Consider the following 72,089-nt stretch of genomic DNA (forward strand, 5'->3'; position numbering starts at 1 on the left):
GCATGTGAGAGCAATGAGAGGGAATTTCCCTAAAATTATTACAGCCAATATAACCACTGAGACATATAGTGCTTGCTGCTACCAAGAGTGTTAAACTTGGACAACTCTATCTATGGCTTGCCAAGTGAGGGAAATAATAATATTTTAAAATAATAATTAAAAAATAGTCCTGAAATGATTCACACATTAGGAAATTAACCAAACAATTTCTGGGCCATTAGTGAGAGAGCTTGACAAGAAGAAGAGAGATAGTCTAGAGAACTGGAGAAAAGCAAATAGGATACCAATTTTAGGTACAGTTTCATAAAATAAATGGGAAAAAAAAAAGATAGAGGAAAGAGAAGTGGCTGGAGATTAAGAAGAAAGAAAATGGAGGGACAGACAGAAGGACAATGAGACACGGGTGTTATGGAATGACAGTGTTATGAAGCAAAGACAAAGGGACTTTCAGAAAAATCAGCCAAAATAACTGAAAATGCACCAGAGAAAATACACATACAGATAAATAAAGCAGTAAGAATTTGTCAAGATCAGCTTCTCAGAAGTAGAACACATCAGGCCAATGTAATTTTCTCCTTTGATAGCATATCCAGACTAGTATTTAAGGGGGGACTTGAGATCTTGACTGCACTAATATTTTCAATTAGGAAATGAGAACCAGAAAAACAGGTCCTGAGCAAAGTCAGCAGAGAAACTTAACTTCAAGATACAACATGAAAGGCTTGCTGCCATCCCAGGAGGACTGGGAGTGCACATACAAGAAAATTCAGAAAACTCTTAACTTCTCATGATAATAAACTGAAAATATGATCCAAAATTAAAGAGTAGTTCAGCAGAGAAGAAATCTAGTTCAGAAAAAGAAGATGGGAACTACCCAGACAGCAAGAAAGGGAGTGGGGTTGAAGTGGCTGCCCAGCAGTAGTCTTCTTCACAGCACAGAGACCAGGATTCAACACTGTAGTAACAAGCACACAGTTTTAAGAAAGATGTGCTTTATGAGCAATTTTCAGGTGCATGGAAATTGCACAGGAAGGCAACACACAGGCATTATAAAGTAAAATGTGGGTTTGTATAGCCTAAAAAAAGGTTTGGAAGGCTAGGCGTTTAGTGAAAGGTTAAAATAAGGAGAGAGCTGTTGTTCTTTGTGTCATCTGGAGAAAGGACCAAAATAATTAGTATAGTTTGTAAGAAAGAGGATGTTGCTTAAGCTTTAGGAAAAGATTTTCAATTGCAAGCGTAATTCAATGGTCTAACAGATTACGCAACAGGAAAGTTGTGGAAAACTTTCTTCCCTGTGGAGGTTTGAGGCTAGATCGTCTGAAAAGGACAGTCTGTCTTTATTCTACCTTAATACCAGTGGTGAGCAAAACTATAGCTCAAGGTTCTTTCCTCACCTATGTATCCTTGCCTTAGAATGTTAATTTGATGCAGTATTTTTAAAAAGGTCTTGAGAGACCAGGAAAAAGCTTTGTCTTGTGTTTCAGTAAAAGTTAAGGTGGTGTACAGGAAAGGGAGTGTACAATAACAGTTGTCCAGAATTTACCTCATGAGATACATATGTATAAACATCCAACTAAATAAAAATACACACGTACTAACAGAGCCACCTATTATTCCTAATGTGCTTATCAGTAAGGAGTCTAAACAGAAACAGATTTAGGAAATAAATCAATTGCTTTTAACATTTATTTTACAAAAATAATCGTGTAATATTCCATTATGCGTTAACTATTCAGTCCAAGAAGCAGGCCATATTAAGTTAGATATTGTACACACACACACACACACCAAAAAAAAAAAGAACCATGAGATTTCATCAATGTAAGATTTCATCAAAATCTGTAGCTTTATAGAAGAAGAGCTGAAAGCAAAAGAGCACTGAATTATTGCCATTCATGTTTCATGGCAAACAATGCCAATAGTTCCAGTTCGTTGGAATTTTGCATGAATTAACTTGAATTAAAAGTCTGTGGTGACCAAGCTATCTGCTAAACATTGCAATATACATATCTGCATAACAGCTGCAAATACAACTATATACTTGCGGTACTTATGTTATATACCTAAATAGTGGTCTGGGGTACAACTGCATTCAATGGCAAACATGTCTGTAACAAACTATAGCAGTCCGAAAAGTCTTTTGTCAGAAAAGAACATTTTTAGTTAGAGAGAAAGAGAAATTCACTTCATTCTTCTCTGAGTTTTCCCTTTTGGACTAATCTTCAGCCTCTAAAAGGACAATCTAACATTTTCACAGTTTGTAACATCTTTTTATACATATATACTGTATACATTAATTTTTTATACACATGCACATACACAGTCTACAAAGAGCAGCAGTGATGCTCTTGTTCTTCTGTCTGAATTGACTGCATTATGACAAGTTGTGGGTTTCAGGGAGCGTTGTGTTAGATTCTTCATCACAATTTCTGTCATGACATTAAGAGAATCATAGAATCACCAAGGTTGGAAAAGACCTCCAGGGTTGTCTAGTCCAACCGTCTACCTACCACCAATGTTTCCCCACTAAACCATGTCTCTTATTAAAACATCTTGAACACCTTCAGGGGTGGTGACTCCACCTGGGCAGACCATTCCAGTGCCTGACAACTCTTTTGGAGAAGAAATTCTTCCTTATATTCAACCTGAATCCCCTCGACACAACTTGAGGCCATTCTCTCTGGTCCTGTTACTGTGTAATATGTCATGGGCACACACTACTACTCTTTTAGCTGTTCTCTTTTAGCATCTTCTTTTAGTTTTAACACTCTCCTATAACTGGTTTTATTTCACAGAAAACTCAGCCCCCTCACTGTGTACTCATCTTTTCATTACACATCCATGTACTGAAGTTAAACCCAGCCTGAACTGGAGCATGTTGAATTTCCAGTCCTCCATGAGCGGTGATTGCCACAGTCTGATTATGGTGGATATGGAGATTCCCTGATCTCAGAATGCTGTCAATCTGAGTATTCAGATCAAATTTTTTCATCTTTTATTTTTCAAAGTATTAACATTTCTTATTTATCCACTAGAAAAACCTGACTACACCACAGAGGAACATCACTTTTAGGTTTCTGTTGTAAGGCCAATTTCCTCTTAAAACAAGGAAATGCAAAGAAAGTACAAAGCCAAGGTTCAGAAACTGTCAAAAATAGGCATGAAAACGTAATTAGGCTCCTTTTAAAAAAAAACTTTTTTTTTTTTCATTGAAACTAAGATTGTAGTTACAGACATGAAGGATTTTTTGTAATGTCCCTCTCTCAGCCAGCAGATGGGTTTTGGTAGTACCTACTCCTTACATGCCTGTAGTCATCTAAGATATAGTTGTTTATGCAGATCAGAAAATGTAACAGTAATGCAGTGTTTCTCAAAACAGTACAGAATGAGGTTGATGTCTCTTACATCTTACATGCCTATAATCCAGGTTACAAAGTAGTGACGAAAGGGTGAAAGTACTCTTGTGCTTAAAGGACTGAACCAGAGACCCCCAGAAATATGTTCTGACACTGTCTCTGCCACTGATTTATAGAACAACTTTGGGCAAAAGATTAATATCTTAGAAATATTTTATCAGTTTTGTTTGGTTTTGGTTTTATCTTCCAGGTTGCCTAGATATTTACTACTCCTATATAACAAAATAGGAACTATTTTGCTATTAATATGAACTGCTATTTAAAGTTCTCTATGCAAGAATGAAGAATGCAGAAGTCATAGATGGTTTAGAAGTTTTGATTTTAGTCTACAGCTCTTTGCTGTAGCTCTGTTTGTATAAGGGGACAAAAGCACCCCCCAACTTCACACTTGGATTTGATGTCTAGGCATCCTTCAAAAGATCCAGAGAAAGTTAGCTACCTGGGAAGTTCATTTTCAGTGTCCTGCTCTCAGCTACCCTCTTTAGCCAGTAGAAAACATAGCAAAGAGGGGAAAGAAAAGATATGGGGGACTTTCTATATATGTTTTCATGTACTTATCTTTACAATTGTTGAGAGTGGGAGCACACTAGTGAACTGCTGGTGAGCTTAAACTTCTGGCTGAAGAGATCTGAATATTCATCTCAGAAGAGTCCTCACCTCCCAGCATATTCACTTTAGTAGAAGAGCAGGAGCTGGAAAGGGAGTGTATAATGTCTGCCTTATTGGGGCTATCCCATTGGGTTTCAAGTATTGGATACTTAGTGGGCAGTAAAAGAATCTAAGTCTTTTGTTCCTGGATTTAAATAGCTGAGTTGCTCTTTTTCTAACTATGGGCTTTTGTCAAAGCAGACTGTAAGCTCTGTAAGGATATAAAGAGGATGTGAAGTCTTAGCACTTTTGTAGCAACCTCAGCCTTTGTGATCATCTGACTTATGTTTGTCACCTTTTCAACATTCAGTCTAGTTTCTGGGTGTTACTTCTCTATTTCAGATAAAGAAGTAAGCTGTAACTTCATATGCATGCGAAATGGTGTCCTTGTACCTGTTTTATTGAGGTTTTCAGATCTGAGCTCAAACTGATATCAGCTGGGGAGGAAAGCTGACAGGAGAGCTAAACTTCTTCACTCCTCCTATACTGAAAAAACAGCAACCCCCCCAGGCCTTCTTAAGACAATTGCCCTTAGCAGCTGGAGTTCTTGAGAAACATATTCATAATTGAGATGTCATTAAAGATATTCTTAGTAAATGCATCCCTGGCAAACTCATTTTACACAAGGATTTAAAACTAAATTAAGAAAAATAGAGAGGGAAAAAATGAAAGAGGTCTACATAGTATGCACAAAAATGACAAGTTGATTTAAAACTACATAACTAATTTTCTTCAACTCAAATCTGTTTTCTTGAAGAGGCTATATTGTAAGCCAATACAAAGATTTCTGGCTTGCCACTTTTGACTTAACTAGACACAGAAAATTTCAATAAGAACATATGGAAGATATATATTTTTTCACATTCATTTAGCTGAAGCTATTTTGTTCAAACTTTTCTGACATAATCCAAGAGTAAAACCAAATATGGAAATCCTCAGCCCTAGAAGAATGTAAGAAATTAATGAGAGGTTCTAAGTTGGAGCTAAAATGAAAGTTGGCACCAAACTGCAACTAAACAGTCGTTAGAATGGATTACTTAATAGAGCTGAAACTATCTTGAGTACTTTGTTTAAAAAAATAGAAAAGAAAAAAGACATAAAACTTCTCCTTAATCACTCATGAATCTTCTAGAGGGCAACCTTTCCAAGCTGGCTACTAGAGTTTGAGATGTTTCACCAGGCCTTTTAAGTAATACCACTCTTATACTATATACGTATGCGTATATACATATATATGTACCCACAAGTCTTGCAGAAGATGGGTATTGTCCTAGAAAGCAAATGAGCTTGAGCTGCAACTTTGAAAAGAGCAAACATAGCTGAAAATGTTTGACGGACAATGGAAATGGTAATTGTAAATGATAGCTGTCAGAATAGGAAGTGGGAAATGCATTTCCCGACTGCCCTGTTCAGTCATGGCCTTATATAATGCTGCAATCTCTTTGTAGTTTGAATGCAATAAAAGTTTTTTGTTTTTTTTTTTTTAAATTTGCTCTGTGTGCCATGCTGCTGAATTGACATTTTTTCAAATGAGTTGTGCCATTTGTAGTGAGAATACAGCTATACCTGCACAACACAGACTTCTGCAGCTGAAGTTGCTCTCCTCCCTACAGCAAACTGAGACCTTCAGAAAGAATAACTTTTGCATCAGAGCCAGATGCAATCAGTGAAGCAGGAAACAGAGACATGGCATTTGACAGTCCTAAGATGGTGAGCAGAACTCTAGTGTTAAAACAGGGTAAGAGTTAATGGCCTTAGGTTGCACCAGGGGAGGTTTAGGTTAGATATTAGGAAAATTTATTCTCAGAAAGAATTGTAATGCACTGGAACAGACTGCCCAGAGAAGTGGTGGAGTCACCGTACTTGGAGGTGCAAATTGGGCACTAAGGTACATGGTTAGGGAGCATGGTGGGGATGGGCTGACAGTTAGACAAGGTGATCTTACTGTTTTTTTCCATTCTTAATGATTCTATGATTCTACGGTGCAACCACTGGTACAGTGCTACAGGAAGAACCCATGTGAGCTGATCTCTGAGACTGTGGACTCTCAGGACCAGATGGATATCATCCACACCATTGCATGTGGCGGGAGGAGCGGTGGTGACTGGAAGCAGCAAAGCTCTGGGACCTCCAGCCACCATCACCATGAGGTTGCAGCACAAGCTTGCCCCAGCTGCACAGCAGGCCATGCAACCCTGGGTGGTAGATGCTCCTGGATGCTTCCCAGGAAGGTCTCCCTGGGGATGCAGAGTGCTGCCAGTAATGTAACACAGCCAGGCTCCTTTCTCCTGGAGAGCAAAGTCAATTGGCTTTTGGCCACCTCTTTCACAAGAGCCCAGCAATGGGGTAAGGGTTCCCTCTACAGAAACACAGCTCTCTGGCTTGCTTGCAATTTGATCTATAGCTGTCAAGAGCAAATGTTGCCTGCACTTAGCAAAACACATAAAATAGTTCATATAAGAACATCTCTTGTTAAGGAAAACCCATTGTTAAATGCTTTTACAGAATTGAATGAATCATGATATTTATACCAAGAGCATTTCATTAAATCCCTAGCACAAAAATATTTTGTGTCCATGCTCCAACTACTAATTGATTTTATCTTGATGAGTTTTGTTCAGGCTTTGATATGACTGTCTGAAATAAACAGCAAGACTTCAGTTTTGTCCCCTGTCAAAGACTGAATTCTGCACGCCTTCTACATGAAAATAATCTTGTTAACTTTAGTGTCAGTGTATGAAATCACTGCATGCAATAGGAGCAAGAAAAAAACCTGATGTACAGCACTGTGGTGTGGTAAATACTGACTTAAGTATGTCTAATGATAATTAACGGCCAGATTTGTTGCTTTTCATTATCTTGTTCAGCTAAGCAAACACATTTCAGAGGAGTCAGGCAATGTCCAGAAAAGTTGATTTATCAGTAACAGACGGCCAAAGCTGTTCTGTACTGCTTTCAAATGAATAATCCTTTCCAAAACTAAATAAATATATGAACTACTTTGTGAAATAAATGTGTCATTTGTGCAATGAAAAACACATGAGTTGTAAGATGGTTTCTACTGCTTTTTCTCTTTTTTCCCTTCAGGTTTTCTATGTTGTCAGCAATTTGAAATCTTTCAGAAACAACAGATTATAAATGATCCAGGAAACTTCATTAAAGCTTCTAATTTTTACCAAACTGACCATGCAAATTATTTAGTGTGGAAATGGAAGAGCAGCAGTGGAAATGCCATGTCATCCTATCTGTACAAATTTGGAAACATAGTCAGAAACTGATTTTAGTTCCCTTTTAACTAAAGAAGCTCATTTCTTCTTCAACATATATATTTCCTGTTTAAAAGTTCAAAGAAGCACCTTTCACAATCAGTTGTATACATTCAAACCAACAGGTAAACACTTATGTAAGAACTGCTTTTACCTTCATATTGTATATCAGCCACTTACATGGGAAAAGCTAGTTCTTACTCTCTGAGATGCTTCCGTTTTGATTTTGAAGAACCATCGAGCACTCTGAATTCAGAAAGTAAAGCACCTCTGACATACTTCAAGTTGGGAAAGTGTTCATGAAAATTCTCAAAGTCACAGGTCATTTTTTGAAGTGTAGGTCATGAAGTTTAATTGTCTGCTAAGAGAATTGGGCAAATCAAGCTCTTTAAGATGTAAAAAAAAAAAAAAAAAGAGAGAAACTTCAGCTGCTAGGCTTGAGGAAGATATTGTTATTCACATTTTGTTATTGCATAGAGTAAAACATACTGTTTAGTATTTCAAACAACTGCTGTGTTAAATATAACTCTCTCTGATCATTTTTGAAATACAGTGTCATTTTTTAGCACTACAGAGTAATGTAGGCAATGTAGATCTGAGTTATTAGATGGATTTTCTGGATCATAAGACTTGTAATAATTATCCTTCTCGGGAAAAGTCTGTTATTTTATAAACTTTGAGGCCAAGGCACAGCAAGAAGACCATGTGTGAAGTATTGAAGACATTGTGTGTTACAGGGCAGCAAAAGCCAGCAAGTTATCAGGTCAGCAATCCTATCAGCGTAACTCTCTCCTCTGTAGTTAGGGCTGCCCAGCTGCAGTCTGGATTGTGGTGCCAGCAAGTGTGCTCTGTGAAGTTTTAGTCATTGATTTATAGGGCGCATTAGAGTGCCACAAGCAAGTCCCTGTGGCACAGAATTTGAGCCATCTCACTCAAAACATCTGTCCCAGAGTTCATTATAGCATCCTTTAAGAAGGCTCTGTGTCTCTGCATCTGCTGTATGTCTCTGCTATTGGACTTACAGCCCCATTATCTACAAATTATCTCAACAATTTTTTTTGCATCCACAGTTCTTCTTCTCAGTTGACTATTGAAAAAAACAGGATCCCAAGCATCACTTGGGGTGAACAAGCTAGCACCACAGGAGGAACAGCTGTCCGCCCCTTACTCCTTCCATATCTCAATGCTTTTTCACAGAAGACCCTGCACTTATGAGTTATTTGGCTAGAGGCAAGTTCCACTTCCCTAGCTTTTATCCTGGGCTTGTTCAGCCTACAGAAGATAAGGTTATGGGGAGACATCATTGTGGTCTTCCAGTACTTGAAGGAGGCTTATAAACAAGACGGAGCTTATAAACCAACTTTTTACGTGGTCTATTAGTGATAAGACAAGAAGGAATTACTTTAAATTAAAAGAGGGTAGATTTAGGGTAGGTATTGGAAAGAAAGTCTTTACTCAGAGGGTGGTGAGGCACTGGCATAGGCTGCCCAGAGAAGCTGTGGTGCCCCATCCCAGGAGGCACTCAAGGCCAGGGGGGCCTTGGGCAGCCTGAGCTGGAGGGTGGCAGCCCTGCTCACGGCAGGGGTTGGAGCTCATTGAGCTTTGAGGTCCCTTCCAACCCACATCATTCTGTGATTCTGTGATTCTGTTCCCTCTTCTTCTGCAACTCTTCTCCAGAGAGCCTGTGAGCCCACTAGACTTTATAGCAATTCCCATCTTCTAGAGACAGGGCATGAAAGGGTAATGGCTTCATCCTGCATGGGATAAAGGGGAGGGATAGACCTAAGGGTCTTCCCAAATAGTAGTTAGTCTAGAGGAGACACACTGTGAAGTAAAAAAATAAAACTCTATTGTTGTCAAGTGCAAACAAATTTTATTGGCCTCACACAGAGAGGCTGCTGGCAAGGAGTAAGCTCTGAAAGCCAGTCCATTCTTGATAGCCTTCCAGGGACTCTCTACCCCACTGGGAGGCTAAAAGAGAAGAAAATGTGTTCACACAAGTTAGGCTTTCCAGATAGGCTCAGCCTACACTGCAGTGTTCACAACCAGAAAATATTTTCAGATAGGCCACCCTTGTCCATTGGAGCCATTTGGACACCCTCAGGAGTCCATTCAGATTAAATGCATACAGGAGTCCTTCTCAGGCAGTGACAGTTTGCTCACTCTGAGAAAAAGAAAACAGGTTAAGTTTTGGCCTGGCCCATAAGGACAACTGTAAAACAGAAAGCTCCCATCCTTCTAAGGATCACATATCCTTAGGAACAGAGAAAACAAGAGCAAGTGCCAATAGCCCTTCCCACCATGCAGCACTGAGCCACAAACCCGGACAATAGGCTGTCTGTCCATGCACTCATTAAAAGGCATCTGTTATTACAGCCTATGAAAACACAGACAGGGTATCCTGCCCCTAGAGATAAAAGCAGCCAAAACCAAAAAGCCCAAAAAGAGAACTTTACATTCCACAACAGTCCTATAATACCCTTTCTCTGATCCCCTTACCCACCAGCTTCCTTGCTGCCTTGCTCCTGGCTCAAGCGCCACAAGGCAGGGCAATGCATTGCCAGCCCTCAGGGAGCTGCACCCTCTCCCACCAGTGCCTCCCACATGGAGAGGTGGTGCCAGCTGCTCCTCACAGCACTATGGCTCTCTGCCCTCTAAATACCCCAGTTTCACCCCTCTCCTTGCTCCTTGTGATTGCCAAAGACCAACGTAGTTCTTTCCTTGCTAAGTGTCCTTGCTCATGGCCTGGGGAGTGCCTGAAGGCCTATGAAGCACCAGAGCTTGGGCTTTTCTGAATACAACAGCAAAGTCTGTGCAGTTCCTAACCTGGCTGTGAGCATACAGTGGGGAAATGGACAGCACGGAAATGTGTTGTTGAGGGTCAGTGCAAAGACAGTTTGTCTCCTTCTTCATGCTGTGAGTCCTAGGAAGGAAAAAATAAGTGAATCATCTTTTTGGCTATTGCAGCTTAACAGCTCAGAGCAGTCAAATTGTCTACCTTCCTGCAGGAGATATGACAGCTCTAAGTGCCAGCAAGCTGCATTCCTGTGCTTTGAAGAGCAGACTTCTAATACATGAGCAGCAAAATGTAAAGGGAGCTATAAAGTCTTTCTCAAACAATAATAATAAAAAAGAAACAACAGCTACAGCCTCAATTATATATGGAAGCTTTGGATTTGTTGTCTGAGTATTTTCACATGATAAAAAGCATCAGCTGAGCCAGAAAAGGATGACACAGGCCAGATGTTACACTGCACTATAGAGGATTTCAGTCATTGCCCAGAGTCAGGCTGTCTTGGTTGTGAGCAGACCCATCCTCGGGTCAGGGAGGATTCCTCTGTGCCTTCCACAGTGCAACCACACACAGGCAGCATGGCAAAGGCAGGCGGTGCTGCAGCCAGCTTCTCCAAGACATGATAGCAGCAGCCAGCAGCCATCAGGATATGGCTCTGCATACCAGCAGACCAGAGCAAGGAAGAGCCCTAAGACTTCCTTCTCACCTTTCTTCTTTAACTTCTTCAGTTTGTACAAGTTACCAACTAGTGGGTCTCCTCCAGTCCAGTCTACAGGAGATAAAAATCTGCAATAATTTTCAGTGGGGAACGACTCCAACAGTTGTCAGCATTCAAAGTTTTTCTCCATAGAAATAATGGGATTGCAGATTTTTTTCTTTTCAAAACAGTGTTGAAAATTCATCAGGCCAACACAAAATCCTCTCTGATGCTATTCTCCTTGTAAGGGCAAATGGCTTAAAAATGGGGGCTGCAATTAAGCAAATGGAAACAGTTTTGTTCGAACAAGTTGATTGTTGGTGGTGTACATGCACAATTGAGAGACACATAGATGCCTTTCCTTCCTCCCAAAGCTCTTTCGTTTTTAATGTTTTGCCTACCTGTTACATTAATGGTACAACAGGCTTTAAGATGGACATTTTCTTCATGACTGTACAAAGGCTTATCTTCATTTCCTAATGAAAAATATGCCTGCCATGGAAGTCTCTCCTGCCTCTCCATATAGTCTCCACTGCTCTTTGCTCTCCTGCAAAAGTCTATGTGATCAAGGTTGGATATTAGGAAAAAATTCTTCTTAGAAAAAATGGCAAGGCAGGCTGCCCAGGGCAGTGGTGGATTCACCATCCCTGGAGGTGTTCAGGAAACATGTATACATGGTACTGAGGGACATTGCTATTGGACACAGTGGTGATGGGTTGATGGTTGGACTAGATAATCTTAGAGGTCTTTTCTAGTCTTAATAATCCAGTGATTCTATGATTCTAATGTCCACTTTGGTCCCTGAAGAGTTGTCTTTTATTTCTTTGCTCCATCTTTTCCTCAGAAGCAAGGATTACTGTGAGAGAATGAATGGTGAGATCACTGTGGTCCTTCCAATATTTTGTCTTCTTCCTGCCCCTTGGTGAAAGATGGATAGATAAAATAATGAAAGACATCAATGCCATTGCATCTGTGCTGGATGCTGACAAATTGTCAGCTACTTCTTAAATCTCATAAGCCTTACTGATGAGAAATAGAATCAAAGCTGGACTATGAATACTTCATTTTGATACAACAGACTTGTGTTAAAGTAAAAAGAAGGTAGAAAGCAGGGTGAACTAGTTCATGCTTGTCAGACATGGGAGCTGCCAAGCTAGGGCAAATGGCAAAGGGCCTTCACCAACATCCAAGCCATCTGGCACCTCCTGCACCCACATTTGGCACTGTTGTCTTTCTGCTACTCTCAACCTCCAGCTGACAACTTAGGCCTCAGACAGGTTATTCCTATTTTTTGGCTTCTCAGATTTTTAGTAGCTTTCTCTTTATTAATTTACATGATTTTTCTTAAACTGAAATCTCCTGAAAGCACTGTACTACATCTAGACTGCCTCTGTTGCTGCTGTTTACTAAGGAGCCATTTGCCCAGAGGTAGGAAAGGTAATTAAATCTGTAGGCAATTCTTTCCAGCTGTTGACAGCATCCTATCTTTATGCTCCAAATACAAGGGAATACATTAATTAAATCTACTTTTACAGGAAGAAGAAGATTACACTTTCATGACAAGCGCTCAAAGTCTTCCTAAGAGATATGAAGACCTAGAAAATAGCTTTCAGTATGGATTTTCATCTGTAGTGTAAGTATTCACAAGTCTGAAGCAGAGTCAGTATGTGGTAGCTGTGATCCCTGGGAAAGCCATATAGCGCAGAGGTGAATCGGAAATTTTTAAGACAGGTTGTAATATCCTACAGCTTGCATGGATGAAGAAGGTAACACACATGTAATGTAGCAATTTGTCAGGCACAAGGCAGTCTAGGGCATTTTTGCTTTGGAGCATTTCTGTAGCACTTAACTGTGACATTCAGATGAGAAGCAATCTGCCCACTGCCTGCCCCCTTCCTGGCAACTGGAAGGTCTTCTGTGGCCATGGTGCTTCAAGTACTGACTTCTTGCTGCCAGCTCTGTGACTTGCCTAAATCCTCCAGGCATAACAAATCCTGTGCACAAGTAGTGCCTGCATCCCCAGAGTCTGGATGACCCGATTTTCTGTCTTTTGTTATAGTGTACATTGTAGGTGTGGATGTCCCTCAAGAGATAATGTTAGGGAGCACCTTAATTTCTTTGCTTTCAGTGACTGTGCCTAGCTTTTCAAGTGAGCTCTGTGCAGGATCAGGTGATAATTATGGTATTCGATGCCAATATAAGTTGCCAATATAGGCAGAAGTACAGTAAAGAGTCTCACATATTCAGGCAATGCCTTCTGATACTATTTCCATTTCTGCACACAATTCTGCTGTGTATTTGTTTCTGCTGAAATAGATGTTTTCAAATCTGGGAGCTGAAAGGCTGAAATTGCTGATATTCATGGAACTTGGAAGGACGATCCAAGCTGAAATTGATGCTCCACTGGTTCCACGCTGCCAAGCCGCTGCATTCCATGCCTGGGAGCCAAAAGAGCTCCACGTCAGTGTCCCAGACGAGATTACTACATTCTCACTGGGAAGATAATTTTGCTTGGTATGTGTCCATAAAGGAGAACCTGAGCCCTAAGAGCGTGAGAGAGTCTGAGAGATTCCCCTCACACTTAACTTAGCTGTGTTTGCTAATTACCATTTAACTTGCATAATGCTATTTATTATACTGGGACCGAATTAATACAACCAAAATCAAAATTTGGTTCTTATTAAATTTCTGCAGCTAAGTAAGACAGAGATTCTAGTCCCAGAGAATGAAGAGAGCATGGTCATGAAAACAAAAGAGTAAAAGCTGGGGCATTAAATTGCCCAGAGAATTTTTACTTTTTTTTTCAAGTCATGCAAGGACAAGGGGATGATGTGCATAAGGATTAAGGGATTGAGATTGATCAGTAAGAAGGAGGGTATTTAGTCTATCTCAATAACTTATTATCCTGGAATCGCCTTTGCTGGAAAAATATGTAATGTGAGCCTCTGTATTTCTGATAAAAATATTTACACAACTTGCAATGACAAAGCCCATTTCCATGTAACTTTACCAGTCAAGAGTTCTTCACTTCGGTTAAATTTTCTCTGCTGCTCCTTCAACCTCATTATTTCCGTTCTGCCGTCATTGACTAATGAGTGGAATTTGCCTGTGGCCTATTCTTTCAGTGTCTGTTAAAAAGTCAACAATCCTGTTCTCTTCTGCTTTCACCATCAAAATAAACCTTAATTAGAAGGCAATTAAGGTTGCTTAGGCAATATGCCACCATAGCAACAATGGAAAGGATGGACCTTTGCAGCTCACTCTGTTTCCATTGTTTTTAGCTTGTCTTCTCTGGAATACCTCATCTGCATCTATTTGTCAGTCCTCAGCAGCTTTCTGCAAGACCTTTAAACTCTGACTAATGACTCTGAGGAGATGGCATTACTGAACTGACTGCAGTTTTGAACTGATGAAGATGTGAATACCAGTCATCTTTGAGTTTTACTGAAGAGCTATTGCTTCAGCCTGTTATGCCAAAGGATTGAAATTGCTAATGGACCTGAGTAGCTGTGTTAGTTAACTTTAGTAAAATTTGATGAGATTAAGCTGGATGGAGGAACAACTGTTTGAAATTCAGCAAATTCAGTAATGAAAACTGGATATTCATAGGAAAAAAGTTATAAAAGAAGAAGAGGACTTTTTCAGGGTAAAATGGAACTAATACTATGAGATTTTTATTTTATTGTTGTTTTTATATTTAATAGATGTATTCCTTATTTTGTGACCATTTGATGACTACATAAGAAATTTTTGGCAATAGAGACTCTCAGAAAGCCTTTGCTGCTGCCACTGGGCACACAAAGAAAAGACATTGTGACCACAACTTTGAGCTAAAGTTCCTAAGGAAGGACCTTCTACAGAACAGAAGTATTAATGTTCTGTTCTGAATCTGTTCCTGAAAAAGACTGAGCTTAAGGCACAATCCCCTCTTTCACATTTCCTATCAGCTTACAGGTCTGCATCCCACTCTGCAGACTGGCTTTCCAGGAAGTAATCCTGGAAATCCCTTGGAACCATATTTAGACATCCAAAATTCCACCTAAGTCCATGTTTCCTCAAGGTGGTGTTAAGCAGCTTGCTGACAAGAAATGATGATTTCAGGACAAGGCTGGAATTGAGGCCACCTGCATGTGACTGATGGCTCTGTGGGTGAGCCTTACCTAACTCTAAAGGAGGTACTTTCACATTAGGCATTGGGAAGCCACTCGATATATTGCCTCCTTTCTTGTCAGATGCCTAGCACGATAGGGTATAGAATGCTCTCTGCCTAGATCAGCTTTAAAATGAAAAAAAAGAAAATCTCATATTGTAAAGAGGAAATTTCTACAGCTGTTAGTATTACAGAACTACACAGTGTTGTAGCTAGAATGTATGAGATTCTGTTAGAAGAATCAAGAAAATTCAGTAAATAAGTGTTGCTGGAGACACTGTATTTATCACGGCTATTTTTTCCAAAGAGAAGTACTTCAATAATTATTCTTTAGCTAAAACCTATTGTTCAAAGAAGGATAATTTTAAATATAAGGTAAAAATAATATCTGCATAAGCTTTTTCTGATTTCTTCTTTTCTCCAAAGAAGCACAGGTAGTGCACTACATGTACTTTTCCATGCAGAAGCATCAGTGATACAGTGCTCATGGAGGATGGGAAGCAAACCCAGGCTTTGGAGAGGACCACATTATGTTAATATTTGTCAGTTTTCCCTGTATATTTAAGGTGGGGCAAATGTGTTGTACAGCACATCTCAGCTGCACACATAATCAGAAGCTTCTGCAAACAAAATTCTTCTCACTGTAACTATCAAAACAATTCAGGAAAACTGAAACTGAATAAGTGAAGTTAACCTGTATTTGCCCTTCTCTTTACACGTACATATATTTACAGAAAGTTTCTGTCTCTTCTGGTTGTGGAGATAACCTTTTAAGTATAAACTGAGGGAATGCTGGCCTGAGTCTGGAGCCAAACACATGGAAACAATAACACTAGAGATAAGCTGCCTTCATTCATCTCAGTGGGACGCGAGCAATGAAGTCCGCTTATGACAATGCAAAAGACAGACTTGTTAACTATTTCACTGCTACATTTTGTTAACAGAATATCTGGTGCTGCTGGTCTATCCATCACAGCCTGATACCCTTTTCCTTTGAAAAGATTCGCCATGTGATATGACTATGTATTTGAAATATGTAGATAACCATCTTTACTTCTGCCTTGAACACACACTATGAATGTTTTAAGAACCAGTAATCTGCATATCAAAATCTGCTCCGTAATAAATGCAGAATAAAAACCTTTCCTGAATAACTTTTTATTTTCAGGGACAGTTGTGATTGAGCAAACCAAAGACTAAACTTAATCACCAGAAAGTATATAGTCCAAATATCTGTCTGTCCTGTGGCTTTTCCAGAGAGCATTTTTTACTGATGGAATGGTTGCAGCATGTTCAGTCAGCGAGCAGGGGCTCAACTAAAGGAATTTTCCTCTGATTTCTCATGGGATTCACCAGCAAGGTCTGTAGGGTCTGATAGGTGGACTGCCTTAAGGCTTTGTTGTCTTGGCTCTTTTACTTTAGGTAGAAAGCAGGGGAGAGAGAACCATAACAAATTTTATGAACAGGAAGCTTTTGTGTCAGAAGAAAAATGTCAGGGCCACATATTTTATAAAAGAAAATAACTTCTATTCATAGAGAAATGCACTGTAAGAATAAGTAACTGATGGCTTTCTCACCTGTGTTGTACCCATGGATGTGTCTGCACTGTCCATCTGTTTCCCCCCACTGGGACAAGGCCCACGGCTGGAGACAGGAGCAGCAGTTCTCCTTATCTCCTCTTATCTCTGATAGGCACTGAGATTCACAGGAAAAAAAAAAAAAACATATTTATTAATATTGTCCTTTTATGTTATTTACTTTCTGTTGCTATCTCTTCTTTTTCCTCTGTCCCTTGCAAGAGGAATGAGGCCAAAAGGGAACACAATGGCATCACTCCAAGGACTGATTGATAACATCAGCAGAATACAAGAATATAGAATAGTCAGTGTTTGAGCAGGTAAGAAAAAGATAAAAAATGCATTCTGGATTTTTAAAAGATGCTGACAGTTCCTAATGGCAAGGATTCAATTCTGTATGGTGCCTATGATTTGTTCCTAAACAATCCTTAACAATCCTTTGCTTCATTCTTGGCTGGTGTTTCCAGCTTAATAAGACGTCCCAACCCAGTCCCTTTGGAAAATGAGGAGAGTTTCTTGATTTCAGTGAATTTGTGATCGAGCCTGAAATGCAGACACTAGTGGCCACATGGAAGTCTCTCTGTGCACAAATACTGGCCTTTGCTGAATCCCATCAAGCTGAACAGGTCATAGCTGCAGTATGAAATTATTTAGTCTTATCAGAAACATCTGTTCCATTTGATTGTGCTTCCAAAAGTTGTGAGTTCTTTCTTTAGAACTTTGTTTTTCTTCATAAAAGTGGCACTTTCTCTGGACTAAAATGTTTAGCATTATTCTTAATGACTACACAGAAACGTTGTGGCATTCTCTTTCTCCAGCTGCAAGCTGCTGTGTTTTGAAAAGTGTTTAGGTTTGTAGAAAGCATTTATGACAGTTTCCTTTCTCAAAAGAATAATTTATCTATTTTTTCTTCTAAGCCCAAAACATAATTTGATGATTATTCTGCAATTGTGTTTATGTTGAAGGCTGTTGGTGGTAAGCTTGGAGGAGGTTCTTCAGTTTGGATGGAAAGGTATGAAGATTCCCTGTGCTCTTCTTTTGACTTTCCATGTCAACATGGTACCTTCTGCAGATACACCTCCTGATATAAGTTTAGCAGACTAAGGGGGCAGCTCCAAAAGTAATACCTCCTATTTTATGATGTTGGCCAGCAATGTTAGAGGCGGATCTTGGCAGTATGACATTGAACAGTACTTGGCAGTAGATATTGAATCTTCCCACCAATATTGTTACATTTTGTTGCTGTGTGACAGATGACAACAGAGGAGCAGTCTGACAAAATGGCATCTGACATGGAAGTTCGTGTGAAGCAAAGACATGGCACTGAATTCCTTCATGCGGAAAAAATTGGCACCCTTCAGTATTCATCAATGCTTGCTGGATGTTTCTGGAGGCCAAACAGTGGATGTGAGGTAGAACTGGGGCTGTGAATGGTGCATTTCAGCAGTGGTGATAGAAACATGAAAGACAAGCCATGCTCCAGATGGCCATTCTGATTTTTACAAGCATGACATGCAAGCTCTTTCTCATCACTGGTGAAAATAAACAGATAATGGCTGTGACTATGTTGAAAAAATGGTGTTTTTAGCTGAGAATTTGCTCTGTCAAACGGAGTATTGTGTTTTTTGTATCTATTGTGGTTTTCATGGAAATAAATAGGAGCCGTTACTTTTGGAGTCACCGATATAAGTTACACACTCTAAAAAGTAAATGTCTAGATGACTGGGAAGGTCAGGGGGATAGGGATGGTCTATGATGCCCTCCATTCACCCATGCCAGTTAGATCCTATCCCTCCTGCAAACAGCTCAGAGCTCTTAACTCAGTGATGAATGACTTTTCAGCCATTGATGTAAAATATGTGGGATGAGCTCAGGGTAACTCCCATGAGAAATACACCTATTGGAGGAATACATGCTCCTCTTCACTGCCTCCCTCAACACAGATGGGCAACTCCCTGGGGCAGGGAATCCCTACTGTAATATTCTTCTTCCAGCTGTGATCTCTGTACAGGGATTTGATGGCTGGGTGATCACATTCTCAGGCTGCATGGGCGATGACTGCTCACACAGAAACACGGAGAGGAGCAGGAAAGAGAGGAGAGCAGCCTCAGGAAAGAGGCTGATGCACAGAGCAGAATGCAGAAATACTGATAGCACAGCATGAATGAATTTCTATTGTTTTCTTTCAAATATCTTCTAGTGTTCTAGGTAGGGAACAAAACCTGTTTTTCCATAATCATTAAAGCCACATTATTCATTTAAGTGTGGAAACTCTGTCACAAATGTTAATGCTAGTAGCACAAGCTCAATAGACTCATGCAACGTATGCAAACAGTTTCATATCATTTGCAAGAAATACTGTATTCCCCGAGTTCCAGCTTAACTGTCACAGTTGCTATTAGATGGTTGGATAAAATGCCAATGCTGACAGTGCTGGGAGGGTTTGTACCTGTTAAAATGTCACTCAGTACATGATTTTTCTGACAATCTTGGTGCTGCTGAAAAGAGCCAGGTTGATAAGCCTACTCTGTTTCAGCTTTCTTTTTCCTATTGTGTACTTTCAGTTCTTTTATGGATTTTATAATAAATACAATCTCAAACTTGTCCACCTAAAAGGCTTTCTTACAATAAGGCAGTCCCAGCTCAAATAATCATTTCCAATTTCATTGCGCTGAAAGAGCAGAATGCGTGTGCTCACACATGTATGTGGATGACTAAAATCTCATCCATAACACTATGTGCTTCCTATTGCTGTGAAGGGAATAGTAAGAACCTTTGAATTCCCACCAGATCACTAAATAAATGCAGCCATGTGGTGTTTTTCTTCAGTATCTCCACCCTTGCCTGCAAATGTGGTTTGTCCTGAGTGCTGAAATACTTATTCCCCTCTACCAGTGTAGAAGAAATATAAATCTCTGGAAGTTTTGGAGCTGCTTTTTGTCAGGAAGTTGAATACCATCAAAAGAAAGTACCTGCCCAAACTATGCTTGGCTACAATTACCTCTGCCAACTCAGCTGCTTAGAATTTCATCCTTCTCCACCACCAACATTGAGAATTTTAGCTTGAGCTGTTGTTATTGAATGATATCTACTACATTTCATTTTTATTTTTAATGTTTCTATATATGCAGGTTTGTGATTCTCTTCAACATCTCTGTATGCTCAGCTGCCATCTGCAGTTCAGGAGAACAGAGCTTTGATCTACGAGTGCTTATTTAAGAGTAACTTTACCCTTCTCTATTTCCATAAAAAAAAAAACAACAAAGGGGGTGGAGGGAGAGAAGTGATGGGACAAAGACAATAAAACAAACAAATAACAACAACCCCCCCCAAGAAAAACCTTAATAGTCTGCCTCAACCTTCTTCATTTTCACACAGTTTGAAAGGCCAAAGTAAGTAAAACTTGATAGTTACTGAAATCTTTGAAATGTTGCTTTGATGTCTATTCAGAGTTGTAGAGATGTGGAACATCTCCTGTCACCTACATGTAGACAGCTTTTATGTGGGGAAAAAAGAAAAGAAGTGATAAAAATAAATCCTCTGTTGGAACGTGCCTACAACAAGGTTTGTGATTATAGTTTAAACGTTTGTCTCTGCTTACACAAATAAAAGGGGAACAGCAACAAACTCTTTAAAGTGTGAAGACTGTGCATTCTGGGGGTGTTTCTAAGGAACTATTGAAGCTGTCAGCTTTTTTCAAAACTTGGTGTTATTCTACAAACACTGAGGACAGTCTCCTAGGGGGAAAACTGCAGTAATCAATTATATGTTTCTTGAAAACAAAATAATGAATCAATTTCTTGGACTTTTTGGTCAGTTTGACAGTCAGTCAATGGTAATGATTCAGTTTCCTTGCAGCTATGTGGCCTGGCACATTTTAATTACAAATAATGTCACTGGATTTTCAAGTTTTTTTTTTTTTTTTTTTTTTTTTTTCTAAATTTTAATCAGCATAAGAAACTAATTAGGCTCATACATTTTACTACTGATTTACCTGTAAGTCCTCATTCAGTATCACATGAACAAAGGTTGCTCTGAAAGTAACGCCTCCTATTTATTTCCATGGAAACTATGACAAAATGTAACAGAACATTGGTGGGAAGGTTTTCAGCATTTACTGCCATACCACCAACATGTCTCTGATGTCATGGGCCAGCATGAAAACAAGAGGTATTATTTTTGGAGCAGCCTTCATACATTCTTTTTTTATGCCTAAAGATCTTTATGAATAATTTGATCACCCCTTCAGCAACTGTGAGGAATGAAAGCCTTTTAATGTAGGTGTTAAATAACCAGGCTTCTTATTGTGTATGTCTAACTACTGCACTTCTCATTTGCAGATGAGACAATTTCAATTCATGTGGCTGAGTGCATAGATGAACTTTAGCAGTTTGCTTGTTACTGAATGCATAAGGGAAGCTTGGATTCCAGTTTTATTCCAAGAAGTGATTGGGTACTTTGTGTAAAGTAGACTTATGTCAAAAGGAGAGAATGAATGTACTACACTTCCAGCAAGAGAGCTAACTTCAGTCTGCATTGTGCCCAACTTAAAGGCATTAAACATTTAAATGATGGCAGGATGAATGCAAAATGTCATTGATTTCTCACCACTTTGTGTGTGAGTAACTTTGAATATACCCCAATAGGGTAATGGCTCACTAAAATGCAGGCGTACAGTAAACATTAAGGTGCTCCACACAACTGAATGCTAGGCTGTTTTGCCTCCAGCAGAATGGGAACCACCAGGATATTTCATTGAAAAAATGTAGGAATTAAGAGAGTTAAACCAATGATATCTATATGAGAAGAACTATGGGGATTTTTGCAAATGCTTACATGTAGAGTTAGAAAGGAGATGGTAACACCCATTTCTAATGCTATGGCACGGATTAGTTCCAGAGCTTATAGTGCTCATTTCCCAAGCCAAGGCAACGATCAGGTAGACAAAGCTATCTGTGCAGTAGATTTGATGAGTTGATTGTGATAGGACAAGGGGGAATGGTTTTAAAATAAGACAAGGGAGGTTTAGGTTGGATATAGGACATAGGATATAGATATAGGAGGAAGTTCTTCACACAGAGCGTGGTGACGCACTGGAACAGGTTGCCCAAGGAGGCTGTGGATGCCCCATCCCTGGAGGCATTCAAGGCCAGGCTGGATGTGGCTCTGGGCAGCCTGGTCTGGTGGTTGGTGACCCTGCACATAGCAGGGAGGTTGAAACGAGATGATCATTGTGGTCCTTCTATGATTCTGTGATTCACTGAAACAAACAAAACAAATGAACATCTTTAGCATTCTACAAAAATTCTGCAATTTAGTATCCCTTGGAAAGAGACTTCTAAATCAATTTGAAAATGATTTTTAATAACATCAACTTGTAAGATTTTAGATATGACTTGTTTTCAAAGAGCTATCATGCTATCATTTGATTTTTTATTAGCTCATTGTTTTCTGGAATTCTGGGCATTTTTAATTAATGAAAAACATGTTCCTGGGCTTTTCCCATGTGTTCTCTCACACACTGATGTGAGAGAGAACTTGTTTACTACTGCCCTATTATTTCAAGTGACAGAAACAGATCATGAACAGAAAGTTAAAGCTTTTTCGAATAACAGAGACATAAAGCTGGGACACATTATGAAACAACTGGGACATAATGTTTGTGTGACTTCTCCACAAATAATGTTACTGAGCTATCTGCAAGTCATATGTAGGACAACTCTATACCAGGAAAGATTCAGCAAGCCATTGATCAGGTTGGAAAGCACAGACTCAGGCACTGCACAATGCACTTATTAGCATCTGCAGGAGTCAGCTGCAGACTGAAAGATTCGGTACTTCCATGAAATCTCAAAAAAACAGGTGAGATTGTTACACTCATGGGCACCACAGAGTAACACCAAGCATCATGTCTGCCTCTTAGCCTGCTGCAGCGGCATAAAACCTTTTAAGACTCAGCAAAGAGATGTGTGTGTGTGTCTTGCTGATGAGGGACATCTGCATCATGACCTTTATCCAACATGCTGTGTGGGTGGCTGTCCACCATGGGCAGGACTGCACCACTATGCATTTAGGGGTTAAATACTAAGGACAGGATGCTACAGCACATTTTTCATTTGATCTTAGCTATGCATGAAGACTACTGCGATTATAGCTATTTTCACTTCTCCTGACGTTTGTTTGAATATATCTTGCTTGCTCCTCTCCTAGAAGCTGTTAAAATATTTTCCTTTCTTGGTAGGCCTCTGCTCTGCTTTTATTTTCACTAAGAACAGATGTTCTGCTCATACTATTTTGGATACTTGTATTACTGCAGCATCCAATACTCTCATTGTCTTTTACTCTGCCATCCCCAAAAGTCAGCATGGTTCCTAAAGTACAGATCTATTACACTCTTGTGAAGAGCATAATAATCAACTAAACATGTCTTCTGTGCTCACTCTTTTCCAGACAGGCTTTTTAATGTTCAAGAGAAGAATAATGTTTACATTGAGCTTCTTCCCCTTTCTTTTGCTAAAAAGGAGCATGATCTACTTTAGCATTATAAAGCTCAAAGTCTCACTGCACCTGAAAATATTAAATCTATCCAATAAATTATCCTTACAATAAATGAACACATTTTAGCCAGATCCTGGAGGACTACTCAAGTTTCTCCCATGAAACTTATTTCAAGTGAATTTTGCTCTTCTCCCATGAGATCATCATCTTTTTCAGCTGCTCATACAACAGTAAAACTACATGTGTATCCATACAAGCATTCCTTTCCTTATTCAAGGAAAGATCCTACTGCAGAAATGGGTACAGATTTTCAGCTGCATTACATAGTGCGTGTTGAGTGTTATTCATTTGTGTACCTGCCTTACACATGGGAGGTGGGCCAGTTCGACAGTGGCTTCATGTTGCTGTATGCAGTCAATGATAAACAGCAACCTGAAACACAGAAGAGGTTGCGCAAATATTTCCATACCCATATGCTCATACCTTGCATATAATACTCCATTGTATTTACCCTTACAAAGATACCCACATAGCTGATGTTGTGCAGAGACCTGTCCTAACCTTAGTTAAGAGAAAAGAACCAGGAGTGACTCCAGATTTGGAGGAAAGAGATGACAAGCCTACAGCCTCCCACAGCAGGATTGGCACCGGAGCTTTGCTGAAAATCATTGGGTTTCTTTTGTCATTCATTACTCAAAGTGGATATATAAATACATATATTTGTGTGTGTGCTTGTGTGTAGCCAACCTTAAAAATAGACAGATAAAATTGCTTTTTGGTGACAATAGGAAATTATACAGGCAATACATTCCACTAAGTCAGATTTACTTTTGAATTCAAACCTCATTTAAAGGTAATAAGATTACTGTGAAAGAAGAGGCTTCAAAATAAGAGGCTTCAAAATAAAAGTACAAAATATTTTTAACGAAGTATTTGACAACTCAGCACAGTTTTAACTTTTTGGAAGTGCACAAAATGGTTTCAGTCAATTTTAAGTGACACACTTGGGGAACAAGATCTGAAAAATTTCATCTTACTGTAGCTCTGAATGACCTACTTTTCAAGTGGAATAATAAAAAAAATAAATCTAGAAACAGCTGACGTGACTAAGAGCTTAACTGAGGACTGTGAGACTGGATAAGCCTATCAGGTAACGATATCTGCAATGAAAAAAAGGGAGTAGCTTTGTTGTGTACAGAGGTCTGAAATGTATAAGCTGATGCATGTCTAACTGATCCCCTTGAAATGGCAAGCTGAAGGTTTGCAGGGATTGTGGAAAAAACTGATAATAATTGGCTTCAAATCAGGAAAGGACTGTGAAATATTTCTGAAAGTATGAAGAAAAATGAATGAGATCAAAAATTCAAAATCAATAAAATTCTAGATTCTGCTACTTGAATTGAGAATATAAACATGGACGTCAATGTTGCATTTTAACCTATGATGTGCTCTGCAAATAGGTCAAATATCAAGCAGAAAACAGCCAATACAGGTTATATTTCAGTATGTTGGTCAGCTTCACAGCACTAATATTTGTATTTTCAAGAAGAAACACAACAGAACAATACAAAATTGTAGAAATGTTCAATTATCCCAAAAAGGAAAGTCGTCATATCTTTCATAGAATCGAACTTCATCCTGCAAATACACAATCATGCATATGGAACAGTGTAACTTCTCCATGAACTCTTTAATATCAAGCTCAGTGAATAAACTTGATTGAGGATGTGCTTCTTCTGTAATGCTACAGCATGATTATCAGGATCTGGAGATGTATATATGAAGTTACAGAAAACCCAGGTCTTCCAAAAACATAAAAATCCTGATTTCCCATGCTGCAGAAAGTAATATACAGCATGCACTACGTCAGCAGGCTATCAAGCAGGATGCTGTGTTTTCTTTGGCAGAGAAAACAGAGAGGATCAGATAGATTGGCAAAGCCCTGAATGCCAAAGATTTAAGGAATTACAACCACCAACCAAAAAAAAAAAAAAAAAAAAAAAGCAGACAAGGAAAGTGATATTTTTAGGGATTCTGCCAAGACTAAGATTTAGTAATGTAAATGGGTTTTGGAGGAAAAATCACATTTTGCATATGCATAAGACAGCTAGAAGCTTTGACATTTGCAGAGCTCCTGATTTACTTGCAAAGTCCTCATGTGAGAAAGGAATGCACTAGCACTGATGATGGAAGGAATGATGGTGTCTGCAGGTAAGTGGATTACAAGTATTAAGTATTGTCCTGACATGCAAACACAGGTCACTCTTCCTCAAAACAGACAGCATACCTTCTATACAGACTGATGAGTATTTATTCAGAACCTGCATAGCTCAAACTCACATAGTAAGTGAACTGAAGGTAACCATGAGGTACCCTGCATGAGCAACACACATAAGCACACTCATGACCTTATTTTAGTGTGACAGGAAAATGTTATCTGTACATCCAACCCATTCCAGGTTCTGGGTGTTTCTTCAACAGAACATCAGTTCTACAAAGGCTGAAATATTCTGAAAGAATATATTGAAAATATCTCAAGTTATCTGCAGTCAATTATGATAACATATTAAGTATCCAAAAGCGAAAAACAACCAAACAAAAACAAGCAAACAGAAGAAGTCATACAAAAGAGGAAAAAGATAATGTCTTCCATCTAGACCTTAACAACCCTGACCTACAATGGTATTTCAATGAAACAGCACAAACAATCATACTGGATTCAAAATCTAGTGAGCTGAAATAGACACATCTATATACTTTACACATGTAAGAAAATGTCTCCATACAATAATAGTGAGTGTATACAGGAAACAAAACTGATACCAGAACTAAATGCCTTTGCTGACAGATGGAAGGCGTAATGTATCGAGAGTGGGGCAGGGGTGGGAATAAAAAAAATGTTTGACCCAGCCTTGAAGCATATGGCAGAACACTCTCTTCCCATTGAAAACCTTGGATACAGCTTTGCTGTCTTCTATGGAGAAGAATGCATCCAGACTCTGCTATCAAACTATTGTATACTTGAAATTAGCTTGTAAATAACAATACAGCAAGCAAATGTCTCAATATGCTTTCTCCTCTTGTGAATGCTGTATAGTAATAACAAGATTCAGTAGGACTGACAGCAGCATAGCTGGGTTTTTATATAAATGTAAGCTGCTATATACCTACGTCAGCTTAGAATTTTCCCCAGTGACTTTTGCTTAGTGTACTTTTACCACCACTTCCTGAATGAGGCACTTCCTCCTCATCTCTGCTTGACTTTTTGAAAGATGTTTCACTGTAGTTATTGTATTACTCAGCTTTTTAGTTTTGAATTTTATTTATTTTTTTTAGATTAATAATTACCTAGAACCAGTGTGAGCAGTTAATGCAGAATATCCTCTATAATGTAATAACGCTTTTCCTTCAACATGATAATACCTAGGATAAGAGAAGAAGGATTATAGACTATCAGCAGAAGTATTGCAGTGATTTTTAGGAAGAAACATTTTCAGAAATCTGTTTGTGTCAATTAATCAGCTAAGACCTATGTTTCTGATACAAAACATGAACTGAATAATCAGGTGTACAATGGAATGCCAATAGATATGCACAGCTACAGAACAACATGGAGACAGAATTTTTACAACTAATTAGCCATTTTTACATTGTTCCACAGTGAACAAATCCTCTCCTTCAGCAGAACTTAACAGAATATCATCCAGTGTGCAGCAATGTCCTTGTCCTCACTCCTGGATGCAATGCTTACATACTGTACACTTAGAGACCCTTGAACAATGTCCATGTTTCCAGTCCTACTGTTTTTAAAAAGACAAAAAGATTTATACTTTTAAAGGCAGGACAGCCAGTACGTTCAATTCATCAGTGATGCCTGAAGATACTGGACAACTCTGTGAGGTCTTGTCCATGTTCTGCATTGCCAATATACCACCACCACAAGAGCTGCATTTAGGAAGCTCTAAGTTGAGAGTTCTGGCAGATGCACTGTGGAGGGAAATTGTAGTAATAAACACAAATATATCAAATAAGATGCTTTGTAATAAGCTTTATTGCTATTCTATGCACAGAGGAATAAAAATCATACATAGGAATCTAAGCATCCTATGATCTTCAAAATCTATGCTAATATATGATCTAATCTTACAAACCCCAAAGCGCAGAGGTAGGGTGGATTTCAGAATTCAGATTTGTGGAGAACATTGTGAGTTGTGGAGAACAGAAGGTGAACACCTAAGAGCTGGTCAGATGTTTCTCTGCTTGTCTTCTAGGAGAGTCTTTAGCCTTATGTATCCCGTATGAACATCTACATTTCTCCTTTTATTGGTCAGTCAGTTCTGCAGTTCACACAGGACACAAGAAACTATATGTTCTTCCTGGGAGAATTCAAACCCACGGTTTCTGTTATACAAAACACCTATCTATAGCCTCATAGAAAACATTTAATTAGAACTTTGAAGCAAAAGCAGTTTGCACAAGAAGCAGAAACAGCCTTTGACTAGCTGCAGTTTGCAAAAAGGGAAGAAAAGTAAACTTTTATTTTTTAAAATTCAAGATTTGAGTACCTACTTTCAGCAGGTTCAGAGTAGTGAAACAAGACAAGTCTCAGAATGCATCTGCCAAAAGATGTTTGAGAAGCCTTTTAAAACACAGATCAGCTTTTATTATGGCCTACTTTAAGTAGCTATATGTTCAGTAGATTGCCAGTATAATCGCTTCTTACAAGATTTAGGAACAACACTAAAGATCAAAATTTAGGTACAGTAATGCTGAAAGCATCAATGAATGTTAATGGATGCCATTTTTTTTCCACATGGAGGAATTCAATGACACACCTTTGCTTCCATGTCACACCTCACTGTCAGATGCCCTGTGACAGATGGCAGCAGAGGGGCAGTCTGACAGAATGGCAATAACACGTAACTGAAATATTGGTGAGAAAGTTCAACTCCTACTGTCACAACACCAACATCTGCCTCTGATCATGGGCCAACATCATAAACTAGTAAGCATTACTTTCAGAACAGCCATTATACGCCCACATTATTTGGCCTGGTATTTGATTAGAATTTTTTCCAGAAGGCTTGTTATCTTACAGACCTGAGGGAAACGGTTTAGCTTGTCTACACCAATCCTTTTAAAATCCCCACAATGCATTCCTAACCCTGCATGTAACAAGGGCTTTTTCTTTCATTTCAGGACAGCGACACTGTGCTATAAGGGCTATATTTGTGCTGTGATGGTAGAGTTAATAAAAAATGATTTATTTCTCAATATGCAGCTTTCAAGTAGCACAGAGCCTTCTGGCATTAAAGGACAAAGGTGAACATGGATATATGAGTTGCTAATATTTTACCCCGTGCTTTTTTGCATGCTCTTTCAATACTTGGCATTTGTCATGCTGACAACTGTTTTCATTAGGATCTTTATCCATTGTCTGCTTCAGACATAGAAAGGAAAACTAGTGATGGTATGAAAGCTTAAAGAGATAGGAGAGGGAATCGCCATCAATAAAATACTATTTTTAATTTACACTTGGTTAGAATTAATAATTGGTGCCTCCCTGTTCCTATCAATAAAAGGAGGAAGTTGAACTTACTTAGTCCACAAGAAATCTGTAAAAAGTAGGTGCAGGCCATCCTATCAAGATTTATAAAGCAGTAACTTGTCTAAGAAGGGAGTTCCTATTGGTAAGTGAATAATTCTGCATTGTTTTCATGGCTGTCAGATTGTGATTCCACAATGAATCAGAAAACAAAAACAAACAAACAAACAAACAAAACCCCAGTAAATAGTGAAAGTAGGAGTAGGAAAAAAAAAAAATCATAAAGCAAGAAGGTTGAGACAATAGAATGTTTGAAGGCCATGTCCAAATATTTCTGGCAGAAAAACAACAGCCCCCACCCCCCTACAGATCTCACCAAGGAATTTACAAACAAACTGTCCATAACAAAACTAGGAAAAGAAGTGAAACAATAAATAGGAATAGGCACATTAACAAGACCACAACAGTGGTTCGTAGCAGCTTTTCAAACACCGAAGGAAAACAGTCTGCGAAGCCCTTTTCTCTCATCACTGGTACCTACGCTGATTAGTCTCTGCTTCCTTCTACCTACTGTCATTGCAGCACAGTGCCAGCTTAGGAGGGCAAGAAATTGCAACACCTTTCTGCTCAGTTACTCCAAGTCCCAGATCACTTAAGCCGGTTATGCCACCTTTTGACTGGGTTAGTGGCATGAAGGAAGAGGTGTGAGGGCTAGAAAAAACAAATGGTGAGTGCAGAAAACAAAACTTGAGCTATTGGCAACAAAACTCTTCCAGTGCTCTCAGCCTCTGGAACTGGTGTTAGTTAGCTAACTAGGGGTGGGTAACATATGCTGTGAACACATATTGGAAGTACAGCTCCAATTCTTTCAACAGGACAACTATGGCTTTAGTGACCACACAGGAATTAAGGGAAAAAGGTTGCATGAGTTCCATGGGTATTTTCTGAGCTTCTTTTCAAAATCAGGAGCATGTAAGTTAAGCGTTTGCTAATGAGATTTTCAGCTCTCTGCTGCTTTGCTGAACAGATTCCAGAAGGCCTTGCACATCTTTTGTATTAGCTATGTTTAGTTTACTGAGAATCATCACGTACAGGCAGTCCATGTTTACAGTATTGCATTGCATGAGAGAACAGTCGGGTGAGGTCAGGACTCTTCTGTTTGTCCTGGAGTCAGTGTCCATGACGGAGTAAAACTCCATGTAACTCCCAGCCCAGGGAGAGGGGAAGAGGCGGAGCACAGATCCCCCTTTGCTGGCTTCCACTGCACCCTAAGCAGTAATGAGGCCCCTTTCACATAATCAGCTACAAGCTGGTGAGGCTGATTTTGCCCCACAGCCAGCAAGGAAGGCAAGCAGAACTAAGCCAACTGTTCCAGGAAACCGTAGAAACTGTAAGAAAGGGAATAGAGAGGCACATCCCAACAAACAGTGCAGCATGTGAAGCTCTGTAAACACCATGCCTAAAGCCCCTTCTCGCAGCATTCAGTACTCCTAGTAGTTCCCGTATCACCTCACTGGAGATTGCAAAAGGCAGGACCTGTTTGTTTTTAAACAAACATAGATGAATATTGTTGGAAGGAGGTGGCTCTGGAGTAGCATGGTCCACAGTGAGAGTCCAGTGCACCCTCTAACACAAACAGCAGAAAATAAGTTTGTTGTATTCAACTCTAATCCCCCACGTACCTTAGTTTCAATCCCAAAGCTCGAGTTCAGCTCCTGGCTGTTGGATGCTTTCAGCCAGCATCTGAAAACAACATTGTTTTAATTATGAATAACCTCAGCCTAAGATCTAGTTTTTTTATTTTTATTTTTATTTATTTATTTTTCAACTCTATCTTGGCCAGACTATCACTGGAAGGTAAGCAAGGTCATTTCAAGTTCATTCATTAAGGAGACACACCTTAGGTGTGGTCTATCTCAGCACTTCTCCCTGCAGGAGCTCCCCTAACTCTTTGTTCAGGTTGGTATCACTTGGGATAATAAAGCCAAATTAGCCACCGTAACACGCTCTGCTGCTCTTTGGTAGCCTGCCCTGGTAATACAAGGGACATGCCCATGTTACTGCGCTCTCAGACAGGAGACAACAAAAGCCATAACACTCATGCTAAACTGGGTTTATAGAAGTATTAGAAATATTTTAAATATTAAAAGTACAAGCATGTAAATAATTTTCTCTATGTCTTCCTGCAGCACAAAGACCTCAAAAGAGGCATTGTATACAATAAATCACATCTGCTGTCACATGAGGGTTGAACTCATGTCCCAAAATTTCAGTTCCTTGTTTTTAAAACCAGAAGATGCTCACGCTCTCCGGAGTCCAAGCACTTTTCCTCTGGAGGTGCTGATCTTCAGAACTGCAGTTTATCTGCCTCTGAACATCAAATCCCAAAGGGGTCTTTCTGATTAGCCACTCAAATTAGTTCACTGAAATTTAACCCATCATTTTAAGACTTGTGACATCATTCATCTGGGAATAGGAAACATCTGGTAAGGGAAACAACAGAAAATGCCTTTCAAACTTTACAGTAATCATCAACTGAACGTTTTTCCCATCCAAGCTTACTCCACAGTTACATTTGCTCTTCCTTTCGCTCTAGTAGACAGAGGTTTAAACATGGGATGTTCCCGTATGTAAGGAATGAAGGGAGCTTCCAAACAATAATCAGTCTAAGCGCTTACAGAAGTCTTAGAACTGTTCCCTACATGCAAGCCAGGCCTCACCCATAGGTGGAAGAAGTATATAAAATTCTTCAGAGCAATTCTAGCCACACCATACTTCATTATTTATTCTTGTTACTTTTCTTTTTTTTTTTTTTTTTTTTTTTTTTTTAAAAAGGAGAGCATCTAGATTCTTGATGTTGAGGCATTTTATCAGACATCTGCTGTATAGTTACAGCAGCACTGTCCATTCAAGGATTCACTGTCTAGTCCCAAAGATTGTTACCGCTCACTATGGAATGAAAAAACATTGCCAAAAAATACAATGAAAGGGAAATAATCAAAAAACCCAGCAGTGATGCAATTAGGGAAGTATGCCCCATTCACCCACATCATGAAAAAGCTGAAGATTTAACACAAAAAAAATTCCATTTACAAAGTCATAGCAAAGTCTCTTTCTTCCAGTTTGAGTCGTCAGAAATTTTCCTTATAACTTTGGTCTCCATAGGAAAGTACTAAATAGAAACTTTAAAAGAATGTTGCAATTGTATTTAAAAACCTTCTGGATCAAACAGGGTGGTAGTCAGCCACACAACAGTGTGGCATTCTGACTCATAACTCCTCACTCTGATCTTCACTTCCTCGGTTTTCAATTGCTTGCTAGCCTGAAAAAAGAAACAAACAAAACCAACTCAAAAGAACCCCCACCCACCTCTCCCAAGAAAGACAGAAGAGACTTTCACAATATTGACTCAATTTTGTGCTAGGCTTAACTTGATATAATCTGCAGTGATACAGAATTTTTGCTTTTTCTTCTGGCAGCAGTCATGGAAAACACTAAGCCAAGTTCCTAACCTAGGAAGTTGTTCTTTAATTCTGCCTGCTGTTATCCAGCTTTGACATCTAGTTTTGCCAAGTCATCCATCTACAAATAAATGCCATTTCAAAAAGATACTGTCTTCTCTGAGGTAGACTGAAATGTATTAAACACTAAATTGAGCTGCTGGCTATAACCACTATTAAATAAGATGATATAATTATCTGTGCCAGTCACATACTGTCAGAGATGAGAGAATACTACAACAGGTAACTACTACAAATTACAAGAATTAAAAAAAAAGCAGTAACTATTAAAAAGTACTGTTTATGTTGCTGTGTTCTGAGTAGTATCTGATTATATTTGTTCATATACGTGTCTACGTATAATGCAGTTCCTTTTACAGATTTAAATCCCACTGGAAATTTGGCTAAAAAGGAGTTGCCTCAGAATACTAGCATGCATGCAAACAGTTGTCAGTTCTAGGCTCAGAGCAACAAAAATTCTGAATTCTCATTCAGATTTGTTTTAAGCCCATGCACAAATTAATTCTCAGAATGTTACTTAAAGGATGGAAAGATGCAAATACATAAAATGTATTTTCAGTGGGGCTTCCAAATATATAAATGCAAAATTGTGAGAAAGGCAATGTTTTCATTTAAAAGTCCTACAAAACAACAATAAGTGGAAATAATGCAGTTCAGTCCTATTGATATTCATTCACATTTATATTGCTGTATTGCTTATTTCCTCATCCAACAGCAATCTCTTTTTAGTCTGTACACAGACCTACAAGCATTTCAAAGAACAATTTGAATAGCTGCTATTTTCACTCAACTAGAAAGTAGTTGCTTATGTTAAAATAAAAAAAGACCAAGATGCCTGAGTTCTGGAAATTCTCTCAAGTATTCTGAACTCTTGCTAAGATGACTCCTTATGAAGTAAAAACAATATCAAATGCTTCGCAAGATCCTTTGTAAAATGAAGAGAGCAGTAATACAATAAATACTAGGAAAAAAAGTAATACCTTCAGAACTAATAACCAGCATGAATATCAAAATAGATCTATTCTTATTCTTCCAGAGTTTTAGACATTGCATGGTGAATGTCACCATCTGGAATAAGCAAAAATGATTTATTGAATGTGTAAAGCTAAAAGCAAGTTACACTTGAATTATATGTCAGTCCTTTAAGGACAAAGGAAAAAAGCAAAAGTTTTCTCCTCTAGACTTAAATACTGAGCATAACATAACTGGTTATGTTACATTATGGCACAAGAGACATTCATTTTGCAGAGCAAATCTGCACAATTTATAGAAGGGTTACCAACAGCTTCTTTCCAGAAGGGAAAAACAAATTAATTAAAATGCTTATGTTTGAAGAATTCACACAGTTAATTTAAGGTATGTTCTTTAAGTACAGAGAGGCTTCATAAAGACAAAGGTATATACTTTAGTATTACACCTGCCTTTAACAGGAAGAGATATTTATCAGGACTCAGAAGGATACAGTAGCATCCAGCATTCCTATTAGCACTGTAAATTCTCATAAACAATGCAGGATGAGACAATTTTTTTTATTTTTTTTTTTTTTAAATTTGAGTTACTTGAGAGTTGCAATCACAAGTATTCTTGGGTTTCATTCATAACATCATTAGATTTCATTGCTTTGTATTGAAGTGATCCAAAGTTAGAAATTTGGCCTTTTCAACACCATTATCTGAGAAATAGTTTTTTGTTATACTTGTAACAATGGCAGAGACTACAGGTCACTTGAACTGACACCCTATAACAGATACAAAAAAAGTATATATCAACTTAAAAAAAATAAACAAAACCACCACCTTAAGACATATATATATAATACAAATATATTTGTCACTTTCAGCCCTGTGAAAACTTCTCTAACAGAATTTAGAGTGCTGAACTCCTTGCAAATATCAGTGGGCACTTAGAGGCATGCTTATGGCATCATTTATCACTTCTCACCTCTTTGGTACAAACTCATGACCTTCCTATAGTCCCTCAAATCTAACTTTTATCCTTTGCCCTAGAGAGCTAGCAGGCATTAGAGGCACAAAGGAAACCACAGATGCTCACAAACGTACCCAAAGCCACAGTCTTGGTCCTTGTGTTTGTACCTCCACTATCCTCAAAGAAAACAAAGAAACAGCATTTTACCTCTTTGGTACAAATAAAAAGTATCTTCTCTCCTTAAACATTGTATTTCAGTCCACTAATTAACACATAGTTAACTTCAATTACCAACAGGATCAGCAGTTAATTCACAAACTACTTGAAATTAACAGCAATCCTGAAAACTTCAGCATTCAATGCTCTGTAAGCCTGAAAACAAAGATTGAGAGGAGGAAAAAAAAAAGGAACAAGTATGCTCAGATTTCTGTGTTTCAGTTCAGACAACAGAATGAACTAAGCAATCAATAAAGAAAAAAGTAAACATTTTTGTTTTTAAAACAGGGACAACATTTTACAATGCTTGCAGCTATTAAAAAAAAATCAGGACAGATTATTATTTACAGCCAAACCTTTACTTCTTATTTTGTATATTTTGAAAGATGACCATATAGAAATTTAATTTACAGCAAATGAACCAATTTGGGGAGTAGATACTGATGGTGGGAAAGATTCTTGGACACAAGGCATTTTGCTGTTGAGTTTTAAAATTCTGTACCAAAATGCAAGTTTGTATAACCATACCACTCAAATACCTCTTCCCCCATTTATTCAACTTGTTCAAATCTCATGTATTCATTATATTTGTCATCACTCTTGGCAGCAGCCATTGAAGTACATGAAGCAGCACAGTTCAACTTGAATATTCACCAGCTGTCTATCTAAATCTATCAGCTACTCACAGATAAATCTAAGTCTGTTCAACTTACATGGAGCTTTGCCTTTTTAGTTCAATGATGGACAGAAGACAACCAAGTACTTTTTTTTTTTTTTTTTTTTTAATAAAGATAAAATTACAAAAAAGGTAAAATCAGCTCAGGAAAGGCAAATTACTTTAATAGATCAGTTTAGACATTTAACATAACTCACATCCATTTTAAATACTATTACATAAAGCATGGTGAAGAAAGGAATTTCTGCCTCATAATTAGAAAACTCACAATACAACTTGCCAAAAACCAGAACAAAGCCGTTTGAAAATAAATACGGTCCATGCCAAATAGTACAAAAATGAAATCAGCAGTCTTTCTCAATATGAAAACTTCTTCCTTTAGGTATTCTCCAACTCTAGCATTATGTTCTGCAATTGATGTGAGGCTACCTTTTGTTCAAGGATTGCTGAGCTGTTCTGATTTTGCTCTGTACAAAAACAAAAATAAACTGTTAAGATGCATGATTTTTTTTTTTTTAGATTAACCATTTCAGAAATGCAGTGTTGACTTAGTATTGTTCTAACTCGTAAATGTTTAGTATTATGAGGGATATGTACAGAAATCAATACTTAAGAATACTTTTAAGTTACCAAATGCTCTTCAGTAAGGTGACATTAATTAATTGCTTACCCTTTGGTGTCTGCCTTTTCACCACTGTTGTCCTTGGATTTATCCTCCTCCTTAACATCTAAAAATAAAAATTACTTGGTTTAAATATATGAAGAGATGCAAGTGTACTTTAGAAGGAAAAAAAAAAAAAAAAAAAAAAAAAAATCGGGGACAGCTATACTTCATAGATACAATTGAAGCTAAGAGAAACAACTTTAGGGAAAGAAAAAAGTAACCTTGCTTATTGACATATAGTATTAAATGCATCCATCCTGTGGAGTTACCTGGGCATGGTGCCAAGTGATTCAAATTAAGTCAGGCATAGTTTCTCTTGACTGGCTGAAACAGTCAACACCTGCATTTTCCCCAAAGCTTTATGGGGTTCAGTCTCATACTCTTACGATACAGACTTTTACTGGAAAAGTCCAAAAGTTCTTTGAAGTATACTATTCCTAGAAACCTATCAAGATTCAGTTTCAGAAGAAAACTAGCAGCCTCACTCTATCAAAGCAAAAAGGAACAAACTATTTGCGTAACATAGTTTAAGATAATTTTTTTTTTAACCCTAATAAACCCCTGGCTTTAAAAGCTTCAAGTCTGGGAAGAAACAACACTGATCCTATCCTTCCAGTTTGCATGGAAATACTATTTCAGGATGAATAGCTGCATCTTAAAAATCAATGGTGAAACTGATTAAACTTTAAAATAGATTTTTAAGATATGATAAAAAAACAACCACTGTTTCAATAGTAAAATAGCTGTTAACACAGAATGTATCCTTCTTCCAGCAGGACAGATGCCTGTTGTTCTAAAAGGTAGGATAAAATAACCATAGAATCCTACCTGCTTTTTTGTCCTCTGTCTCTTTTTTGTCTTCCTCTATCCTAGCTTTCTTTGCTCCTTTCTTGTGATCTGCAACATTTCGCCGTCCGCCTTCCCCTTCATCTTCAGAGTCCGAAAACTCTTCATCACAGGCAATGCGCTTATCAGATGCTCGAACTGAGATGGACAGTTACGAAATTAAACAAAAAGGTCAGAATACAGACTGACTACATAGACATAAGAACTACTAAATTAAGAACTAGTAAAAATATACTATGAATCAGAGAGACAATTTACTTTCAGAAACACTTATTTCATTACTGTTTTTATGAATAGCAAGTCAGAAGCTAAGTCCTTCATCTAACGCTTCTGGAGTATATTAAAATAAACTGCAACAACTCTCTCCATAAGACTCAAGTACTCTCGAGCACTTCTTGAAAACTCCTTTACAGATTAATATTTGGGCACAGATGCCATTTTAATAACCACAGGACTGGTAGAACTATGGCAAAAGTTTTTAACTTGGAAAATGACTTCTCCAATTGCCAATCATCCAGTATCACACTTCTAAGACTGAGCTCCTGAATAGTTGAAACTAGGATGACTCTACTTGGACTTTATGGTGTTTCTTACTTGAAATGCGTTTGTCTGGATCTTCTCCATCCTCATCTCCACTATCTTCATGAACAGCATCTTCAGGAATGGCCTGCATCTGTACACCAGGTGCATGAGGTAACATGCGCAAGTTTTCAAATAAGCGTTGCCTGTAAGTAATATAAAGTTACTACTCTGCAGAAGTAGCATTTCCTTGGATTTTGTATTTAATTCTGCAAATTCTGCACCCAAAGTTAACCTGCTTATCTTTAAGAAAGTTTTCAGAAAGCTTTCCATCCCCAGCAGATCACTAGTATTCCCAGCCTATTTTGCTATCACATTCTTTTAAATTTTAAGCGTATATCGTTAACTAACTTCAATCTTCAGTTCTCCACTAGGTCAGTAGGTGTCCTTCCCACTTGGTGACCCTGGTGACAGCATTACTCTATTTAATAGACAAGAGTATCAGGCTGGATAATAAACTAGTCTCTGAAAAAAGCGTGACAAAAAAGACACTTAAAGCATGACTACTTCCATGCTGTGTGCAGCAATGAGATCGGGATCAGAAGCGATCCGTTTGGATGAAATTGCTTACTAACTATTTAAGAGAGAATAGACAGACATTCTTGTCCAAGCCAACTGATGCAACAGATCCCGCACTCCATAGGGCCACATGCAGGAACAAGGACAAATACCTGAGACTCAAAATTACTGATCCAAAGAAGTTTGAGTGGAGAGAAGTGTTGGCAGGTTACAAGCATCAGCATTTGTGACAATTGTCTCAGTATCCCTCTGAACAATTCAAAGTGTGAATGGCAACTGAGGTTGTATGAGATCCTTACAGTCTCTTTTTCTGTTTCTATCACATGACCTTCTTCTAAATCCAAATTAGGAACAAACCATTGTAAACAATGAGTACTTCAGGTTGATCAATTATCTCTTATTAGATGAGTACAGATTTGATTATTCTTAAGTATTATTCCATTTCTGAAGCACAACATTAGTTTGCAAACAAACCTTCATGATGTGGGTAGGCAAAAACTGAACTAAGAAGCAGCAAAGCCTAAGAACACTATCTCTATAGCTTGTCAGCAGTACCTCACAACTCTTGTGGACTTGTCAAACTACAGTCTCAATTGCTTGCAGGCATGTTGCTATCTTTCCACAGTTTTTGATGTCTACCCACGTGATTTATTTTTATTTTTTAAGGCTGACAGCTACAAAGAATGACAATCAATTCGTGTTTAGACAAGGGAGTTGAGAATTTGGAAGGCTAATAATCAGTGCACACCACAGCTTCTTTCCTGACAGGATAAACTTCTTTCAAAATCAAAATAGCAAGGCAAATAAAACAGTTCTCTCTTTAATTGCTGGAAGAAGTGAAAAAAATCTAAATTGAGTCTTAAGCTTTCATATTTAAGCAGACAGGACTTCATAAGCATAGAAACCATTGTAGGCACAGACTTCTTAATTAAAAGTTCATCTTCTGATAAAGAGAAAATAAGTCATTTCTATTCAGTACTTTTTCAGTGTGTAATAGGGCAACTTGTGTAAAAATTAAACCTCTGGAGAAACAACTCACACTCGTATTTGGCAAATAAGGTAAGCACTACTTACTTGATCTTTTCCATATATTCTGGTGTATTCTGATTAGTCATATTTGATGGACTAATATGGAGCTTGAAGTCTGGTCCAAAATACTCAAAGTAATCATTGTATGGTAATTCTATAAAACAGAACAGAAAAGACAATTGTCACCCAATGGTGATTTCAATCATTTTAAATACAAAATGTACACAAAATACAAAAAGTACAAATCTTTCAGTGTTTTTCTCTAAATTACTCAACACGTTAAGTTAAACATTTTTTCTTTGCACAACACAATACAAAAAGAATAAAGTTCTACTTTAATCACGTTAGAACACATGCTGACACAATGCGTAAGTAACAAACCTAATCATTAAAAATGCTAATTCTGAAGATGAGGCATGATTCACTGATGATTATTTATAGCTACTTCCAAGTTACCTTATGTGTGCCAGTCAGAATATTCCTCTAGTAAAACACATGATGGGTACAAAGGCTGCCCCAAAAGTAATATTTCCTGTTTTATGATGTTGATTCATGACATCAGAGGCAGATGCTAATGGTAGCATAGTAGAGGTTGAACCTTCCCACCAACATTCTGTTATATTTTGTTGCCATGTGACAGATGACAGCAGAGGGGCAGTCTGACAGAATGGCATCTGACATGGAAGTGCAGATGAAACAAAGGAGTGGAAGTGAATTTCTCCATGCAGAAAAAATAGCTGACACTCACTGATGCTTGCTGAGGATTTATGGAGACCAAACAACAGATGTGAGCAAAGTGAGGTAGGTGGTGGGTAGTGTGTCTCAGCAGCAGTGACACAGACAGTGGGTCACCTCTGCTGATGCTCACATTTAAGTGTGGTATTCAGGCTCTTACTCATCACTGGTAAAAATGCAAAGCTCATAGTGACTGTGTTGAAAAATAGTGTTTTGTAGCTAAGAGTTTGCTGTATCAAATAGTATTATTGTTCTTTTTGTATCCACTGTAGTTTCCACAGCAGTAAGAGAGATTACTTTTGGAGTGACCTATGTATATCAAAATGTCATCAGTAAAACCACAGTCCAACATGAAAGCCAATGGCTGATGCAACAAGACAGTTCAAGCACCAACGTCATAGAAAAGCCTTCAAAAAATACATCCAGAAATATACTTGGCCAGAATTACAGGGAGTGCAGGATATATGGAGATATTCCTCAGGTAAATGACTCCACTATTCAAGTATTTAAAAGAAGCTAACTATTGCTCTTTTTGCTTTAGAAGTTCAAAGAGTTTGCATAGCCGAAATTGAGACAAATGGAAGAGATGATGTCAATACAGACACTTTTAGGTCAAAGATATAATGAAGAAATAGTTAAGTTTTACTGTGCAAAACAGGCACTTGTATACTCAACCTTTTCTCATGAACACTATATCTGCAATACCCACCTTACACAGGTCTGTGCTGTCATAATCAAAACACTATCAAACATACAATAAAATATATACTAAAAAAGCAATCTGGTAATTTAAAGCTTTGATTAAAGCATAAGCAAGCCCTAAGCCTCTAAAGTTTGTTTTGTGTATAAGCTACTGAAAAGTTACCATCTAAGCCTTAACGATAGCTTTCTCTATCTCATTTTAAACTGACACACGGCACTTGGTAAATATTACCATCACTATCCTTTCACTTTGACATTCCCATGATTATTTCTTGATAAGGTATTAATTTGTGGATTAATATTTACCATTAGGAATTTCACAATCTAAGGCAACAGCAGTTTCATATGTCCAGCATCGAGCAACGTTGCGAATAGTATATCCACCTCCTCCTAACATCAGCAATGGCAAGTTGAAAGTCTTTACAACTTCCACACATTTTGCATGACCTGTCACAAACAAAAATATTTGACAATATATACAAAATGCCTATTAAAGAGAAAAATGTGATTTGCATATATTCTTATACACTTAGAGCTCATTATAAGCAATACTTATTTGATAAGAATTGAATTGGTTCAAGTAAAACAGAACTGTCACCCTCTACAACTAAGCAAAATTTCACAACAAGTCAAGATTTACAGGTAGGAAGCGTGTAAAACACACCAAATATTATCCATCCCAGTTTTCAGAGACTTTGCATGACGGTCTCTTATCACTGCAGTACTGAAATGCTCTTAGAATGAGTATTTTGTGTTTTGCATTGATATTTGCTATGAAAAGACAGAGACAAATCTAGGGATAATTTCTCAGTTAAACACAAAGTGGGAAGAAGGAAAAAAAAGTAAATCAGTACTTGGTCCTCTCTACTTCTAAATTTGAACCTGTATGAAAGGTTGCTAAGTCTTGCTTACAGAGTGAACTGGTGCCAAGACAGTACACAGTCCAGGTAGATACAGCAAGTAGATACTGAAAGGCATCTGTAGGAGGCAGCAGCTCTCTTGGTTTCCAAGATATGTAAGATGAAAAAAAATCTGATCTGTATGGGCAACTGAAGGAGCTTTGCCACCTGGTGCAAATCAAAAAAAGAACCCTGAAACACTGCAGACCCAACAGATACTATACTGTTGCCTACAAAACACTCATTGCCTCAGTAAGAAAACACAAAAATAAACCCCAGGAAAAAAATCAATGATTCAAATAGACTGGATTCAAGGTTTATAAACAGTTCAACATACATTTAACATTTTATAAATACTAGTGTTAACCATTTAAGCTATGCTGTTTGCTAAATTAACCTCTCATCTCAATTCTAAGAATCATCCTTTTGGGTAGAAATCTAATAGTAAAAACCGCTGAATTCTACGAAGCTTATTAAAAGCAAATGCTACCACGAAGCTCATCATAAAAAACAACAGCATAAACGTAACAATGCAATCAGTATTCTAATTTCAGTAATACCTATTTTATGCCCAACAAGATGTTTGATGTTTAGGAGTCCTACTAAGAGACCCGCTAGTTTTGTTAGTTGCCCATCAGAGTAAGTGTTGCTGTAGGACTACTGTGGTCATCCTATCATTCCAGGACATTGCTTTAAAGCTACAGAAAAGCCTGTACGTAGAAGAAAGGGAATCAGTTGAGTGGCTAGGAGGAACATGGAAAACCGGAGTTCTTAACTTTTTTAGGTGGATAGAAAGAGACAACTTCTGGGTTTCCTTTGGTCATTTCTGTATAATAAAGAAAGAGGTGATTAATCATGGTAATGAACAAAATCTCTCCAACTCCAATCCTCATCTCGCAATTTTGTTGGAAAATCACACAACAGGTAGAAGTTTCTCTTGAGTAAAAAGTTACAGAGAACAAACAGAAACACTTTTCCACTTACCTTTAACAGTAAGATTAAAGCATCCCAACCTATCACCAGACAATGAATCTGCTCCACACTGTAATACTACAGCACTGGGCTGGTACATCTCCATTACTTTTGATATAATCTATAATCAATATAAAACATCCAGTTGTTAATTCACATTACAAAAACAAAGTCACAAAATGAAAAAAAGAAAACATAATACCAAAGAGTTCAGAAAAACACTCACTGGTTTGAATATCTGTCCATATGATTCATCATCTATACCATCCCTCATTGGAAAGTTGACAGCATAGTATTTGCCTTTCCCAGCACCAATGTCCTATAAGTAAAGATGGAAAACATTCTTATACTAGTAATAATACACAATAGCATCATGGAAAAAAAACTTTATACGACTACAATGAGCTATTTTGAATCACCGTTGATGCCATGAGGGGAAAAAACAGGCAAAATACTGTATTTGATTCTGATTTTCCACTTTGAACTGTAATAATTGTATGCTAACACAACACTTGCAGGAAGTACATTTGATTTTTTTAATTGAAAAACGTAAGATTAAAAGATGACATAAAACCAATCAATTTAGCCCAGCAAAAACTGCTGAGCAAAAAGCAAAGAGAACTGAGAGCAAGGTAAGATGCACAATACATAAGATTTTTATTTGAGAGAGTGTTTAAAACTGTATTCTCTGGTCCAAACATAGGATAGTGCACTTGTTGAATAGAAAGGAGAAAGAAATTGAAGTCAGTTACAGGATGCCTTCAAGAAATACTTTCCAATCTAAGAAAAACAAAATAAAAACCGACTAAACAAAACTCAGGCAGATTATTCTCATTTTCATCAGTTGACAATTCAGGAACTACACAAGCCTATCTAAATGGCATTCCTGGACAACACATGTATTAGAAGTCTTGGTATACAAATAATAATAAATAAATGTTGAGTGAATCAACTCTGGATTCTTCCATTGATTATCAGCTTAATACCTAAAGATACTCACATGCCACACATTCCTATTTTCTCCCTTTAGCTCAGCACCAAACAAGACAGAAACTGATCCAGTTTGCAAACTGCAGCTCTCTGCCACTAATCAAGGTGCAGTGGGGAAGACAATAAGATACAACATAATCAGTTTGGCTATAAACTGTCATCAAATAACAATATGCACTAAGAGGCCCTACACCCTTGAAAAAGTCCAAGTCCCTAGCAGAATGACCCAGCAACACTAAACTTATCAACTGAAGGTGTTGAAATAGTCATGGATATTTTTCCTTTCCTGAAAAATGCATTTTTCACAGCATACGGAACTGCAACGTACCCTTTTCAGTAGCCACCTTTTATTCTTGTTCAATGGCCCAGCATAGCACATCCTCTTCCAGCAGATTATAAGAGTTCACAGCATTGCAAGCAACACTGAAAACCCCTGCTAAACACATCTCTGATTTGAAGCATGTCAGTAATCCAAAATTACATCTAGTTTTTCAGAAGCCAATTTTTCTGAAGTGATCCTTGCTTTTCAGATATAAAAGAAATCAAGTCCATCTTATTCTAAAACACAGACAGCTAAATATCTATGCATTTCCCTTTAATTAAAAAAAAAAAAAAGGTGAATATAGCTGAACTAGAATAGAGGAATGCAACCTGTCTGTAAATGAGATACATTGGTGGTTCTACAATCGGAGAATTCTGAATTCCTGCATGATTTGTCTCTACACCAAATAACTATAAATTGATCAGCAAACTAGACCAAGCAGAAATTACTAAAACAAGCCTGAGCAGAGTCCACTGACCACAAGATTAAGATTTGGTTGACGTAAATAGCCAAAAGAAAATCAAGTTGAGCAGAAACAAGCAATAGAATAATGGTTTCCGGAACAAATTAATTATTTAGCTCAGTTAACTTTGCAAACTCTAGAGATAAGAAAAAGTTGCTGCATTTTTCTCCTTGGCAGGAAGGTGACATACGCAGTTAGCTGTAATGAAGCCTGCTTAAGTCTGCTGGTATGCAGACCATGATCATTTCAAAAATACTATCTAGCAACATAGGACAAGTTATAATGCCTAAGGTACTATTCATCACTGACATTGTGCTGAAAAAATCCCAATAACATACAATATTATTTACTTCAAACATGTCTCTTTGAATTCCTTGTCCTGGGTGTGGTGAGGTGAAGAATCCACAAACTCCTCTGTCAACAGGAAGTGCTGCTTCTAAGACAAAGATATCTAATCCTCCAAAAAAGAAAAGAAAACCTAGCCAATTTCAGCAACAAAAGCTATCTTATAAACATCCCGATCTGCACTATTTTCTTGTTTAATGCACCACCGCCACCTTGTGGCCAGTCGAGTTAAATCACATGCAAAAAAAAACGACACCAAATCCGATTTCCTAAATCAACTCAGAAAGCAGTTTAACAAAATTTAAGAACTATAACAACAGTCACCTCCAAAAAACAATTGAAATGAACACACTTAGCACCCCACTGACTTAATGCTCAGCTTTGATTCACTGCTTTGTCCACTGGGTATCATCACATCACACTGCAATACACATTCTAGAAGCATTACTGTAAACACAAGTACCTGTATCACTTGAATCAGTGTAAAAACAAGAAAGTTAATACCTTCTGAACACAACATTTTCATAGAACCACTTTTTAGTAGTTTTTATTAGTTTTCTAATATAACAACTGCACTTAGAAACTAATGTAACAAAGCTGTTAACAAGGAATTGATTTATCCTTGGAGTGCTGTCATAGAGGCTGAATGCGAGTATCAAGTGAAGAATATATTAATCTTAATATCTGAAATCATATTTCAAGTTGCAAAGTGGAACAACTTCCTGCTCTGATGAGATAGAGTCTAACAAAAGGAATGACTTAACTTACTTTAAATAATAATAATAATAATAATCATCATCATCATCCTAGGATCCAGGCAAATTACTTGTCACTCTCAGCTTTGCCAGAGATTCACCAACTTAAATAATAACACTTCACACACTCTGTTGTTCCCTTCTTCAAGTTAGATGTAATGCTAGTAAATCATCTGTGGAGCACGCTGAAGTTTTTCAGTAGTGAGCAGCATTAAAATTCAAAACGTACCTTGTTAACGTATGAAATAATAAAAAATGAACCAACTGTATTACTAAGCAAACCTAGCACAGTACAGTTGCATGTGAAACACTGTGACTACTTAAACTACTGCATAAATTTATTTTGTTTGAATTAAGATGTGAAGCCCTGTGATGTCCAAAGAGCTATTTTCCTCTGTACGTGCAGAACTGAAATGCAGAGACTGTAATTACAGGTGTAGCACACTGCTCAGACAATTTATCCAGAAGTCAAAGAGATGGTTTAACTTATCTAGAAGTAAGCAATTTGCTTCCCAATATCCTGTATTTCTTCCTAAGGTTCCTCAATGCAACTATTACTCCAGACTAACATGATAAATTTTCAGAAAATACACATTTTTGTGGAGTATGATTGCGATAACAGTACTAAAGTAGTGTCCACAAGGAAGTGCATAAGAGGGAATTTATTGCAATGAAATTTCATGCTCAGTCTTACCCTAAGGTCCCCTGTGCCTGGAAAATATTCACCATACTTATGGAATGATACTGTCATGACACGATCTGTGGTATAAAATGCTTCTTCAACACCATCACCATGATGGATATCAATATCAATATACAACACTCTTTGGTGATACCTAGAAAGAAAAATCGAGAAATCACAATTTTCTGTTATAAGATATCAATACCTACCACAGAAAAATATAAATAAATCCCAGATTATGATAAAGTTTATAATTTTGAAGTTACCGTAACTCTCAGAATTATCAGTACAGTTCGGATAATGGTGACAATAAGCTCATCTTTAAGTGATTTTTATTATGCAACGCATTCAATATTTAACTGAGCTGTCCTATGTCAGTAGTAATTTCACTTTTTAATCCTATTCACACCATCTTCTGCTGTCCAGATCCTTAGAATTTACCCCTTTTGTGGTACACTTTTGTCTTTCTCAGTAATTGCCAAAACATTCTGCAATAAAACACCTCGTGTTTGCTTCTCAAGAATTTTTGAAGAATCAGTGCCAGGAGCAGCCATAATCCATATTCCATAAGCCCACAAAAAACAATATTTTAATATTTTCCATCAACTTTCCTTTTTCACCTCTGCAAAGACTAAAAATATAAGCATGTTCTTGTTTCCAACTGTACTGCACCTACCATTAACATACAACCATGATATGGCTTAATAGTTATTTAATAGTGCAAGTTTCAGATCATTTTATTTGAGAGGGATAAAGAAAGTTGCTTCATGGCAAGAGCCCTGAAAACAACAGTAAACATCCCTTAAATCCGGTGCTGTTCAGCAAAGAATAAAGTCTATCAACATCAGAAGACATTTACACTAACCTTTTCACAGTGCTATAGATTACAGAGCAGCCACAGTTTCATGTGTTCTAAGATTTTTCTCTTAACAAGATACCAAACAGAATAGTTCCTATGGTGACATAACCCATATCTATTTGGAAGGTTACTTCCTTCACACACAAGTTAAGATTTAAAAAACAATAGTCAAAGCTGGACCACAGAAAAATCGTAATGCTTTTGTTAGACTGCAGAGACACAATCATAAAATCATAGAATAGTTTTGGCTGGAAGAGACCACCTAGTTACAACCTCTGTGGGCAGGGACACCTTCCAACAGATCAGGCTGTCTAAAGCCCCATCCAACCCTGCCTTGAACACTTCCATCTATTCACAGCCACTCTGAGCAACCTCTTCTAGTGCCTTGCCACCTGCTTAGTAAATAATTCCTTTCTAACATCTAATCTAAATCTACCATTTTAGCACAAGCCTGTAACTCCTTGTCCTATCACTATACTCACTGATAAAGAATTCTCTTCCAGCCCCCTTTTAGGTACTTGACAGCCCCTGAAAGGTCTCCCCTGAGGATACTCTTCTGCAAAATGAAGAACCCGAACTCGCTCAGCTTCTCCTTGTATCCTCAATATATGCATATTAAAATGAATGTTTTAATATGAAATATCTGTGCCATTAGCAACTTCTTCCATTTTTAAAATCACTTCCTGATTACCGCTGCTTCCCTCTACCACCCGCCACCAGCAGATTCAGTTGCTCCACCTCCAAGCAGTCAAATGCCAAAAATATTTTTTGTAAAAAATGAGCCTTATGCTATTAGAAGGGATAGAATCCCATTAGATATTATAACTGATATTAATGATTTGAAGTTTTATTGATGTACTGTTGCTTGAAGGTAATTTTGCAATCACTTCTGCATTACTCCCCTCTTCATTTTTTATTCTACAACCAAAGCAGCACAGCTGTTACTTCATTGTTTTCTTAACAGCCAGGTTAACTCATGTAACAACCCAAGAAATCTCAGTGTACGATTTTCCTTAAAATTCCTGTTTGCTAGCAACGGCTTGAAAGACGGAATATAGAAGGGCAAACTGAGAGATCAAAAAGGCCTATGACTGAGAACAAAACACCTAAGGCTTAAATGCCCAATAGGGTCAGGCCAGGGATCATCTTGACCGCCATTCTGTCTCCATGAGTAGCAACAGGAGAAATTTTTCGAAATCTGTTACCTGCCATCTACAATTACAGCAGATGATATTTTAAAGGGTGCATCTCTTGCCCAAGTTAATGTCTAATTTGTTTCCTTTTTTTTTTAATCTATTGTCATCCTCTGCTTCATTCAAGCTCATGTATTAGTGAGATCTAGAAGTTCACTATCTTTGTGCGGAAAAAGTACTTCAAGAATGTGTTTCAAACCTATCTCCTAATAACTATTTTTTCCACGTTGTCTGTATTTTAGCTCAGGCTTCTTGCTGAAGCCAAATTGGACAGAGTTGGGAGCTCTCGTCATCAAGAAATTGTACAAGTTCAGCAACGAAAACTGACAAAAAATTACAATTACTATCCATATCTTCAAACATTAAAAAACTAAAAAGTTTGACACCTTAAACAATTTTAATCTTTTTCCATCATAAAACTTACTTCAGTAATTCAAGGATGGCAAGCACAATATCATTGACGTAACAAAAACCAGATGCCTCTGACTTCTTGGCATGGTGAAGTCCTCCAGCCCAATTAACAGCCATGTCTGTCTGCTGTCTGTTCAGTTTTACCGCCCCAGCTGTAAAAAGACAGGCACAAAACTGAACGGAAACGCAGTCAGAAACTTCTGAAGGTCTTCATATTTGTTACAGGAAACAGTATCTCATTTTTAAGTCATTAAATCTCACACTTGATCCTAGATCTCATCTGTTACTAATACAGAATCACAGAATCACCCGGGTTGGAAGGGACCTCAAGGATCATGTAGTTCCAACCCCCCTGCCTGGCAGGGCCACCAAACATACGCATTTAGATCAGGTTGCCCAGGACCCCGTCCAACCTGGCCTTGAACACGTCCAAGGACGGGGCATCCACAACCTCCCTGGGCAGCCCGTTCCAGGGCCTAACCACTCTCCTAGTAAAGAACTTCCCCCTAACATCCAACCTAAATCTTCCCTCCTTCAACTTGGATCCATTTCCCCTAGTCCTGCTGTTGTCAGCCCTTTTGAAGAGTTTACTCCCCTCCTGGGTGTAGGTTCCCTTCAGGTATTGATAGGCTGCAATGAGGTCACCCCGCAGCCTTCTCTTCTCCAGGCTGAACAAGCCCAACTCCCTCAGCCTGTCCTCATAGGGGAGGTGCTCCAGCCCCCTGATCATCTTAGTTGCCCTCCTCTGGACCCTTTCCAAAATCTCAATGTCTTTCTTGTACTGAGGGCTCCACACCTGGACACAGTACTCCAGGTGGGGCCTCACAAGAGCCGAGTAGAGAGGGACAATCACCTCCCTGTCCCTGCTGACCACCCCTCTCCTGATGGAGCCCAGGATCCCATTTGCCTTTCGAGCTGCCAGAACGCACTGCTGGCTCATGTTAAATACTGACACACAAATTGTCAAATATGAGGTAGATCAAGTAACGTTCTGTTAATCTCAGTGCTCCTACGCAAAACGAACTTGTATTTGCTTTAGGTTCTATATTATCAAAGGTTTATGTACCCAACGTAAACATAATAAAGCTACAAAATACCTGGCAAACAACTATACTTACCAACAGAACCTCCAGTTGATAGCTGACAAAACTCAAACAGGCCATCAAATACAGGACAATCTTCTCCAACATTAACTGTGCAAGAAACACAATACTTTTCAAAAACACAATTCCAATAGCATTAGTATAGGCAAGGGTAGCACATAAAAATGCAGAATTCATTTAGCATTTCAACTACTTTTTCCCCTCCTCCCCTTTTCTGTCAGGCTTAATTTTGAACTCTGAAACAAATATAAAGTTTGCCCCAACTCCTAATCAAACTCAACTGTTGGTACTGTTTTTACCATTTAAAATGACTCCAAACTGGTTTTTCCATTTTTTTGTTTGTTTGTTTCTATAGAAAGCTTTGTCTCATTAATAAGCTAGACTTGTCTGTTTTAGAACAAGCATTGATTAACATCGTTTTAATAAATGGGCAACTTCTTGGAAAAAAACATCGAGAATAAGGCACTGTAAAGAGCTACAAACACATATTATGTATTGGTAGAGCTGTGTGAAACTGTATTTTTAACAGTAACTTGAAGTTACTCCTAAAATCTGAAAAACTACTTAATAGAAAATGTGAAAAGTGAATAATGTGCAATTTTTACCTTCTCCCTCCAACAGGAGAGTCAGCTCCATTTCTTACCCTCAACATATTTAGGAGTTTACTTCTATTCTTCTTTAAGGCAATCTTTTATTCTTCAGAAAGATTTTGCATTAGAAGGTATTTCTAAGACAGTTTTGCAAACACTCACAACTGAATTTTATCCCGGTGCATTTGGTCTACAGAAAATATTATTTTGCATCCAGCACACATTCTGCATACAAGTCCTTTAGTAAGCTTCAAGAACATTTCTTTGAACACAGCTGCTTTTAATTAGAAAGACTCAAAATTAACGTAGGTAGCATTCATAACATCACACTGCTGAATACTTAAGTTTAAATAACACAACCAATCAAGCACACACACAAACGCAGAATTTAGCTAATATTGACACTTACATCTTTGCATCTGCTTGCTGTACTCAGACATATTGTCAGGCCTTATTGATCTGAGAAATTTGATGTATTCATCACTATGATACTTGGTCATTTCCTCAGCAGTAGCTTTGTGGGGTCGCTGATAACAAGAGTAAGTTATGGAAATAATTAGAACACTGCTGCAAAACCAGTTAACAATTAACTAAAGCACACAACTTAAAAGAAATCTAACCTACTCCAAAGGGGGAATAGTGAAAATACTACTAGTGCTGCTTTGCATGAAGTTTGCATGAAGGATTACTCTGCTAGTTTAATCCCACTAAATGCATCATGCACTTGCACTAATCTCACCCCCACATAATCATAAAAATACCATCAAAGCCTCTACTGCTGTTGCTTCTTACCCCTTCCAGAAAGGGACAACAATCTGCAATCCTTACTAGTTATAAAACAGTACTTCAATTTTAAGTAAGAGAGCACTGAATACACTAAGTATTTTCTATTTCTACTCCCACTTCCCCATTCATCTGTGTAAGAATACTTGAAGCCAACTTACAATACTCCAGTGGACAATCTATTGCTTATACTCACACTTCAGTCAACATTCCATTGCTTATACTCACGTAAATTTCCATTTTTCTGTACAAGCCATAATTTAGGAGCAAGTTGTGTGTCATTCGGATCCTATGAGGTTTCATTGGATGCCCTTGTCCATAGTAATAGTTTCCAATATCACCTGTCAATATTACAGAAACAAATTCACATTACAAAACAAGTTTTTGTTGCTACTTACGAGAATCACTCCCAAAAGACAAGTAAATATGATGATTCCAAAAAGAGATATGAACAAACTACTCTTTCAAATGGACCACAAGGAAAACAAACAGCCCATAAAAGCTTAAGCAGATGGCAAAAAAAGACCAGAACTAAGACCTTTACTACAAGCCAACAGCAGTGGGGGAGCAAAAATGCCTAGAGTGATTTCAAGTCATGAATTAACAAAACAATGGGATGGAACTGGAAAACAGAATAACAGGAAACAAAATTGGAATTACGAAGGGAGCACAAACCACCACTGTCAGTGACATTATACCACAACAGAGGCTGTAGTAAACCTACCATTTTCTAAGAGCTGATTTTAAGTAGATACTTCCTTGCCCTGCCCTTCATAGCTAATCCTAAAAGTTACACTCCAGAAGTTAGCTTCAAACCCGCTTCTGTAATCACATACAAAATATTTCCAAGCCACCTGCTGCTAGGGATCCAATCCACAATAGATTAACAGTCTTGTAACCCAGGTGAACCCTTCTCTTGTCAAATTGGATAGTGACTTGATACATGGTTACTATAGATCACTTCTTTCCAGGAAGAAAGAACGGCTACTGTCACCAGCCAGTAAGTTTTCCTCTCTCCTGGACAGCATGAGAACACACCTCTCTCTGCCCCAAATGCAGACATTCCCCAGAAACAAACCATTCTGAATAGAACTTATGTTCCACATGTTTTGGGAGACACGGACAAGCCTAATAGGTATATTCAGTTGTCAAGGGCTTTCCCATTGTCAGTTATTTGCAACAGCTCTTCTTCTGAGGAAATTCCTTGGTAGTATTACTGATTTTACCTTCTTCTTGAAAACTTTCACTTTTCTTTCACGTTTGTCAACAATTTTTCAATAAATGTTTCCAGCCTACTGGAAAAGAAAAACATTGTTTTCAAAACATAATTTTACATATTTTAGTAGAGAAGGGTAAGAAGTAGCACTGCTACAAAGCAGCTGTAGTTTTACTTCTTTAACATGAGCTCTAGGTCACCAGGAAGGTAAAACATCAGCCTCTAATAGCATCACCAAGTACCAAGAAGAGCAAGCACTATAGTAAGATTAGAAATATTAAAGGATTCTAAAAATCCAACTTTTAGCTTTTGGAGTAATAGGGTAAATAAGGACACTTCACAAAACAGATATGGCCTAATGTATTGTAACAGAAAGGTATCTATGTAGGTTGCTCCTAAAGTAACACCTCCTATTTCCACCTAAAATAGAACAGATACAAAGAGCACAATAACACTACTTGATAGAGCAAGTTCTCAGCTACAAAACACTTTTTCAAACAGTCACCACCATTAGCCAAATTGTACAGATGAGCTGATTCAGATGCTCTTCATTTCATGGTGTGACAGCTGTGCATGACTGAATGCAACTTGTCTTTCTCTCATGTCAATGGTGCCACTGTTGAAACACATCACCCGCCATATTGCTGTGCTCACAGCTACTGTTTGGTGCCCATAAATGCTCAGCAAACATCAATGAATGTCAATGGATGCCATTTTTTCCTCATGAAGGAATTCAATGACACACCTCTGCTTCCATGTCACACTGTACTGCCATGTCAGACACCATTCTGTCAGACTGCCCCTCTGCTGCCATCTGCCTGGTGGCAACAACACCTCACTGAGTACTGGCGGAAATGTTTAACCTCTTCTACCAACATCCATCTCTGTTATTGTGATAATATATATGATATGAATGTGATATGAATATGATATGATGAATATACGATTAACATAATAAAATACAAGCTATTATTTCTGGAGCAGCCATAATGGAAAGAACTGTTCAGCATCTAGTGGATCTGCCTGGGAGTGTGGATCTGCCTGGGGGTAGCGAGGCCCTACAGAGGGATCTGGACAGGCTGGAGAGCTGGGCTGGAGCCAATGGGATGAGTTTCAACAAGGCCAAATGCCGGGTCCTGCACTTCGGCCACAACAACCCCAGGCGACGCTACAGGCTTGGGGCGGTGTGGCTGGAGGACTGCGTAGAGGAAATGGACCTGGGGGTATTGATTGATGCTCGGCTGAACATGAGCCGACAGTGTGCCCAGGTGGCCAAGAAGGCCAATGGCATCCTGGCTTGCATCAGAAACAGTGTTGCAAGCAGGAGCAGAGAGGTGATTGTTCCCCTATATTCAGCACTCGTGAGGCCGCACCTCGAGTACTGTGTCCAGTTTTGGGCCCCTCACTGCAAGAAAGATATTGAGGCCCTGGAACGTGTTCAAAGAAGGGCAACAAAACTGGAGAGGGGTCTGGAACACAGGCCATATGAGGAGAGGCTGAAGGAGCTGGGAATGTTCAGCCTGGAGAAGAGGAGGCTCAGGGGAGACCTCATTGCTCTCTATAACTTCCTGAAGGGAGGTTGTAGTGAGCTGGGGGTCGGCCTCTTCTCTCGTGTCATTAGTGATAGGACCAGAGGGAATGGTTTCAAGCTACGCCAGGGGAGATTCAGGCTGGACATGAGGAAGTATTACTTTTCAGAAAGGGTGGTCAGGCACTGGAATGGACTGCCCAGGGAGGTGGTGGAATCACCGACCCTGGGGGTGTTCAAGGAAAGACTGGATGTTGTGTTGAGGGACATGGTTTAGTAGGAGCTATTGGGAATAGGTGAACGGTTGGACTGGGTGATCTTTTAGGTCTTTTCCAACCTTAGTGATTCTATGATTCTATGATTCTATGATCTTTCTCCTCATCAACTCATATCAATGGGAAGAACACTATTGTTTAAGAACTTCAAAAAATTTTACTCATTCCTAACTTTGGTAAGTAAATGGTAACTAGCACATCAGTTAGTAAGATATAGACTCCAGCTGATACTGCAACCCTATACTGTTTTCATAGGCAGGCCAAGAACAAAAGGTATTAAAAAAAGAGGACAGCATCCCTATACCTCCCACCAAAACATCTCCTAACATCATACAAAACAATACGTTCTACATCTGCTTTTAGCAAAGAGCTTCAAGAACTCTTTGAATCTAACTACTACAAGGACCACCTTTTACTAACCCCACCTTGTTTCTACCAAGTTACTCTTACAGGTTCAAAAAACTTCAAGCTAACAAGAGCTTAAGACTTTTGAAGTTCTGAAGACAATAATTCCATAATAATACCTTTAAATAACATGGTGCTTTTGAGAAAATTTCACCCCCAAATGCGTTTGTGATGCAATGAGTTCTTACTTTTTTTTTTTTAAGGTATATTTCAATTTTAATTACACAACACACAGTCATTACCACCAATGTTTCACTCAAAATGTTAATGTATAAGGAAGCAGACTAGAAATTATTTGTATAATGGAAAAGATAAGACTTGTTATTTTATCTTACATAAAAGAAAGGACAGCATTAACATGCTCCCTGAGTATATTTGGAGTGTATCTTTTGATAAAAGCATCATTTAAACATTCAACATCAAATATCACCTGAATACCACCCATCACAACAGCATGCTTAAAAATTAGTAATAATCAATCAATAAATACATTTAAAAAGTTAAAAGCTATATTTAATGTTTTCAATACAAGCTAGAACTTTAAAAGATTCAGCAAGCTGGCAAATTTTATGAAAGCTTAAGCGAGAGAAGATCTGCTAGTGAACAGCTAGTGGAAGCATATTGATGCTTTTGTATTAAAGGTCAGCTGTAATGACTAACAATAGATCTCAATATCATACACTTCAGTGACAAGCAATACTATTGGCATCTTTCAAGTCTTGCATCATCAACACAAAAAGGGTTTTGGCATTACCCTCATGAAAAAATATTGAAACACGTGGACAAAAAGCCCATTAAGTTTCAAGGCATTTCTATGATGTATATGTTGGCAGGGATAGGGAAGGAAGAAGTATGCAAGAGGTTCCATTTTTGGCACCAGCATCTTGATTTTTAGCCTGTTGTCACCATTTTGGAAACATCATCCAATGTAAGGCTGCTGAGAAATGTCTCCTTCTCCTTCACCCCATGAAGGAGCACCTCCTCCACATATCCTGAACCTTTCTCTCTCTCCCTTGGTTTGTTTTTTGTTTTTTTGTTTGTTTGTTTTTTGAACACTACAGCCTTACTGGAGTACTCAGAGAGAGAGAAAAGCAAAGGTGAGAGCATATATATATGCATACATGAGAAGTGGATACAGTAGAGCCGAGTACAAAGACGACCACTGAAGACTACACAAGAGTGTTTGATGCCAAAGTTGTCAATACCAGAGCAAAAGGCATACAAAAGTGTTCTAAGTGTTATAAGCATAATCTCTAATCACTCACCAGTGAGGGTGCACATGTAAAGTGCAAAAGAAAACATAACTGAAGCATGAAGTAGAGGGAAAAAATGTGAAGCAGCATATGCAGAAAGTAGGGAAATCTATTATTTTGTTCACAGAAAAGCTTCAAAGACCATTTTATACCAATAACATTATCAGCTAAACGGCTGGTAACGAGAGGCAACAACCTAATGTCAGTTAAGAACTCAACATTTTTGGAAGAAAGACAAACCAAATGTCAGTATAATGTAAGCACCAGCTTATGGGCCTGAACAGTTTATCACATGATACACACAGCAATACCATCAAACGACCAGAAAACCTACCTGAAAATTAACTTGTTACACATACTGCCATGCCCTGGGTTCAAATATGCTAATACACTAACAGCCTGTCAATTCATCAAATGAAGACAAATCCACGTGATTCCTTTGTTGAATGTGACACACCTCTCTATCAGAGGCTTCAGAAAGGCCTGCAGATGTTCAGTATTCTATCACAGACAGATACAAGAGGCTACATGCTTGAAAGGAACTTCAGTTACATTTGAGAGATTCGCAACAGGCTGTGAAAAGCAGCTAAGGCCAGAGAAGTATGCTAAGAACATCTTCTCCAAGAGTTTTAGAGAAACTAGACAAGTAAATCAACTAATTACAAAAGGTCTAAGCAGAAAGAAGGAGAATGCAATATATAACATTTGGACATTGTTTTATCCTCTAATGACATATAAAACTTTTTATGCACACAGATCATACCTCTGCTCATTTTAAGCATAGCTAGCATGAAATCACAAGATATTTTGTAAGCACTGTAAGTACAGAAACACAACCACTACAATAGAAACCACATGAAAAAAAAAATAATCTTACTAGTGGTACTTACATTTGGATGGGCTTCTGCAACATGAATAGACAAAATCATGCAAAGACAAATCTAGAAAACAATCACTGGTGCTTGATAAGTCCAACAAAGATATTTAAATAGACTTTAAATTCCTACATCTGTAGACTTCAGGGTTTGTTTGTTTTTTTTATCCTCTTGTCCTTAAAAACAAGCAGGTTTTTAAAATTAAGCAGGGAAGGTTGTGCCTTTGAACCTTCAGCATAGGTTGGGCACCACTGCAGTTCTAGAAGCCACAGTTCAAAGCATCGCTTCTGTGAAACACTCTTCAGTTAAAGTCTGCAGATACACAAGTTCATCTGGAAGTACTAACATACTTAAACAGCATCTGAGTACACTAATGTGATGCACTATTAATACAAGTTTAGTCTCACCTCTATGGGTGGAACCACCCACATTCTTATGCAGATCCCTGGAACTTCTCATGAAGGTAAAGCCTTTTGGAAATACACATTAAATTGTGCAAGAAATGCAATCTAAACAATCCTGTTACTGCACTGGCATAGAACAAATACAATCACCAGCTATAACTATGTTAGCTGCTGCATGATTCCTTACAACTGTGTTCTGCTGTACAGAATACAGAGCTGGAGAGACCATCTGGGTCCTGTCCTCGTTGCTGTGTTCAATGCATATCTGTTTTGAAATAGGTCACTGAGACACCCAGGCCACAAACCGCAAAGTGGACGTAGCTAACGCTTTCTAACAATAAACTGTAGAAAAATGAAATCAAGCTCCTATCTACCACAAGTTTATTGGTTGTGGGTACTGATAATTATTGATACATGTTAATAGCAACACGCTAATCAAGACTTGGTAAGTGACAGGCTAATATGAAAAAGAGACTTGAGATGATAACCATACTGATTACCACAAAGAATATGTAGGAGTCTACTGCACCTCAAAGAACACGCACATACACTTCTAATGCTTTTCAACACTTTTTGGCACATACTCTCAAGGACACTGAGTGAAAGCCTTTGTGGAAGGATAAATATGGCAAAAAAATGTCGTTTTTTTTTCAGTTACGATACCCTTAGAAACACTCTTTGCACTTTTTGGTTTGGGGTTATTTAAGGCTTCAAGTGCTCCCCCCAGTTTAATTCAAGATTTTGCTGGTATAAGATGTTATAAAATAGTAAAAATTATCAGATGAACCACAAATTAGCACTGGAAGCGTTTACCACAGGTATTAATTCTAAAAGCTCTTCTAACAACTCCGCTTTCAAAAGAAGTGTAAAATAACTGTTCGACAATAAAAATTAAAAAGGATAGCCAAAACATTCCAACGTCTTATTTCTTTTACAGGGAAAGCAGGTCATAACAGATACTCTGTTAGTTGCATATAGTTGTAGGCTACTGATTTAAGCAAGATATTAGCTCCAGCTGTTTGCAAGTCATCATTATCCTGCTTTCACAAAACTTCTCCCTTCCCCACTTTCTCCCACCTCTTCCCTCAGTACAGATTTCGGGTTGTTTATAGAGCTGACAGTAACTAGTACCAAGTCCAGGAATCATAGCAAAATTGAAGATACTTATGCCTAGCAAATGACAACCACCTGGCTCTTATAAAAACAAAAAAACACCACACAATGAAAAAAAATCCAAACCTAAAGATGCAAACATTTGCAAGCAGAATGCTTCTAACCTATTGCTTCTGCATTCCCCTCAACATGGCAGAAATTGATTCCTCTTGCCCAGAAAAAGTAAGATCCCAGTCTCACCAAAACTATCCCTAACAGGGGCCTCCCTTCCCCTTTAGGCTGAACAAAGAACCAGAGCCAGCAACAAAGAGAAGGGGGCGGCAACCACACTCTGCTTCCATCGGTGTAGTGCAAGCCCAAGGCAGGCCCCATTTCTGCCATCTCCCAAGAATGGCAGCTTTGCTACAGCAACAGCCACTATGGATATCTTCGTGGGTTTTGTGATTGCTCTTCGTTCCCATAATGGTGAGACCTCCAAAGCGTTGGGGTAAAACAGCCTCGGTCTCACAAGAGCCTGATACACCGATTTCAAGAAACGGTTAAAAGGGGAGACCATCCTAGAAATGAAATCTTTTAAGTACTCTGACCACCGAATTTGTACAAAAAGGAAAAAAAAAAAAAAAAAAAAAAAAAAAAAAAAAAAAAAAGTAAAAGCAAAGTAAAACAAACGAAAACTCAACAGAACATAAGGAAAAGTTCTCTCTGCAGCAGCAAGAGCAAACCACGAACAAGCTGCTGCAGATATCGGAACCTAAACGCAAGGCGTGCGTACTTTCCGAAGCTGCCAGGCGGCTCCATCACGCACACGAGCGTGCAAAGTCGGCAGGCCAGCGAGCAACTCGTCTTTCAGCACTCGGTGCTGGGCACCCCGGCACGCCGTGCCCCGCCGCTGCTGGCTGGCCTGGGAGACCCGCGCTTCCCCGCTGTAACCCAGACGAGGCCCGGGCCGCACGAACATCCAGGTGCCGAACCCACACTCGCGGTCTCGGCTTTTTTTTTTTTTTTTTTTTTTTTTTTTTTTAACTTTTTTTTTTTTTTTTTTTTTTTTTGTAGGGGAGGAGTCAGACTCGGCAGCGCCTTCACGTTTAGCGGATGAAGGGGAGTGTCCCAACTTTTCTCCTTTTTCATTTTTCTCTCGGAGAGGGGGGCGGGGGGGGGGGGGGGGGGGAGTAACAAAAAACCCAGCGCTCAGCGCGGGGATCTCTCGGGCCCTGCAGCTCCCGCCCCGTCCCCCTCCGCTGCTCTCCTTCTTCTGTCCCGCCGGCCCCGTGGAGGGGCCCAGCAGGGCCGCAGGTGGATGGCGACCGGGACCCCACTCCTACGCGGGGCAGGGGGCGGCCGCAATGGCGAAGAGGCCGCGCCGTGCGGCGGTAACGGCGCTCTCCCCTCACGCGCGCCCCGAACCCCGCTCACCGTCGTAGTAGTAGCAGACTTTCTTCTTGCCGCCACCCTGACTGTACGCCATAGGGCCGTCGCGCCGGGGACGAGTCGGGGCAGGGGGAGGAGGGAACGGGAGGCCGAGGCGAGACCGAGCCGGCACCGAGGGAGGAGGGAGGGGGCAGGAGGAGGGAGGGGGCGGGCGCGAGAGAGCGGGAACTCGCGAAGCCGGGCCTCGGGGAGAGCTGGGGGAGCGGGCCGCGCCCAACCCGCCATAAGCGGGGGAGGTGGCGGGAGGAGGTAGCGGACAACGCGCCTGCGGCTAAACATAGTCTCTTGTTCGCTTGTCCCGTGCTGTATCGCTTCGGCTCACACTCACTCCGGATAGGAGACACCAGAGAGGCCTAGCGAGCGGACTGTCAGACGAAACACGCTCCACACACACCCCCGCACAGTGGTACGGCCCACCGGCGGGAGGGAGCGGGACTCGCCGCTCGCCCCGCCCCTCAGCGCAGCCCTCTAGCGCATGCGTGGCACGCTGCCCTTGCACCGCATGGCGGCTGAGGCGGTGGGTACGGCTGGCATCGCTGCGTCCTCCCGTCCGGGAACTGCCCCCTCTTTAACGCTTTCTGCTGCCTCTCACTGGGGAAAGGCCCTACATGCAAGGCTGGAGTTAGCGGGGGCTGTGCCCTGCACCTCTGGGCGCAGGATACCTGGTAGCAGAAGTATCAGCCTGCTGCCGGTGATCTCGGGAGTGTGCCCTGAGCTGCCACTGCTGCTGCTCAGGATCCCTGCTCCAGAAGGCGTTCAGAGCAGTGTGAATAGTCGTTACTTCTTCCAAAATTAAAGCTTGCCACACTAGATCGAGGGAGTTGTGGTTTTATATCGCAGAATTATGGAATGTCCGAAGTTGGAAGGGGGTAATCTAGCACAGGGACCTGTCATGTCTACTCGTGTGGGGCCTGACTTCTGAATCGAGTTTCAGTTCCAGATGTAGCAACAGTGTTCTGTGCCTTAATTCATGTACAAACGCAGGAGGGAGGAACACAGAACGTTAAGATGATCACATTCATATTTACCCAGGAAGTACAGCATTTTCTGATTTTGCAGTGACTCCAGGGCTTACAGCTGTTTGAACCTGAGAATACATCCAGATTAAAAAAAAATATATATATATAATAATAATAAAATCAATGTTTAGGGAGTTTCATAGATTTTAAAAGTACTTATAGATGTTCCTTGGTTTATTAGAACCCAAGAATACTGAAATGCCCAAATTCTTACCACAGGTATTTTTATATTAGACAATACAAATTCCTATGTATTACTGTCAGTCATTACAATCAGTTCGTGTTCGGACACTAATTAGGAGTGGACCTAAACTTAGGTTATTTCCTCTTCTACAGAAGACCAATGCTAGTGTAAATAAGTCTTTGTAGTTAATAACTGTTTCTATATAGTTACAAAGGACCAACTGCAAAGTACAATTGTGTTAAATGCATGTATATGTGCTACATACAGAAGATAAAGCTAAAACATGCTGAAGTAACAGGTTCTGGATTTTTCCCCTGCTGCAGGCTGTAGCGAGAGCAAGGATTTTGTCTGGTAGCCAGATACTGTAGCAAAGATAAAAAACACCATACTCTACTTGGCATTTTCTTTCTTGGAAGTAGCATACAAAATGGATTCCGTCAGATTGTTGTACAGCAGATACAGGCTTCTTGCTGCGTTGTATTATTAGCATAAAGTTTTGGCTGTTGAAATGAAATACATTTGAAGTTAACTCAGCACTCTGATAAACATTTGTATTCAGACAATGTAATAGCATGAGTCTGCTGGCTTAACACAAGCAATGCTTTTATTTGGACCAAGCAGAAATTGAGAACAAGTAATGATATACTGTCAGTGTTCTTAGAGACTTAATGTAAAGGGAAGAGTTCATAATTACATTAGTTATTCAATTAGTTTTGGATGAGTGCTCAGCCTCATATAGAAATAACTTATTTTGGTTTAAATTAAACATGGGACATTAGGTAAATCAAGAGAAACCACTTTGCTTTTAGGGTAGAACTGATTATACATGTTTTTTCTAACCTAAATTTATGTACGTATAGTTCTCATTCAGAAAAGCTTTCAGAATAGTATGTCATACTTGAATCAAGCAAATGTATATGAGCATACAAAATTAAATTCTAGACCATGAGATAATTCATTTATTACATTTGTAATAATTCAGTATTACAATAAGTTCAGAAAAGCTTAAATATGCAGTTTCAGTGATGTGTATACTATGCATTCCTAGCTGAGTGTCACTTGTAGAAATGAATGTTCACTGCACAGATTGAAACCTACTTGTTAAGACAGCAGCATGGCAGTCATGTTCCATAAAGGCTAATGACACAAGGGACACTGCATTCATGAATGCGAGTTATTAAGATCCCAAGCTTTGAGATGGAAGAGTATGTATCAGTATCAGTGGGAAAAGTGACTATTCATTTAAAGAAATGTAGCAATCTGTAGATGTGAATGTACAAAACAACAGAGATCTTTTTATATAAATACTAGCCTATGATTTCTTCTTGCTGCACTGGAAAACTTTTAGCTTTATTTCACCCTTCCTCTATGTCTTTATACAGGGATTAGCTTTTTCTTTCACTGAGTACTTGTGTTGTGTTGTACCTTAAATGGTGTGTCTGTAGTACACATGGAAAAAAAAAAAGAAAGAAAAAGAAAAAGAAAAAAAAAAAAAAAAAAAAGAAGAAGAAAAAAAGAAAGAAAAAGAAAAAGAAAAAGAAAAAGAAAAAGAAAAAAAAAGAAAAAGAAAAAGAAAAAAAGAAAAAGGTTGAATAAGGAGCTTTTAAATGGAAAAGTAACTTTCATCTTTAACATTTGCAGCTGGCTTTGCAATAGGAATTGTTACTATTTCTTACATGTCTCTCCTCAAGCACATTGACTATGAAAGCTTACTTACGTAAACAGTGAAGGAAAAATTCACTATTGGTAAGGGTTCAAATATTTATATTTCAAAAAATTAGTCAAGATACTCAAACCCATAGGAGACTATGGTAAAGGCCAAGCAGCCTAAGATTAAACAGCAACAACAAAAAAAACTACCCTCCACCTCTCCCCAGAAAAAGACAAATCCAAAAATACTGAAAAAAAAAAAAAAAGAAAAAAAAAAGAAAAAAGAAAACCAACCAACCACCAACCAACGAAGAAAACAAACCAACCACCAACCAACTTAGGACTTAAATAATCAGTAGGTACCTTTTCCTCCTAACAGCTACTTTAGTGAGGTAACAATACTCATACCACAGAAATCATGACTAGATCACCTTCCTTTTCTCTCCTTGCATAATATAGATGCAGAAAGATATATCTAGAAAGTTTGCCATCACAAAACTTGTACTTTAGCAAAACTGTGCAAGCACGTTTACTCATCTACATGAACCTACCTCATTTTACTTTGGCAGAATTCAATAACTAATCAAGTTAATAACAAAGGAAAACAAACAAACAAACAAACAAAGATCCAACCCTTCAGACTACTTCAATCCCAACCACTTACTCTGAAAAATAAATAGATAATAAATAAGACTGACTTAACTCAGAGGTACAACACAAATCTTTTCATTATTTTACCTTCTCATGGAATAGTTACTTCTTACACCATTGAATATAACACTATTTATATCCTTCTTTAACTCTGGACATGCTTGTATTGATCTATGTCCCTTTTTATTTGTGAAAAGTATTGTCAAGTGTTATCTTTTGCCAGCATTCCAAGCTGTGAGTCTGTAATCACATCCATATTAATGTAAGGCAGGACTCAAATTTAGAAGAATGCTATTGGTCTGACTCATTGGTCCCCACTGTAAGGGCAGAGCAAGTCCGAGAGTGCCTCCTTAGACTGAATGAATACAAGTCTATGGGGCCGGATGGCGTGCATCCCAGGGTCCTGAAGGAGCTGGCTGAGGTGGTTGCCGAGCCGCTCTCCATCATATTTGAGAAGTCGTGGCTGTCAGGTGAGGTCCCGAACGACTGGAGGAAGGGTCATGTCACTCCCATATACAAGAAGGGGAGCAGGGAGGACCCGGGGAACTACAGGCCGGTGAGTCTCACCTCCGTGCCTGGGAAGATCATGGAACAGATCCTCCTGGACAACATGCTCGGTCACATAAAGAATGAGCATGTGATCCGAGACAGCCAGCACGGCTTCACCAAAGGAAGGTCATGCCTAACTAATCTTGTGGCCTTCTATGATGGAGTGACGGCATTGGTGGACGAAGGGAAGGCGACCGATGTCATTTACCTGGACCTGAGCAAGGCCTTTGACATGGTCCCCCACCACATCCTCATCTCCAAATTGGAGGGAAGTGGATTTGATGGGTGGACGACCCGATGGATAAGCAATTGGTTGAAAGGCCGCAGACAGAGGGTGGTGGTCAATGGCTCTATGTCCAGGTGGAGGCCGGTAACAAGTGGTGTCCCCCAAGGGTCTGTCTTGGGACCGGTGCTCTTTAACATCTTTATTAATGACATCGATGAGGGAATTGAGTGCACCCTCAGCAAGTTTGCTGACGACACCAAGCTGAGTGGTGCGGTTGATACGGTGGAAGGAAGGGATGCCATTCAGAGGAACCTCGACAGGCTGGAGGGCTGGGCTCGGGTGAACCTGATGAGGTTCAACACGGCAAAGTGCAAGGTTTTGCATTTGGGCCGGAAGAACCCCAGGCACCTGTACAGGCTGGGAGGAGTGGTCCTTGAGAGCAGCTCGGCAGAGAAGGACCTGGGGGTCCTGATGGACAAGAGACTGAATATGAGCCAGCAGTGCGCTCTGGCAGCTCGAAAGGCAAATGGGATCCTAGGCTCCATCAGGAGAGGGGTGGCCAGCAGGGACAGGGAGGTGATTGTCCCTCTCTACTCGGCTCTTGTGAGGCCCCATCTGGAATACTGTGTCCAGGTGTGGAGCCCTCAGTACAAGAAAGACATAGAGATTTTGGAAAGGGTCCAGAGGAGGGCGACTAAGATGATCAGGGGGCTGGAGCACCTCCCCTATGAGGACAGGCTGAGGGAGTTGGGCTTGTTCAGCCTGGAGAAGAGAAGGCTGCGGGGTGACCTCATTGCAGCCTATCAATACCTGAAGGGAACCTACACCCAGGAGGGGAGTAAACTGTTCAGAAGGGCTGATAACAGCAGGACTAGGGGAAATGGTTTTAAGTTGAAGGAGGGAAGATTTAGGTTGGATGTTAGGGGGAAGTTCTTTACTAGGAGAGTGGTTAGGCCCTGGAACGGGCTGCCCAGGGAGGTTGTGGATGCCCCCGTCCTTGGACGTGTTTAAGGCCAGGTTGGACGGGGTCCTGGGCAACCTGATCTGAATGTGTATGTTTGGTGGCCCTGCTAGGCAGGGGGGTTGGAACTACATGATCCTTGGGGTCCCTTCCAACCCGGGTGATTCTGTGATTCTGTGATTCTGTGATTCATTGTCCAGCAATCTTTTGACAGCACAGAAGGCAGTTAAAATGGAAAAACAGTTTTCTCAAGTTATTCATAGACCTTAGAAGAGTTCTGAAAAGCATAAAACTGTAAAAGTAGAGCTTTGGGGCTACTTTCTTGAAAAACTAACATGAGATTCATCATGCAAATAGATACCTTGCTAATGAAATCACTTCATGCAGAAAGTCAAAGACATTAAAGAGTGAATAAAGAGACCAAGATACAAAACTAACTGTGAGGGTCTTCTCTCAGCTATTTTTGCTGTAAACACTGTCAATATTGCTGTGTATTAATTGCTTAATTGTTGCTTCCTGAGTGGCACGATATACATTATATATAATATCAGTACTGTAGATCTGGAAGTTATGGGAACATACGTGGCCTTTGAATTCTCATGACAACTGCAAAAAATGGCAGTGATTTCAGTTTAAGTGGTAGGCCTGTATATTCCCTTATATACCTGTTTTTTCTCTGTATACTGTCTTCATCTCTGTGATGTACATAAACATAACACATCAGTAGTATATTCTGCCTGGGGCAGCTTCACCCACCCATTGAATTTAATCACCTGAAAGTGGTTCCCTGTTTGGTTGTGTTGCTGGCAGTCTGATAGCCAAGAGAAGCCTGCGTTCAGCACACTGCACATAAACACTGGTGTAGTGTTTATGCATAGCGTCATGATATAATGTAATACTTCTAACGACTATCTTTTGCTTAAAAATAACAATGTGATGATTTAAAAACACATATAATCATCAGTATGCAAATATTTTCTTTTTGAAATTTGCTTTCATTTTAGTGGAAGGTCTATAGCAAGAACTTGTGACTTGTGTCTGCTTTGCTTGATCTTGTCTGATTATGAGCTAAATACTGAAGTTGGTTGGAATATGAACTCGTGCAAAGCAGCAGACAGGTCTTTTCAAATTATGTTTGCTGTTTTCATGTATCTGTATGCTTACAATTTGCTTGAGTTAAATGTTTCTGTTCTTAGTAACAGACTGATTTACATAAATTGGTATGAACAAGCACAGGTAAGTTTTTCTGTTCAGTAAGTACCCAAAACTTGTTTCACAGTAATGGAAAGTAGTCTGCTGGTATGAAGTCCCCCCCTTGAGGAACATATCAGGATGCAAAAGTGCAAATACAGCATAGCACTGTTCTCCAGAAATGCCAACATCCTAAACTTCTATAATGTATACCTTATTTCCTTATTTTTCTCTCTGTATCAGCAATTGAACAGGCCACAGCTCATGAGATATTTTTATCCCTTCATGAGTCTCTTGTGCTACTGACACCTTAGTTAATCCTTGATACCTCAAGCAAAAAAAAAAAAAAAAAAGTGAATCATGGCCATCTATACAAACATCCTGCCAGTGCTATTTTTTTTAATATGTGCCATGTAGAGTTATTAAAATAAGACTGTTGCAGTCACCTACAACATAAGACTCTAGCTACATAAGGAAAATGTACCAATTTAAATTATTATTTTTTTTTAAACCAATTTAAATGGCAGGAAGGCGTTGTTTGAACATTGTTTCAGTTAAACAGTAGCAAGCTGGCTTCAATTTAAAATTATTCTAATCCTCAGATACTTATCTGATATAAGGCAGTGTCAACATAGTCATTTGTATCAATTAGAAAACAAATCAAGGTAGATTTACCTAGGTTTAACCTAGGTTTGATGGGGGAAGGGGATATACTGCTGAGGAACAGAGAAGAGTCAGGGAAGTCTGTCACTTTAGGAAGCTGCAGGGAAAGATGTTGGATTTGTCCCAGAGGCTTGTGGAAATGCTCCTCCAAGAAGGTAATGTGGCTGAAAGCCTAACTGAAATGCCTCTATACCAACGCATACATCATACATTCCTTACTACAAAATAAGCAGGAGGAATTGGAAACTGTGTTGCAATTGAAAAACTATGTTCTTACTTCTGTAATGGAAACCCGACTCACATAACTGGAATGCCACAACTGGAATACAATGATTGAGGACTATAGGCTTTTTGGAATGGATTGGTGAGGTAGAAGAGGTGGGGGAGTCACCCTTTATGTCAAGAAGTAGATAGACTACAACATGCTTCCCCTAAGAAACAGTCAGAAACAGGTCGAGGGCCTGTGGATTAAAGTTAGGGATGGGACTAATAAAGGGAATCTGATTGTCAGTTTCTACTACAGGCCACCTGATCGAGGGGAGCCTGTTGACAAGACCTTCTTGCTTCAGCTGCAAGAGGTGTTGCACTTTCAGTGTCACATTCTGATGAAAGATTTCAACCACTCACGTATTTGCCAGGAAAACAACATGGTGAGCTGCAAGCAGTCCAGGAGACACCTAGAGTCCATTGATGACAACTTTCTGATTCAGATATTGGGCAGACCACCAGTGGTGAAGTGTTGCTGAATCTGGTGCTCACCAGTGTGGAGGTTTTCATTAATGACGTTAAGACTGAAGTCAGCCTGGGCTTCAGTGACCATGCCCTCATTGAGTTTGTGATCTTGAGGAATTTGGGCCTGGCAAGGAGTCAAGTCAGGACTCTGAAATTCAGGAGAGGAACTTCAGGCTGCTTAAGGAATTGTTGGATGACATACCCTGGGAAACTGTCCTTAGGGACAAAGGAACAGAACAGAGCTGGCTACCCTTTAAAGGATGCCTTTCTGAGAGCACAAGAGTTCTCTGTTCCCCAGAATAAGAAATCAAGCTGACAAGGCAGGAAACTGGCATGACTGAGCAAGGACCTGCTGATAATGCTCAATGAAAAAAAGAAAAAAGTATAGGCAGTGTAAGCATAGATGGGTGGCCTGGGAAAAGTATGGAGATGCTATTTGGATGTGCAGGGATGGGATTGAGAAGGCCAAGGCACAGATGGAATTGAAGTTGATAAGATATGTGAAAAACAGCAAGAAGGGATTCACTGGGAAGAGACAGGTGCAGTAGAGTGTACTCCCTCTAATAAATGAAAAGGAAGAGCTGGCTTTCTCAGACATGGAGAAGGCTGAGATACTTTGACTTCTTTGCCTTGGTCTTAATGTCCAGTCAGACTTTTCACACCTCTCATATCCCTGAACCTCTAAGTGAGGGTGAGGGGGCCAAAATTCCCAAATCGTTGAGCAAGGTCAAGACCTCTCATGAGGCTGAATGTTTACAAGTCTAGGGAACTAGATGACATGCATCCCAGGGTTCTGACAGAAATGGCTGATGTGGTTGCCAAGCCACTCTCCACACTTGAAAAACCATGGCTGTCAGGTGAAGTTCCTGGTGACTGGAAAAAGCGAAGTATCACTCCCATATTCAAGAAAGGGAGAAAGGAAGAACTACCAGCTGATGAACTTCATGTCTGTGCCTGGGAAAATCATGGATTAGATCCTCCTGGAAGAGTTGTTAAGGCACATGTGAGATGTGGATGTGATCCAAGATAGCCATGAAGATCATGGCTTCATCAAAGGCAGATCGTACCTGACTAGCCTGGTGGCATTCTATGATGGAATGACAGCATCGATGGACAGAGGAAGAGCAACTGATGTCATCTACTGGACTTGTAGAGGCCTTTGACATGGTCCCACACCACATCTTGATCTCTAAATTGGGGAGGTCTGAATTTGAAGGCTGGACTATTCAGTGGATAAATAACTGATTGGATGATTGTAACCAGAGAGTTGTTGTCAATGGCTCCGTGTCCTGGTACAAGGCAGACATGAGGGGCATCCCCTGGGGATCTGTCTGGGGACCAGTTCTCATTAACATCTTTATCAACATAGACAGTAGAATTGAGTGTGCCCCAGCAAATTTGCTGGATGACACAAAGCTGTGGTGCAGTTGATGCAATAGAATGAAGGGATGCCATCTAGAGGAGTCTGGACATGCTCAAAAAGTGGGAAATGAGAATCTAATGAAGCTTAGCAAGGCCAAGTACAAGGTGTTGTACTTGGGCTGGGGGCAATCCAAGATGTGTGTACAGATTGGGAGAAGGTCATATTGATTAACCCTACAGAGAGGGGCTTGGGAGCTCCGATGTGCAAAAAGCTGGATGCAAGCCTCCAGTGTGCTTTTGCATCCTGGAAGGCCAACAGTATCCCAGTTGGTGAGGGGTGACCAGCAAGGCAAAAGTGGTGAATGTTCCCCTCTACTCTGCCCTTGTAAGACCCCATCTGGATTACTGCATCCAGGTCTGGAGACCGCAGTACAGGAAGGATGCAAAGCCAGTTGGAGCAGGTCCACAAAGATCAAAGGGCTGGCACACCTCTCCAGTGAAGAAAAGTTGAGGAAGTTCGGTTTGTTTAGCTTGGAGAAGGGGAGGCTCTGGGAACACCTCACTGCAAACTTCCAATACTTGAAGAGAGCTTACAAGCAGGAGGGGGACCAAAATTTTTCGTGGTCAAGTAGTGACAGGACAAGAAGGAATGGCTTTAAACTAAAAGAGATGAGATTTAGGTTAGATGTTAGGAAGAAATTCTTACTTAGAGGGCTCTGAGGCACTGGGAACAGGCTGCCTAGAGAGGCTGTGGATGCCTCATCTCTGGAGACATTCAAAGCCAGATTGGACAGTGCCTTGGGCAGCATGATCTGGTGGGTCACAACCCTGCCCATGACAGGGGGGTTGGAACATGATGATCTTTAAGTTCTTCTCCAACCTAAGCCAGACTATGATTCTATATAAGATAAAGAGGGTAAACTTCTGGTTTAACTGAGGTCTACCAGCTTGAATTTCCAGTTTGATTGCACCTTGATGATGAATAAATTGGAAATGAAGAAGAAGAGACAAAATAAATGGAAGCAGCCTGTGGATGGTTTACTTCTAGGACTAGTCACTCACTTAGCCATACCAGTGCAAGGTTAAAAAACAGTAGGAGTGACCTGAAAATGGATGTGACCGAGGAAGTTTGCAGTTGTCAGCATACAGATGAGATCCTTGGCTATTCTTTTTGGCTTCATTTCCACTCTGCAGGAATGATCAGTAAGCTGTGGATCAGCAACCTCATTGTTGCGAAGTCATGAATGTTCTTTCTCTGCTCATCTGTTCTTCATCTGAATATATCACAGGTGCAATGTACCACAGCATTTCTTTGTAGCACAGCAATGCTGAGTGTCAAAGAGCAGAAGAAAGATGAGAAAAAGCATTTTTGCAAAATGTGTCCTGGAGGCAGATTTTACTGTTACTTCTCATAAATCCAATTGAAAAGGCTGTCATTTACAATTTTGTAAGCAGCTATGATTTTATCATGGAAGACCAGTGGGAAAAAAAAAAAAAAAAATAGCTCTCCCGAAAATCTGAATACCCATTCTATTCCACTAAGGCAGCATAATGTTACATTCTAGAAACCATATTATTTTCACATTTCAGTGTCCCTGATTGATAGCTGCCTGCAACAGTGTATCAAATTGTACCCAGATGAAAACACATTGTATTGTATAAGCTGTGTATATTGTGTCAGTTTACTGGCAACACTGTATGTTTTTGGAAAAGGAAGCAAGTTCTTTGCCATCATTTTCTTGGAGAAACTGATGTTTATGTACTGGCTATACACCTACTTCTCTGCCAAGATTCCTGTTTCATCACCACACCCCACTTGGTAAGCAGATTTCTTCAGGAATATCACATTCGTGCAGGTGGTGACTAGGAGATCAAAGTATTTGAAGGGCAGGCTGAAACATGTTTCTTGGCATTGGAATGGCCGAGGAGAAAATTAAAACAGTATGGCCCTATTACATTTTTATTTCCCATTAAAATGCTTATGCCATTTTACTGCTGTTTATACATACATACATACATATATATATATATTAGCCCACAATATATTAGATTTGAGGATTAAATAATAGGCATCTTAGAAGACTGTCTGAGAGCTGTCTTACTGGCCTATACAGAACTTTGTTTCCAAATTTGGCCATGTACACCAGAAGCAGCATGCAGAATGAGACAAGAAGAGAATCTCATTCCTGCATCATTCCAATCCCCTTAGCAGGTCAGTGGGTACCTTGATACACCATCAGAGTGCCATTCTGGGCAAAATCAAACAGGCAATGGAGTATGGAAAGTGTTGCAGTTCTTTACCAGTGTGATGGGCTGGTGATCACCAAGGGGAAGAGCAACAAGGTTAATTGAGACAGATCTACTCAGATCTACTGACTAATTATATGGCATTAAAGTAAGACATAGCGTCCATTAGTCTGATGACTAAGAAAAAGATAAATTTGAAATGTAATGGCATAAGTCAGCATAATAGAAGTGTTGCCCACTAGAAGGACCAGAAGGAATGGCGAGGAAGTAGTCTGCCTTAGCAAGACTGTAAGCAAGAAAGAGGTTGTGACTAGTTGTGATTTACAAATACCCTGACGCTAAATCTAGCCTGCTTCTTTCATATCTCCAAACAGAAATAGAGCCTCTCACCCTTTTCCCAACACTATGAATTCCAAATCTGATTGACAGTCTCTTTTGTATTTTAGGTTTTCCATAATACCTCCTTACTGAAGAGTTGACATGAGAAATAATAAAGTCAGAAATGTTCATTGCTCTGATGAGAGACGCAAAGGGAGAAAACCTGTTTGGGGACTGAAAAATAATTCTTAAATTTAGTGAGCTTATATCAAGCATGGTTATTTTTCTGCTTTAAATAAAAATTTCTTAAGCCTAAATATCTATGCAAGCAGCTTCTTTTTCACCTAAAGTAATTATACCAGCTGAGAATCTGGACAAGTAACATTCCAAATGATTCCCAGACTACTTACTATCATTTCAGTTAACTTAAATAGCCAATCCTATTTTGAGAGAACGGAGTACTTATTTCCAATACTGTATTTATGTCAAGACTTTTAACAATTCTAAATATATCTTCAGCCTCGCAGGAGAGCTAAGTTTTGAAAGGAAAATGGCAGATAGCAAAGGCTTAGTTCTAACATGGAAAGCAAATAACAAAACTAAATCTCACATCTTTCTTCAACTCTGACACTTAAAGTCTGTCATGGACAGCATGAAAACTTGAGGTTACTCTGTCATAGATCTGATGGCCTAATTCTCATATGCTTTACTTTTTATGGATTTCTGAATTAAAAAAGGAATTTAATACTTTCTACGTAGTGTCTCCTGATTCAGATTTTCAGGTGTAGCAATTAAACATTCTGAGGTGTCGATGTGTATTCTTCACAATATTGTGAGCTATATTTTAGAGCCACAGGATAAGCAGTTGAAGCTTCATTGTCCTACTATCTACACCAGGAGTAGTGGGAAAGAAGTACCAAGAGATTTGTGTAGCAAAGAGCTGTGAAATAAATGTTTTAAAATCTTAAAAACAAAACAAAACAAAACAAAACAAAACAAAACAAAAAACTATAAAAAGAGGAGGTAGTGAATTGACCGATTAGGAGAATCCATACAACATGATTGTTGCATTTTGGACCTCTGGCAGATATCGTACTCTTAATATTCGAATCATTTCCATGGACTGATGAATTCTTAGGCCAAAAACCTGACACATTTAAAGAAAAACAAACCAAGTCTTGGTGCTTCTTTAGTAGGCAAATATTGACTTCTTCTGTACCTGAAGACAAGCTCAGTCTCATTTGAAGTTATTACTATGAGCTTTGATGTAACTTTACTAGAGGGATGTATTCCACACCAAGCATGTATAGAAATTCTGTCTGTGGCAGGATTTTTTTTTTTTTTTTTTTTTTTTTGCTGTTATTGCTTGCTTATTTTTAATTATTGTGCTGCTTTCAGCTATGGCTAAGTCTGTTTTAGTGTTTCTTACACATTCTGGAGCAGAGGAAGAACGTGCTGTACTTCTGTC

General features: G+C 39.1%; 1 protein-coding gene across 1 annotated transcript; it reads right to left on the reverse strand.

The window, feature by feature from the left end:
- Nucleotides 1–35,068: 35,068 nt before the first annotated feature.
- Nucleotides 35,069–59,002, reverse strand: HDAC2 (histone deacetylase 2). Its single transcript, XM_042887620.1, has 14 exons — nt 58,854–59,002; nt 50,600–50,712; nt 49,998–50,115; nt 49,014–49,088; nt 47,909–48,047; nt 45,445–45,586; nt 42,102–42,194; nt 41,888–41,996; nt 40,311–40,451; nt 38,613–38,721; nt 37,035–37,165; nt 36,423–36,578; nt 35,601–35,658; nt 35,069–35,397 (listed from the first exon to the last, which is right to left on the reverse strand). The coding sequence occupies exons 1-14, from the start codon at nt 58,903–58,905 to the stop codon at nt 35,367–35,369; spliced, it is 1,467 nt and encodes a 488-aa protein (XP_042743554.1). The 5' UTR covers nt 58,906–59,002; the 3' UTR covers nt 35,069–35,366.
- Between the last annotated feature and the right edge of the window lie 13,087 nt (nt 59,003–72,089).

This window comes from Lagopus leucura, unplaced genomic scaffold, assembly GCF_019238085.1.
Source record: "Lagopus leucura isolate 7727_CA_CO unplaced genomic scaffold, USGS_WTPT01 Super-Scaffold_73, whole genome shotgun sequence".
In the NCBI taxonomy this organism is placed as follows: domain Eukaryota; kingdom Metazoa; phylum Chordata; class Aves; order Galliformes; family Phasianidae; genus Lagopus; species Lagopus leucura.

Coding starts and splice junctions, on each gene's coding strand:
- HDAC2 (XM_042887620.1), bottom strand. CDS start 58,905: ATGGCGTACAGTCAGGGTGGCGGCAAGAAGAAAGTCTGCTACTACTAC. Junction 48,048..49,013: donor ATCAACTGGAGGTTCTGTTG/GTAAGTATAGTT, acceptor GTCTTTTTACAG/CTGGGGCGGTAAAACTGAAC. Junction 37,166..38,612: donor GAATATATGGAAAAGATCAA/GTAAGTAGTGCT, acceptor TATTACTTACAG/GCAACGCTTATTTGAAAACT.